This window comes from Oncorhynchus clarkii, chromosome 3 (genome assembly GCF_045791955.1).
Source record: "Oncorhynchus clarkii lewisi isolate Uvic-CL-2024 chromosome 3, UVic_Ocla_1.0, whole genome shotgun sequence".
In the NCBI taxonomy this organism is placed as follows: domain Eukaryota; kingdom Metazoa; phylum Chordata; class Actinopteri; order Salmoniformes; family Salmonidae; genus Oncorhynchus; species Oncorhynchus clarkii.
The window spans coordinates 19,719,484-19,780,431 of NC_092149.1; the positions used below are offsets into that span (position 1 = coordinate 19,719,484).

Here is a 60,948-nt window from a genome sequence, read left to right on the forward strand (position 1 = left end):
TGGATATCAACAAGAGTTGTAGAAGCAGCCATTGATAAGCAATCTTAAAACCCTAATTATCCTATCAACTCACAGAAAATTATATCTCTCACTGTCCCTTCGTGGTCGCCATTTTCTGTCACAAACTTGCATAAACCACACAACCTGGTCAGAAATAAAGATTAGGAAACCTATTCAGTGCAATGGTGTATTGAAAGGAATAATATGGGTTTCTACATAAACAACACAAGCCTAATACAATAATCAGCAATACATGAATAGACCTGTCAGAGCCAACAGTAACCATAAGAAAACCTTAGTCCTACCAGAACCTCCGGTTGATTCTTTCAGTCCTTGAATGGAAGTCCAAATCCAAGTCCATAGAAAGATGTGTAATCCAAAGGAAAGAACTCTAAAAAATGCAACTAAAAGTAAATCCCAACGGAATCTGAATGCAAAGTCACAATCCAACTGAAAAAGGTAAAGGTCCAAGTGAAAAGAATGTCTCTGAACTATTCAGTGTCTATTATACCAACAAACAGTTGTTTGGGTGAGAATAGAGGACTAATATCCCTCTGGCACACAGCAAAACAATGCCAGCTCTCTCTCAAAATGGGCTTGCAGACAAATGGCACTTGTGGCGTGGCCACGCCTCTGACCTCACCCATACCTGCACCCTTCAATACCTACTGCTTTATAGGCAACTATATTCCCAATACAGTGTGATACTCTAGTCTTGACCAAGTACATACAGCAATACATTATTTTCATAAATTCAGTTATTTCAAGGGCAGCATATTATGCTTTCATGTTGATAACGCATGTTACAACTGTATGACACCACACATACTGTACCTGTCTATAGCATTAAAATACATACAGTAAGTGTTAGTAGGGACACTTGTAAATTGGGATCGCATAGTCATTCTGGAGGAAATGCATCTCCCTGTAGCCTAACTGTTTGGTGTCTCATAATGACTGTTTTGTTTATCTCATGCTGCTATTTATTTTGCATTGTGCTGAAATTAGTTGGATCAGAGAAAGTCTTGATTAGATAATGACTTAGCTGTTTGTCTGCGTTATATGTCATAATGACAATAGAATGACTAAATAGGGTAATTTTTCTGAAGAAAAACTGTACTGTTTATCATGATGACCTTTGTTTTTGTCATGATACTGTTTCTACTTTTGCCAGATAATTTACCAGCCATTGACTTATTGATAAATTAAAGCAGGGGTGTCAAACTCATTTTACCCAGGGGCCATAGTTGTTCTTCACCTCGGTTCGGAGGGCCACATCGCAGTTTCGTGAAAAGCTACAGGGGAAAAATTCCTTTGGCCATCGTTTTTGCAATATCTTTCTAAAACTGTGGCTTTTGTTTTGACATCAAAATAAGTTATATTTCCATCGTATTTTATTTGCATTTTCTATGCTCACCGTTTAGGCCTTGTGTTTAACACGTTAATTACAGCATTAAGATGTTGAAAGCAGTCGTGATCAGATAGTCTGGATCAGATAACGACTTAGGTGGTAAGTCATCTGCTTAATTTGATTTGTCATGATGACATAAGAAGAACTACAAAGGGTAATTTACCTGAAGATTTACCTGTGTGCTTGATTAAGATGTCCATCTAGCTTTATTGAAGTGTGGCCCTGCTTCACGTTTTAAAGTTTGAATGACGTTTCTATTGTAAACAGTTTGAGAAGTAGCGCTCTAACGTATTATAATTAGTCAGAAATACACTACATGACCAAAAAAGTATGTGGATGCCTAATCGTCAAAAATCTCATTCCAAAACCGTGGGCATTAACATGGAATTGGTACTCCCTCTGCTGCTTTAACAGCCTTTGCTTCTGTAACAGGCTGTCCACTAGATGTTGGAACATTGCTGGTGTGACTTGCTTCCATTTAGCCATAAGATCATTTCGGCGTTCCAATTCATCCCAAAGGTGTTCGATGGGGTTGAGGTAAGGGCTCTGTGCAGGCCAGTCAAGTTCTTCCACACCGATCTCGACCTACCATTTCTTTGTGCACAGGGCCATTGTCATGCTGAAACAGGAAAGGGCCTTCCCCAAACTGTTTCCATAAAGTTGGATGCACAGAATCGTCTAGAATGTCATTGTATGCTGTAGCGTTAAGATTTCCCTTCACTGGAACTAAGAGGCCTAGCCCAAACCATGAAAAACAGCCCCAGACCATGATTCCTAATCCACCAAACTTTACAGTTGGCACTATGCATTGGGGAAGGTAGCGTTCTCCTGGCATCCGCCAAGCCCAGATTTGTCCGTTAGACTGCCAGATGGTGAAGTGTGATTCATCACTCCAGAGAACCCGTTTCCACTGCTCCAGAGTCCAATGGCTCCGAGCTTTACACCACTCCAGCCAACGCTTGGTATTGTACATGGTGATGTTAGGCTTGTGTGTGGCTGCTCGGCCATGGACACACATTTCATGAAGTTCCCGACGAAGAGTTCTTGCACAGACGTTGCTTCCAGAGGCAGTTTGGAACTCGATACTGAGTGTTGCAACCAAGGACATTTTCAGCACTCGCCAGACCCGTTCTGTGAGCTTGTGTGGCCTACCACTTCGCAGCTGAGCCATTGTTTCTCCTAGACATTTCCACTTCACAATAACAGCACTTACAGTTGACCGGGGCAGCTCTAGCAGGGCCGAAATTTGACAAACTGACTTGTTGGAAAGGTGGAATCCAATGACGCTGCAAGGTTGAAAGTCACTGAGCTCTTCAGTAAGGCCATTCTGCTGTCAATGTTTGTCTATGGAGATTGCATGGCTGTGTGCTTGATTTTACACACCTGTCAGCAACGTGTGTGGCTAAAATAGCCGAATCCACTAATTTAAAGGGGTGTCCATATACTTTTGTATATATAGTGTATGTGACTGTATTGACTCACTCTTGTCACATTGTTGGAAGAAATGGAATTGAGCATTGGAAACACAAATAAATTAAGTCTACTTCTGGACTAAACAGCATGGTCAACTGAGTTTCCAAAGTGCGTATTCAGTCCAGGAGTATGCTCAATATGGGTCTGGATAAACTACTTTTGCTCAAAACTTTGTAGGTCTAATGCTCTTCTTCAGCTTGTTTCTTCTTGTTTAACTCACAAACCCTCTGTGACCTTCTGGTTGTATCATACAATGATACACTCTCAACAACTTTGTTTCCACAGCACGTATCAGCTGACTCTCATATCTCAGTTACCATGGCAACACATGACCTGCCATGACCACTTTTGAATACACTGTAACCCATGATAAGGTGATTTTGTTATCATGGCCATACTCTATTCAAGGTAGAATGCCTGTGGGTAGAGTTTTGTTTGTTGCATGATGAAAGTGTATTTGGACTGTAGCTCGGAAACTGGCAAGGACATTTTTCATTATGCTAGAGGATATTTTATACCTTGACGCACCTTCACTTTTAAAATAATGATATAAGCTGTTGTTCAAACCATAGACTGTATGGCTCATATTGTGAAGGACTGTTTCCATGTGCAGTCCAGATGATCTTACAGTTTTTCTCAATCGCATACAAGCAATTTTGGAATCTGTGTTGAAATGTAGCTACACTGAGTGTACAAAACATTAAGAATACTTTCCTTATATTGAGTTGCACCCCCCACTCCCTTTTGACCTCAGAACAGCCTCAATTCGTCATAGCGTGGACTCTAAAAGGTGTAGAAAGCATTCCACAAGAATGCTGGCCCATGTTGACTCCAATGCTTCCCACAGTTGTGTCAAGTTGTCTGGGTGTCCTTTGGGTGGTGGATCATTCTTGATACACGCCTGGCACCTGCTACCATACCCCGATCAAGGGCACTTGCATATGTCTTGCTCATTCACCCTCTGAATGGCACACATACACAATCCATGTCTCAAGGATTTCAAATTCTCATTTAACCTGTCTCCTCCCCTGATTGAAATGGATTTAACAAGTGACATCAATAAGGGATCATAGCTTTCACTTGGTCAGTCTATTTCATGGAAATGTTTTATTTAATTTGAACCTTCATTTAACTTGGTTAAGAACAAATTCTTATTTACAATGACAGCCTATGAACAGTGTTAACTGCCTTGTTCAGGGGCAGAATGACAGATGTTTACTTTGCCAGCTCTAGGATTTGAATTTGCGACCTTTCAGTAACTAGTCCAACGATCTAACCACTAGGATACCTGCCGGCTGGAAAGAGCGGGTATTCCTAATGTTTTATACAGTCAGTGTAGTTTTGATGAATGTATTAATGTTTTGAGAAGGCAACTACATTTATAGAATGCATTTACTGTTATTCAAAGGTCACAGAGTTTAGTGTCTTGTGAAAAATACTGTTCCAAAAAATGCTTTTATGGGTTTGAGAAACACTGTACCAGAATTTTTGCAGTGTCTCATGCAATCCAGTAGATGGCGATGTATAAGTAGCTTTGAACCACTCAGGACATGGGCCTTACGTCAAAAAGAGAAAAGTATTTGCAGTATTTACATTTGAGGAGCCTATCAGAGACTTGTTTTATTTTTGAGATCCAGCATCTACTAGTATAATGTAATGTAACATTGGACACGGTCATAAAAGGTAACTCTTTTAATTTGAATTACAAACATAGACACCATCTATTCATTTGGCAAGAGACATCTCAATTTAGACTTGACTCATTAAAAGCCAATTGGGGAGAAAACCCTCTTCAGGGACTGTAATTGTTTGAGTGGTATCTAGCAAACTAAAATAACATGCATTTTGTTTCGGTGGCAAACACTCTCAAACAAGACTATATCATCCGCTTATTGAAATAATTTTAACATTCTGTATTATTAAAAAACATTGCATTTATCATACAACATATTCTACTGCATAGACCAGTGCACTTTTCTACATTCAACTAAAAAGTTAATGTAGGAATAATCAAGATAAAGGTGTGTGAATAGTTATTGACATTATAATAGTTTATGGCTACCGGTACCTATTTTACAGTAAAGTATATGCATGAAAGATTATTAGGGGACAGTATGGCAATTCAAAACGCACACCAACAGTCAAATCTACCACATCATTTCCACATACAGTTGGAGTCACTAAAGGTGAAAAACATTGCAATGAAATAATTAATGAGTGAATCGACACACAGCATCATTTGGTTATTTGTTTAAATACAAAGAACATGGGGGAAAAATCGTGTCCTGCTTTGTCTGTCTGTGTGTGCTTTCTGGTGGCGAGTTACAGTGTGAATATTGGGCGGAGCAGAAACAGGAGTAATGGGCGGAAGGGAGAACAGCAACACAGGTAAAAGCAGCACACCTCTGATCTCCAATGGCACAGTACCACCTCCCTCTGGGGAAGACAGCACCACTCTCTAAAAAACAACCTCCATCAGACAAAAAACAGGCCAACTCCACCCATCAATTTTTATCTCTTGATTGATGCAGAACCAGGAAGTCGATTTGACCTGCTGCCAGGTGGGCATTTGGTTCCTAGCACTCACTGGCCCGAGCTGTGGACAGAAAGAAAGATTACTTCATATCTGGAATCATTAAAAGGCATTCATTACCAAGCCATGTGAGATAACACAGATAACACAGCTCTCCGTTGGGCAGCCATAATGATCATGTCCTCCATGTCCCCAGATCACAGGCAAAACAGTGACAGCCATGGCTATAGTTCTGGACTGGACAAGAGTTTTTGGACAGATTGAAAGCTTTTTGATGATAAGCACAATTAATATTAGCAGCACAGATGCGCAGTGCAGTTCTGTTCAGCAGTGGGAAGGATGTGCCCCACCCAGCCTACATCAGCTGGTGAGCTACAGGGGAGCAAGCGATGAATGTGGGCAGATAGGCAGACAAGCTTCGCTCCGGCTCCGCCTATACAAGTTTTTCAATGAATTGTAATATTTGTAGCTACTTTTTAAGAAAATACCTGCAGTCAAGTTGTGCAATACATTAGGAGATAAAGCAGATTGCGTTTTTCATTTCACGTGTCATATTATTTTACATTATGAAGCTTATCGTAGTCCACCAGAACGGTTGAGCCAGTCACATGTTTGTTTGTAAATAGCACAACGGGAGAAACTTTAACTTGCTAGTTAGCTAAGTAACTGGCTGAATTAACAAGGAGACGGGGCATCATATAGTCCTAGCTTTCTACTGTGTTTGAGAAGTCAAAGTGCTTAGGATGAGTTATCTATACAGCTGTCACTGCTATCTTGATTTCCTAGCATGTGTTCTCCTCTCTGTTCTCGGCAGCCTCAGTCTGCTCCTCTGCCCTTTTCCCGAGCAGAGCAGGCAGACAGGCTGTTGCCCTAACGACTCCACACACACACAGTGTGTACACATACTGCTCTAGAGCAAGCGGCAAAACTGAATTCATTTGCACAATTTCTCTCGTTGACATTTTCTTGTAAACTCACCAAAAAGGACATTCGGTAGCTACTACCTATATAGGTATAACTTTATGAACTGGATTGCATGTCTTTGCAACTTGTTTTATTTTGCTTGCACTCATTAGCATATTTAGCATATCAGCCTCCATGGAAATTACTTTTACTCAGGAATTTTTTGTTGTTGTTGCCTTTTAATGGACCCTTGTTTACTAAGCCAGTAATACTGTAAATCCCGGGATGAGAGTAGGACGGTTTGGCGATATGAAAATCTGGATACCGCCCAACCCTACAGGCAACTTTCTTGCTTCCCCATAGCTAGCCAGTCACCACGACTTCTAGTTAGCTACCCTTTGCCTGGTAAGAAACACAAGCTGCTTTACAAAATTAAAAACAATAGCAGAATTTAATTTAATAGTAAAACAACAGTCTAGCTATGTTTTTCTATCCCTTGAGTATAGAAAAGTAGGCTGTCTTTGAATTTGTAGTCTCGCTCAACCCTCCCACTTTCCCCACTGCATTTCATAGCCAGGTTCTGTAACCAACGAAGCCAAATCTCCCTCTTTTCCTCAGAGAAATGGCTTGATTCTAGCCCTTATGATTCAAAAGATATGACTCATAATCCCAGAGCTACGTTTTTTTCTTTCTGTCATGCATTGATGGACAATCTGGTGCGCATTCAGCAGGATGCAACATTTTGGAATGGTCAGATAGAAATATGCTATGTAGAACAAACATGCTTCTGACATGTTGAATAAGGAATAACGTCGGCTGTATTCATGGAAGTTCTATCTGCAACGTCCGAGAACATTTTTCAACTGAACGTGGCACTGGTAACATTACAATTAGCCTATATGCAGACATTTGGCGGCACAGAAAAAAAGGTAAAGGGATAGAAAACAATTTATTGACTAAATTCCTCTTGCCACTACACTATATTTGATTGGGTAAATTACTTAATTATGAGTTAATGTGGACCCAGGGACTCACTTGAGCACTTGGACTAGGACTCGAGCACTGGGACTGGGACTTCAGCCATAGGGACTTGTGACTCGACCATTGGTGACTTAGACTTGGACTCGGAAGTGAGCACAGGGGACTCGAGGTTTAGTGTCTCGACTACATCACCAGACAAAACAGTCATTAGCTCCCGTTCGAAGTCATTAGCCCCAGTTCTACTATTGGACAACAATGTAGCTGTGGCATCTGTGGAACACTGATAACAATGGCAATGACGTGACTGAGTGATGACGGTGCAACCAATACTATTTTGTCAATATCGTGCAGCACCATCTGGTGAATGTGCTACTCTCTCTCTCTCTCTCGACCTCTCTCTCGCTGAGCTTGTATGTGTCTGTTTGTTTTGTATGTAATGTGTAATATCTATGTAGACTGAATTAGGAATTTACATGGCCAAATAATTATTATATATTCTTATATACAGTACCAGTCAAAAGTTTGGACACACTTCCGCATTCAAGGGTTTTCCTTTATTTTTTACTATTTTCTACATTGTAGAATAATAATGAAGACATCAAAACGATGAAATAACACATATGGAATCATGTAGTAACCAAAAAAGTGTGAAACAAATCAAAATATATTTATATTTGAGATTCTAGCCACACTTTGCCTTGGTGACAGCTTTGCACACTCTTGGCATTCTCTCACCCAGCTTCCAAAATGTTGACTGGTACTGTATGTTTGTAATTTTTCTGCTGTTGGGAAGAAAATAGGATGCTATGCAGAAAGATAGGTCAAGCTTGTGCACATGGAAGTCAGTGATTTATGTTTAACATAAGTTAATGAGGCAATATAAATGTGATGAAAAGGCATTTAGACTTAAATTGGCCACTGTTTTCATAATTTTGACAATAACAAGACTAAATCCTTATTCAAATGACAAAATTGCGACTTAGTTATATTTTAGCTAAAAGGACTAAGACTAGACTAAATCTAAAAAAGAGCGCCAAAATTAACACTGAGACAGAGGTGGCATGGAGGGAGTTAGTGAGTCATGGTGGAAAGAATCAGTCAGCCAGTGTTTGGGTCTCTGTGCCACCTGTGTGATAGCAGGACTGGCATACAGCACAGCCAATGCCTGCTGACAGTGTTATCTATGCCAAGGACTGGCAATAGGCAACTAACACTGAAACAGATGGAGAGCGTAATAACAAGATAACGCCCAAACCCACCCGTTGCTCCAACATGGCAGCAGATTTCAAATTATTTTTTTCTGAAGAGGATATTTTGTAATGATCACTCAAACATGCCAGTCAGTTATATATGTTAATTATATTCCTAGCAAAGACAATGCATCCAGGTGGCTAGGAATCATCCAGTGTACAGTGTGGGCCAATCAGAGAGGAGGTTGAGAGGTCAGGGGAACAGACCTTGGTCGTTGAGTGGCTGGGCAGCGTTGCTTCCTGACCTCCTCCTGCAGAGAGAGAACCAGCGTGTCAACTCACACTACATTCCATTATACATTACGACACCTAGCTACATAACACACACACATACCTGAAACATACAGTTTCACACAAAGAGTGTGCCCTGATCTGGACTGAACTGAGCATGCACTGATATGATAGATAATGTACCTTTTGTCCTGGTTGAACTTGCATCTGCAGTGTCCGCCTGTTATAAGAAGAAATGGTCACAAGTCAATCTGTGTCCAATGTTAATGTGTTTATGTGTAAATACATGCTCTGACTGTGTCATCATGTGTGAGTATGTGTATGTGTTTATGTGATGGAGTCTTACTGAAGAGGATGGTGATGCCGATCAGACACAGAACTGCTGCCAGGATCAACCCCCCAACACGTAGCCTGTGATAATCTGAACAGAGAGAGAGAGAGAGAGAGCAGGAGAGAGAGCAGGAGAGAGTGCAGGTGAGAGAGTGCAGGAGAGAGAGAGAGAGCAGGAGAGAGAGAGTGAAAGGAAAAAAGCATTAATCATACACAGTAAGCCAGGAATGTTGAGAGTTGTTGAGTGTTCTGAAAGATGTATCTCTCTGCTCACCAAAGGTAAATGGATCCTCCTCCTCCACTGTAGGGACAAAAATATGACAAAGGTCAGTTTAAACAGCATCTAGACACCTTCGAAAATAATACAAACAACTGGAACGCACCCAACCTCAAATGGGCAAATAGCGAATGGCCTACTTTAATTTGTGAATCAATGATTTATCTGGAGACCATATTATTGCATGTCAAAAGATTTAGAGTAATAAAACTATGGAACGCTATTATGATAAATAATAGTCAGTTACATACTTTCTTTCTGCTCCTCTGCGAACACAAGGGACGCAACTGCTAACAGAAGAGACACAATGGTAAGCACACAGCATAATGCATTGACAACATGGCATCCCAACAATGTCCCAAACAAGTCAGCTTTCCGTCCCTGTGACAAGTGCACTCTCTAGTGGTCTCTCAACTGCTTTCACCTTGAATAGCACTGGAGAAGGTCAATGAATCTATCCTTTCTCTATTTAGTTCTAGATTGGTATACTATTCATATCCATAACCATATGTATTTCATAAAATTACAAAAACATATTCTCTCTCTCACTCAAAACATACAGTAGTATCTACTGTGCTGAATACTGAGCCAGAGTTGTGAGTGAAGACTGGGCAAAACAAGATGAACAGAGATGGTAGCTTTGAGGAAAACCTAAGCAGGAAGTGGTATTAATAGCTGTGTATGATTGGTCTTTAAGACCTGCCACTCACATGTCAATAAAAGCAAAGCAGAGATATTTGCCATCTTCAAACTCTCTTTCACCTGGGGAAGACAGAACATAAACAATTGCATAATAATATGATCATATTATAATATTAGACTGACTTTATATGATAAAGTAGCTGAGCATTATGACTGCAGTGCACCCTAGCAAATTGGCACTCATCCTCCCTGCCCTTTTCACACCCACATAAGCAAGAGCTCTGCTACACAAAATGAAAAAAAATGTACTCGCTTAATTGTCTGATCAAGCCTCCACTTGTTAGAATTAAATTACCCTTGTCCCACTACCTATTTGATTTGATTAGACCTTTTCAAACCTGGGAAGCTAATGGCAGCTCAAATAGTGCCCAAAACTGGCTCACACCAGTTCCAAAGTCAACAGAGACCTGACACAAAGTTTAGCTTTCCCTGGAGTCTCATATCTGATTTAGATTTGTACAAAATGGCTTCTGAGCAGCGTAACCCATGTGATCTTGAATGTTGTCCAGAGTGCTTTGCTTCATCTCATGCCAAACCTTCAAACCCAATTATGTTTCAGCTTTTCCTTGTTCAATATATATTTTGGGATATAATGTCTTTATAATCATATGACTGTCAAATGCCATAAAGGAGTAGAAAATCCACATGGAAAAAAATGCTGGATCATTGAGCATGGCTCCAGCGGCAAAACATAAAGTAACTAGACCCCAGTGATTTTCCATCACACCTTATGGACAAAAGACAAAGAGAGGAAATCACCTCACAAATCAGCAACCACACACATAGCAACAACCCAGCAGAGCAGAGTTCCAGGGGTTTGGCCTTCTTCGATCATACTCTCCCTAACATGATGTTTCTGGAAGGGCTGGATACTGATTTGGACAGGAATGGAGTCTCGAGGAGATTTGGTAGCTAAATCCCTTATGTCACAACTGTCTTACGCTCAAATTGCGTTTCTGCTCATGATAAGGCTACATTTATTTTCCGTCATGTGTTGTACGCCACCAGCCACATACTGGAACAGCACCAGATACAATCTTCAAGGATTCAGACTCCCTTCATTCTTCTCACGATATCCTATCCAGGTTCCAGGGTTTAAGAGGGTACACTACACTACTAGACCATGTGTGTTGTGGTTTTTCACTATGAGCTAAAAGGGGTTTAAGAGTGTAATAGGTCTACACTTTGCCATTGCATAGCGAGTAGTAAATGTTACATTATGTGAGTACCATAAATTACTATGTTTTTGGTCACTTGGTATTTTCCTGCCTTGGTAGTATAATGAAAAAAATACTAGGTACTACTTTTTTCATTGTATTACCATGGTACATTTTTGTAAGGGCAGCTCCTATAACAAAACTACAGCTCCGATAACAACACTACAGTTCCTATAACAACACTACCTATCCTATAACAACACTACAGCTTCTATAACAACACTACAGCTTCTATAACAACACTACAGCTCCTATAACAAAACTACAGCTCCGATAACAACACTACAGCTCCTATAACAACACTACAGCTTCTATAACAACACTACAGCTTCTATAACAACACTACAGCTCCTATAACAACACTACAGCTTCTACAACAACACTACAGCTCCTATAACAACACTACAGCTTCTATAACAACACTACAGCTTCTATAACAACACTACAGCTCCTATAACAACACTACAGCTTCTACAACAACACTACAGCTCCTATAACAACACTACAGCTTCTACAACAACACTACAGCTTCTATAACAACACTACAGCTTCTACAACAACACTACAGCTCCTATAGCAAAACTACAGCTTCGATAACAACACTACAGCTCCTATAACAACACTACAGCTTCTATAACAACACTACAGCTTCTATAACAACACTACAGCTTCTATAACAACACTACAGCTTCTATAACAACACTACAGCTCCTATAACAAAACTACAGCTCCTATAACAAAACTACAGCTCCGATAACAACACTACAGCTCCTATAACAACACTACCTATCCTATAACAACACTACAGCTTCTATAACAACACTACAGCTCCTATAACAAAACTACAGCTTATATAACAACACTTCAGCTCCTATAACAACACTACAGCTCCTATAACAACACTACCTATCCTATAACAACACTACAGCTTCTATAACAACACTACAGCTTCTATAACAACACTACAGCTCCTATAACAAAACTACAGCTCCGATAACAACACTACAGCTCCTATAACAACACTACCTATCCTATAACAACACTACAGCGTCTATAACAACACTACAGCTTCTATAACAACACTACAGCTCCTATAACAACACTACAGCTCCTATAACAACACTACAGCTTCTATAACAACACTACAGCTTCTATAACAACACTACAGCTCCTATAACAAAACTACAACTCCTATAACAAAACTACAGCTCCGATAACAACACTACAGCTCCGATAACAACACTACAGCTCCTAAAACAACACTACAGCTTCTACAACAACACTACAGCTCCTAAAACAACACTACAGCTTCTACAACAACACTTCAGCTCCTATAACAACACTACAGCTCCTATGACAACACTACAGATCCTATAACAACATTACAGCTCCTAAAACAACACTACAGCTTCTACAACAATACTACAGCTCCCATAACACCACAGCTTTTACAACACACAGTTAAAACAGAGAGCCTCCCTCCATCTTATAGCAGTGTATGGCGACTCATACTATTTGGCATTTGGCAGCGACCAGGGAAAAAAAAACTCCCTGGTTTATTTTCGAGCGCACCCTCCCTCTACCCAGCAATGTTGGTGAAGGAGAGGGAACGCAACAAGCGGGAAGCCCTCCAAAAATCGACCGTGGATGGTTTACGATCCAATTCAGGGAGAGAGAGGTAGACTCTCCCGGGTTTCTTTCTTTCCGCTTATTCAAGTTGGGAATCATATTGCAGAGTAAATGTTAGCAAAAGGTAGAGGTGTGGCCGATCTTGTGACTTTCATGTATGAATGTTTAGGGTTGTTGGTTGTCTGTTCAAGACAACGCTGCGGATGCGCTGCGGATAGTGCTTAGCCATCCCCTCAATTCCCCACCAGGCAGATTCACCCTGGAGACCAGGCCTGGTCATAATGGGATTAGTGTTCTAACATGGGTCACGCTGGCCTCCCTGCCACTGAATGCCTGAAGCAAAGGAAGAATCGGCCGTTTGTGTGGTAACAGTACGACTTGGTTCATCCCTCTCTCTTGGCCTTGCACTACCCTCCTCCGCGCTTACTCATTAACTTATTAATTCACTCAATACTTTTTTCATAATTTCCACCTTTATGATCAGATCCTACATTTTATCCAACTTCACTCACTAACCTGCTCATTCACAATAGGGTCTTGTCTAAACTTACGATGAGTACACACCTACACCAGTACCATTCACATCTGCGCTTACTCCCTTATTCACATCCACTCCCTTTCTCTTTTTCTAACTCCCTGTCATTCCATCAGCCATCTCAGTCAGTCACGACTCACCCATTCCTCTACAGCGGGTCCAGATCCCTCCATCTGCAGTATCATTAAGAATCCCAGGAGATATATTCCAGAATGCTGGCCAGTCTGTCACATCGGTACAGTGCAAAACCCTGAATTCACAGTTATTTCGGAGGAAGCCCAGAAGCCTAAAAGGTTGGATCTGAGGGCTTCAAAGAGCCTGTGGTCATTTTACTTCAAAGGGATAAAAGGAGTTAATGATGCAGCTACTCATAGGCTCCTGGCCATGCCTGAAAACCATTCATTTATGAGGTAAACATATTACCATGTTGTAGTTTTCACTGTAATGGTAGATCACTGGAAGCCTTAGAATGAGATTCTCCCAATTGTAATGTGTGGTTTAATAACAAATGATTCAGAAGGTCATCCTAGGACTAACTACATTTATTAGGAGTAAGAATAATCACATAAGGTGAAAATGACTTGTGTGAAGTTACTTGTAAAGGTACTTGTGAAATTGATCAAATCTAGAATGGTTTGGTTTTCTTATTGTTTGTGAAGTCTCTTCTATTACTCTGTTCACCCTCTATTCACTCTGCCTACCAACATGAGGAGGACTGGAGATCAAGTATCTGCGTCCCCCACTACAGAGAGGCAGAGAGACATAATGCCAGTTGGGTAAAGGTTTGAGTAACAGCAGTGTCCATTGCCATATGACTAATCTAAGAGTTCCATGAGGCCTCGGAACAGGTAAGTTTGTCTTTCCATATCACACAATACGGTCTCCCGAGTGGCGCAGCGGTCTAAGATCACTGCATCTCATTGCTAGAGGCATCATTACAGACCCTGGTTCGATTCCAGGCTGTATCACAACCGGCTGTGATTGGGAGTCCCATAGGGTGGCACACAATTGGCCCAGCGTCTTCTGGTGTAGGGTTTGGCTGGGGTAGGCTGCCATTTTAAATAAGAATTTGTTGTTAACTGACGTGCCTAGTAAAAAAATGTATATTGCCTGCTAACATGAATTTCTTTTAACTAGGAAATTGTGTCACTTCTCTTGTGTTCTGTGCAACAGAGTCAGAGTATATGCAGCAGTTTGGGCCGCCTGGCTCGTTGCGAACTGTGTTAAAACCATTTCTTCCTAACAAAGACAGCCAACTTCGCCAAATGTGGGATTATTTAACAAAAGCACATTTGCGAAAAAAGCACAATGGTTGCACGAATGTACCTAACCATAAACATCAATGCCTTTCTTAAAATCAATACACAGAAGTATATCTTTTTTAAACCTGCATATTTAGTTAAAATAAATTCATGTTAGCAGGCAATATTAAACTAGGGAAATTGTGTCACTTCTCTTGCATTCATTGCACGCAGAGTCAGGGTATGTGCAACAGTTTGGGCCGCTTGGCTCTTGCGAACTAATTTGCCAGAATTTTACGTAATTATGACATAACATTGAAGGTTGTGCAATGTAACAGCAATATTTAGACTTATGGATGCCACCCGTTAGATAAAATACGGAACGGTTCCGTATTTCACTGAAAGAATAAACGTCTTGTTTTCGAGATTATAGTTTCCGGATTTTACCATATTAATGACCTAAGACTTGTATTTCTGTGTGTTACTATATTATAATTAAGCCTATGATTTGATAGAGCAGTCTTACTCAGCGGTGGTAGGCAGCAGCAGGCTCGTAAGCATTCATTCAAACAGAACATTACTGCGTTTGCCAGCAGTTCTTTGCAATTCTTCAAGCATTGCGCTGTTTATGACTTCAAGCCTATCAACTCCCGAGATTAGGCTGGCAATACTAAAGTACCTATTAGAAGGTATATGAAATACAAATGGTATAGAGAGAAACAGTCCTATAATGACTACAACCTAAAACTTCTTACCTGGGAATATTGAAGACTCATGTTAAAAGGAATCACCAGCGTTCATATGTTCTCATGTTCTGAGCAAAGAACTTAAACATTAGCTGTTTTACATGGCATATATTGCACTTTTACTTTCTTCTCCAACACTTTGTTTTTGCATTATTTAAACCAAATTGAACATGTTTCATTATTATTTTGAGACTAAATTGATTTTATTGATGTATTATATTAAGTTAAAATATAAGTGTTCATTGTTCATTCAGTATTGTTGTAATTGTCATTATTACAAATATATATATAACAATGGGCCGAATAATCGGTATCGGCGTTGAAAAATCATAATCGGCCGACCTCTAATTAAAGCCACTTCCTTGTTGCTAGTGTTTGATGAAGGAGTAGCTGCTGGAGCAAAGCAGGGCAATGTGTTCCTCTGGCTGCTCAATGGAGAGGGGGGACGTGGCATACTATAACCATGACTCATCCCTCCTACCCACAGCCACAAAGTTAGCAATAGCAGCAACAGCAGCTTCACTGTTTAAAGTAGTCATACGGCCCTCTCTTCAAGGGAAAGACTTTGGTGTTGCTTTGCTGTCATTCTGAGGCAGGGAGGCCTTGAAATAAGCTTTTCATATATCTGAAGTAAGGAGTGATATTGTTGCTATGGTGAATGTGTGATGAACCCTAATTATCTGAATCTGAGTCAAATGAGCCTTAAACTGAGGAAATATAGAACCATGGCTTGCCTATCTTCTCTTGTGATTTGTAATGTCTCACAGAATAAATGAGAGTCAAACTCTGTAATCACACTGAATCTCTCATTTTTAATGAGTCAGTCTCTCGAAGGGCCTCACTTTTGAACGCTGCTCGTCCGTATTTAAGGTCTAGACAAACATTGTATATGATTAGAGACGGCAGTAGGCGACCCACTGAAGGCGGTAGAATACGTTTAGCCTTTGAGTGTGCAATAAGATGTATATGTCAGTTATATGTCCGTCTGTCAGTATCAATCACCTTAGCAACAGCACTGTGCTGGAGAAACCACAGTGAATAAAGATCAGTCCAGGATAACAGCTCTATCAGGCTTCTTATCAGCTGAGCTGTTTGCACTGTACCAGAATCCCAGATCCCTGTTATCACAGATCCATAAGCATAGCCTACAGGAGACTTGGGACATGCAGTTTTTGTATCAGACTTGAAATAGAACAGCAATTTCATAATGACATGTCTGTCTACTGATCAATCATCCATACCATTTCAAAATGTCTATTAGCCTACCCATGTCACACTAGTGAGCAGAACATAACTGAGCCATGCTGTACTGTGTTGGCCTGGTTACGCATCACCATAGTTGCAGGAGCCATGCTGAAAAGGACAATGTGAAAATAAAATATCCAAGCCTGCAAGCCTACGGTTTGGGTTAGCACAATAGTGTGTGAAGGGTACCACCAAGATGTTGAATAGAAATGGTAATTCAAATGTAATTCCCCACACACCACGGCATGTGCACTGATGCATTTTCCATTACAGAAGGCCAGCACACCAACTAGCCTACCAGTCCCAAACGTATTATCTTGCAACATTAATGTGTAAAGTTATTATCCCATCATTAGGCCTGACCACCCCTCCACCCATCAAAGCACAGCTGGACCACAGCTGGATGATGAGCTCAACAGACATTAACAATCTGGCTCTAGAAAAATGTATTGAATACAATAAAGGAAGGACCACCCACATGTTATGTTGTTTTCCATGAGCGTAATGCCAGATAAAATACTGAATCTCAGCGGATTTAACTGGGTCCTCCCTCTTTTATAAGACTGCCTGGACACCAGCGCTAAACAGAATAGAAAGGGGAAGAAAAGTTGCCGATGGCCGAAAAGTTGCTTTAGGCCTATAGGTTACGGACTTTTTGTTTGGATATTACAAACAACATACAGAACACTGTTATAGAACAGCGTGAGTAACGAACTGAATTCATAAAAGCAGGTTTTTACAAATACGTCTGCGTGACGAAGAAACAGTATTTATAATACTTGGACATGGCTCTGGCTCATATGCGCTCGTTCTGTCTGTCTCGCATAGGCCTATACTATATGCTACAAACTGAAAGCACATTACATTCAAGTTCGATCTTTGTTCTATAAACACAATTAATAGTCTAATAAAGATTGTACACTTTGGAGTATTTTAGTTAGGCTACTCAACGTTTCCCCAAATCTGAGAAACTCTTGTCAGGAAATATAATGATATGACTATAAAGAAAAGGATATGCCTATAAAGGAATTAAAGTTATTTTAAGGTCTTACTAGAGATAGGCTGCTACTACTGGACAATATAGAGTGATACGTTTGTCTTGGTCAAAGATGCGCAAAGGAAACATTTTAGAAATTACTTAGACAAGATTAGCCTATTGTTTTCTTTAAGGATGATGTAATGAATATAATAAATAACGGTTAACATACTTTTGATGAAACTACAGCTGAGCATTCACTCGAACTCTAATTGTTAGAAAATGAAAACTTACCTCCGACACGCGTTAAACCCAAATGGAGATGTGTGTAGGGGGAAAACCAGGAAATGTCGGGCATGGAGCGACACACAATAGACGAACGTACTCTTAAATCAGACAGACGCCAACACCCTTTTTTCACTGAGGCTCAACAGGTTTGCTCAGCTTGAAAATAGGCTGAGTTTAAATTGAAGTTGATAGGATGAGGAGGAGGATTTTATTCTTTGTTTGTCATTGGTTGCTTTCAATGCCCTGTTGTTGCTATAACAAATCATTAGCCTATATCATTAGCCTATGTAAAAACGGTGATTTGGCAGATACCAAATCGAACATTATCACATCAATATATTCAAAATAGTTGTGTACAGTACCTGCTTTGGTTACATATTGTATCGTGAGAGCATGCACAGTGCACATCTCTGAACACAAACAGTTTAACATGTTTACTTCTAACAATGGTATTCAATGGTATTTATTTGGCTTTTCATTAATAAGAATTTACACAAACAATTGAAGGCTAATCGTTTTAGCTCAATACAACTCTGTTTGACCATAATGCCTAGAGCCTATAGCTAAATGAAATGTATTTCAGTTGTTCATTTATACATCTCACTACCACCGTAGAACACCTTAAAATAAACCCATTTCTTTTTGCCAATAAAGAAACAAAACAGTAAATAGATGCATTGTGGTCCACCCTCCATCCGCTCTCACATCCATTCAGGTGTCATTACATTGTCATGGCCAGAGCCCTGCCCCATTCCCACCCCCGAATCTTCATCATTAGAACAACAGCAACCAGTTAGTCAGATTCCATCAGAGATGCTTAGAGTTCACTTGTGTCATCTTCAGATTTTCTTTAGTTGTTGGAGAAATAAAATAAAAAAATGGAGATTGGAACAAGAATTTTTTTTTTACACACACAGTACAAAGGTACAATGTAACAATCATATGAAAGGACATTTCTTATACAGTATAAATTCGTTGTGAAGCGTCTATGTAGGCCTAGTAAAGGGTTTATAAACATATGGATAGAACATAGGCTCTTACTTGTTCTTTCTAGTGCATTTGGGATCTGAAGAGAGAATAATGAGATGTTACTACAAACACTGAGTGAGTCTGGGTCTATCCTCTTGAGTTACATTCATAATGTAAGAACGTATTAGTAATTGGACTATGTGTACTTACTAAGTAGGACAAACAATCCACCTGCTACAAGCAAGCCTGCAATGATCAGGCCTCCAATTCGTAGTCTCTCATAGTCTGGGAAAGTCAACATTCAACAGCTCAGGGTCACACAGGTACAATGATTCATCCAATGACAGAAGCATATTTCTGATGTCATTTCATATCCAATAAGAATATGGTCACTTACATAGCACTATGTTAATTTTGTTTGGTGGTGGTGATTTATCAGTTCCATTTGAAGGAGAGTAGAGGAATGAGCTACTTACTGTAAACAAATGGATCTGCAGGGGGGGGGGGGGGGGGAGAACAGATAATGAACCTCAAGCAAATAAAACACATGTTGCTCTGACTGTCTGCACAGTGTGTGACTGGTTTAAGTGGCAGTGATCAACTATGCTGAAAATAGTTAGTTCTCATTCACAGTCACATAAAAACAAGAACCTCATGAAAAACAGATGAGTCTAACAAAGAGCAAGTTTTGACCAACCCGTCAGACAACTAGAGACAACACTAAATCACATTTTTCTTACTTGCTTCAATTTCCACGAAGAATGCACAGAGAACTAGGAAAGAAAAATAAGAAACATTTTTTAAACATTTGGCATTTGGTGGATGGATCTAAGTTTATATGTAGTTTTGATCATGTTAAGGGTCAAGGTCAACCGTCATTTCTTGGAAGAACACAAAAGGTCAATGTCAAGTACATTAAAACATTCCTTCTAAGGCTAAGCAGAACTTGTCTGTTGTTTCACTGATTTGTAGTGCCTACTGTAGCTTTCCATACTAATGTCCATAAAATCTTTAATAATATTTATTTCTTTTGAAGAATTCATCTGTTGCATTACCCCATGCATCTTTATCGTGAAAATGTCTGATTTACCTGCCAGCATAACCAGAACTGAGAATTGGCTCATCTTGTACACAACCTGACTGGGAGCAAACGGAGAAAAGGCATCTGTTATAACAGCATAACATCTCACAAGTCTAGGTCCAAGAGGCTTCTAAACAGCCTCTACCCACAGGCCAGAAGACTCCTGAACATCTAATCAAATGGCTACCCAAACTATTTGCATTGCCCCCTTGTTTTACACTGCTGCTCCTCTCTGTTATTATTGGACCAATAGTCACTTTAATAAAACAGTTTCTTAAAACTGCATTGTTGGTTAGGGACTTGTAAGTAAGCATTTCACTGTTGTATTCGGCTCATTTGACAAATAATATTTGATTTGATTTGACATACCAGTAAGCATTGTGGCCATTCCTAGAATGTAACACCATCTTGAATTAACCCTTGTTATTCCTAGCTGAAGAGGGATTATACTGTTTGATTATACTCGTAATCAATAATGAACGAATATCATTAAAACCATTGTGTCTATGTTGCCCTCCTGCACAGTCCCATCCTTGTTCTCAAACACAGTGAGGATGAAGGGGTAAAATGTCCTTGTGGTGCGAGACAGACACCGAGACGCAGCAGGAGGGCATTGTGGGTGTTTGGAGAGAAAACAGCAGTGGGAGGAAATGTGGGGCGGACGCCACAGGCCTCAGGACACCCTTGGCTCGACCTTGGTCACTCACTGGAGTTTACACTGCAATGTTTTGGAAATATAGAAATAAGACACCCATCTCCTTCATTCTGGTAAAAACTAGTTTGTTTAACAATGGACAATTCCACCATTTGAAGACCGAGTCAAATCTAGTAATCCAACTTCTCCTACCAGAGTTTTTAGAATGAGTTTTCTACTTTTCTAATACCCCAACTCCAACTCACGATGTTAGGAATGAATCCTAAATTGAAATACTAGTATGTGTATAGTTCACATCAGATACACTATGGGTGACATGGTGAACTACAAATAGTTATTTATAAAAAAAATTGAGCATTCATATACTGAAACATAACACATACATTTGAATTTATAGAGGGAAACAGAATATTTCCGATCTTATTCTCATATTATATTCCAATATGCCCAGAATGCCATTTTCCCTGTTGCAGACTAATAGTAGTGAAGGTCACCGTGCTGATCAGCATGTCTTCACTCAAGGTCAAGGATACCTATCCATATATTTACTACCTGACAAGTGCCTTTCGTAGGGAACACACCAACCTAGCTCATATAACAACACAGATGGTTGTAAAACAGGGCCCGGGAAAGCCAGTGAATCCCCTTCTTACCTGAGAACGAGGTCTGTCTTGGCAAGGGGTCTGGGGATGTCTGCTGGGTAGCTCAGGTCGTCCTGCTGACTTCACACACCTAGTCTTTACTCTTTCCTTTTACCTTGAGGAATAGCCCCTCCTTTTTGTTGTCACCTAAAACACACTATAGGACGATGAGATCCCGTGTGCAGAGCGTGTGTTGTGCGTCCAGGTGACCCAAACACAGGCCTGTGCCCTTCTGTTTAGGGTTAAAAACACTGGGTGGGACGAGGTACTGAGTTGCAATACCAAGACCTACTGAGCTCTCATACTGATCACTATTTCATTGAATGTCTTTCGGTGGATTCGCTTTATGGTCAGTTATGTTAAACTTTGTGCATGTCCTTCTGATAAGCAGAATGAATGCTAGAGAAGCATACGGTTTGAGCTGGAGAGAAATGGATTTGGGGCGTTCTTGAAATATTTGAATGCCTTACAATAAATCTCCATGATTACGCCACAATGAGATGCGTTAATCCAGGAAGTTTCCTTCCAGTCCAGTAACCATCCTGTCAGCCAAGAACCTTTCAATGTCATTCTGAGACATTCTAAGAGGACATTCTAAGATGTCATTCTAAGAAGACAATCTAAGAGGACACAGAGAGACATTATGTACCGTACAGAATCGTAGCTTTGGCTGAAGTGGGAGTTAGAAAAATCGAAATATTTTTGTAGTCTCTTTGATAAATGGATGTGTTAAAAACAATGTTATAGGGTAATACAAAAGGCCAACACACAACACAGAATTAACAGGAGTAGCCATTAGCCAGAATGTATTTAATCAATACAATCTAATAGGTTCCCTAGAATAGAGATGCACTACATAATGTGTGGACACCTGCTTGTCAAACATCTCATTCCAAAATCATGGGCATTAATATGGAGTTGGTCACCCCTTTGCTGTAGGCTCGTCACGATACCAACATTTTACAAACGATAAGATACCCGGCCAAGTATCACAATGCCACTCGGGCTCCTGAGTGGCGCAGCGGTCTAAGGCACTACATCTCAGTGCTAGAGGCTTCACTACAGACACCCTGGTTGGAATCTACGCTGTATCACAACTGTCTGTGATTGGGAGTCCCGTAGGGCAGTGTAGGCCGTCATTGTAAATAAGAATTTGTTCTTAACTGACTTGCCTAGTTAAATTAAGGTTAAATATTTTTTTTATATATATATATATATATATATATATATATATATATATATATATATATATACCTATATATATATATATAGAAATACCACAGTGGAAAGAAATCTGTGGCCAAGCATCCTTTTTGTCCCGTCCCCCGGACGCTTGTTGACATTTTCTAAACGTTGTCCAAGAACCAGTCACTGAAATTCAGACCTCTACTCAATACAAAACATTGAATTTAACTTCACACTTTCTAGTGTATAATAGAATACTGCATAGAATGGCTGATTTGCTCATATTCACAAAGACCTACCTGTGGTTTGGCTGGAGGAATGGGAGGAAGGAATAAACATGCATAATGATCTTGTCACGTTCTGACCATAGTTCTTTTGTATTTTCTTTGTTTTAGTGTGGTCAGGGCGTGAGTTGGGTGGGCAGTCTATGTTTTCTGTTTCTATGTGGGGTTTCTTGTTAGCGTCGCTGCACAGCTATATTCAGGTCTCTCCAGAGATGTTCGAGTCTCTGGCTGGGCCACTCAAGGACATTCAGAGACTTGTCCCGAAGCCACTCCTGCATTGTCTTTGCTTTGTGCTTAGGGTCGTTGTCCTATTGGAAAGTGAACCCTCGCCCCAGTCCGAGGAGCAGGTTTTCATCAAGGATCTCTCTGTACTTTGCTCCATTTGTCTTTCCCTAGATCTTAACTAGTCTCCCAGTCCCTGCCACTGAAAAACATCCCCACAGCATGATGCTGCCACCTCCATGCTTCACCGTAGGGATGGTATTGGTCAGGGGATGAGCAGTGCCTGGTTTCCTCCAGACGTGGCAGTTAGTATTCAGGCCAAAGTTTTCAATCTTGGTTACATCAGACCAGAGAAATTTTACTGAGGAGTAGCTTCTGTCTGGCCACCCTACCATAAAGGCCTGATTGGTGGAATGCTTCAGAGATGGTTTTCCTTCTGGAAGGTTCACCCATCTCCACAGAGGAACTCTTGACCATTGGGTTTTTGGTCACCTCCCTGACCAAGGCCCTTCTTCCTCAATTGCTCAGTTTGGCCAGGCGGCCAGCTCTAGGAAGAATCTTGGTGATTCCAAACTTCTTCCATTTAAGAATGATGGAGGCCACTGTGTTCTTGGGGACCTTCAATGCTGCAGAAATGTTTTGGTACCCTTCCCCAGATCTGTGCCTCAACACAATCCTGTCTCGGAGCTCAACGGACAATTCCTTCCGCCTCATGGCTTGGTTTTTGCTCTGACATGCACTATGGGACCTTTATAGAGACATGTGCCTTTCCAAATCATGTCCAATCAATTGAATTTACCACAGGTGAATTCTAATCAAGTTGTAGAAACATCTCAAGGATGATTAATGGAAACAGGATGTACAGTATCTGAGCTCAATTTCAAGTCTTGTAACAAAGAGTCTGAATACTTATGTAAATAAGGTATTTCTGTATTTTTATTTTCTATAAACATGTGGTATTGTGTGTAGATTGATGAGGAACATGTTTTATTTAATCAATTTTAGAATAAGGCTGTAATGTAACAACATGTGGAAAAAGTGAAGGGGTCTGAATACATTCAGAATGCACTGTAGGCACACTGCTCTCAACGTTTAAAATGTTAGGCAACAAACAGAATTGAAATAGCACCAGAAAGAAATAGATTTTTGTATATAGTTTAGGCTTCCATTTGGACCTACTGTATATGAACCCTCCCTTTTGAAGCACATCTCATGAGTAGCAGACCCATTTCCTTTCTTCCTGTGCCAATCAAATATGCCTAAACCTACTGTCAAGTTAGCAGGTTGATAGCTAACTAGGTAACGTGCCCAACAATGTTGTTTGTTGTCAAACTAATAATTAGCAACCCGGGATTAGTTTGTTAAATTATATTTTTTAAAAGACAAGCTGTTTTCTTTGCTGGAAAGCTGCAAGCATGCCTGTCGCATGCTCCATTTCCCCTCTCTGACACTTATAGGCTGCATGACAGTGAACTGGTCTGTGCCCTTGGTTATAACAGGCGATTAAATGATACAATGTATTAACATTGCTCTCTTTGTCAGCAGCTCCAATGTAACACATCTAACAGAACACTCATCAGGGTCTGGGTCTGCAACCCCGCTGATATGCGCATGAAAATGATATGGATATTATTGGACCTACACATACAAGAGACTTGTGGCTGAAAAATGTTATGACAGGTGCCAGCAGGTTTTTATAGCGGTAGGTTTAAAAAGTCAGTTGTATCATATGAAACAGTACTACAGTATTCAAAAATGTTAGTATTATAAGTATCATGACATTTTGGTACCATAATATTACCATGGTACCAGTATACCGTGCAACACTACTTTGCTGTTATAACAGCCTCCACTCTTCTGGGAAGGCTTTCCACTAGATGTTGGAACATTGCTGCGGGTACTTGCTTCCATTCAGCCACAAGAGCATTAGTGAGGTTGGGCACTGATGTTAGGCGACTAGGCCTGGCTCGCAGTCGGCGTTCCAATTCATCCCAAAGGTGTTTGATAGAGTTGAGGTCAGAGCTCTGTGCAGGCCAGTCAAGTTCTTCCACATCGATCTCGACAAACCATTATTGTATGAACCTCGCTTTGTGCACAGGGGCATTGTCATGGTGAAACAGGAAAGGGCCTTCCCCAAACTGTCACAAAGTTGGAAGCACAGAATCATCTAGAATGTCATTGTATGCTGTAGTGTTAAGATTTCCCTTCACTGCAACAAAGGGGCCTAGAATGAACCATGAAAAACAGCCCCAGACCGTTATTCCTCCTCCACCAAACTTTACAGTTGGCACTATGCATTGGGGCAGGTAGCGTTCTCCTGGCATCCGCCAAACCCAGATTCGTCCGTCGGACTGCCAGATGGTGAAGCGTGATTATTCACTCGCGAGAACGTGTTTACACTGCTCCAGAGACCAAAGGCGGCAAGCTTTACACCACTCCAACTGATGCTTGGCGATGCGCATGGTGATTTTAGGCTTGTGTGCGGCTGCATGGCCATGGAAACTCATTTCAAGAAGCTCCCGAAGAAGTTATAGTGCTTATATTGCTTTGAGAGGCAGTTTGGAACTTGGTAATGAGTGTTGCAACCAAGGCCAGACAATTTTTACAAGATTCAGCACTCTGCGGTCATGTTCTGTGAGCTTGTGTGACCTACCACTTCGAGGCTGAGCCGTTGTTGGTCCTAGACGTTTCCATTTCGCAATAACAGCACTTATAGTTGACTGCGGCAGATCTAGCAGGGCAGAAATTTGACTAACTGACTTGTGGTAAAGGTGGCATCCTATGACGATGCCACGCTAAAAGTCACTGACAAACCCAACTTTTATTACTGATGATAAGTGAACAACAAATAGTAAGACCATTCTACTGCCAATGTTTGTGTATGGAGGTTTTATACACCTGTGGCTGAAATAGCCAAATCCACAAATTTGTAGGGGTGTCCACGTACTTTAGTATATACAGGTATAGTGCATCTTTTCCAAATGACTCTATTGTTATAAATGAATGATAACTGTATAGATAATCACATACAGATCTACAAGTGGAGATAAAAAAAAACTGTCCCCCCAAGCCAGTTTTGGAGTGAAGAGAAGCATGACAACAGTCAGATTGAGATCATGCTCACCTCACAGAGAGGGAGGGGCCTTGAATACAATATAATCCTTTGGAATATTCCACCTCTATCCCCAACTCACAGAGACAGCTATCATAGCTCAGAGATCAGAACTCCTGCCTGCCTGCCTGCCTGCCTGCCTGCCTGCCTGCCTGCCTGCTTGCCTGCCTGCCTGCCTACCTGCCTGCCTGTCTGCCTGCCTGCCTGCCTGCTTCTATCTGGGACTATTTATATCCCCGCAGCATCTGCGAAGGAATACGTATCCAGTTCTTCACAAGTGATAATAGAATAATGTGAGTGGTTATATACTAGTTAGAGGGACCATCAGTGACATATGAAGACCTGACATGAGAAAGAGGGGGTTACCACCATGAAGGACTGATAAAACTGTGAGATAAAGTCCATTCTGTGGTGTCCAAGTTTGTGTGTGTATTGGGGCCAACATACGTGTGTTCCATTGTTGTATTCCATGAAACCAGAATAGTTTTAAGACATTTATTACTGATGATAAGTGAACAACAAACCATACTTTTCCACAATGTTCAAAACTGACCATATAGCAGAGAGGAGGAAAAAGCTGTAGAACACAAACACATCTATCACTAATTGATTGGAAGACTGCATACCTACATACCCAGTGGTGTAAAATACTTTAAAGTACTACCTATGTAGTTTTTTGGGGTATCTGTAATTCACTTGAATATTTATGCATATTTTTTTGCAATTTATACTTACTTCACTACATTCCTAAAGAAAATCATGTACTTTTTACTCCATACATTTTCCCTGACACCCAAAAGTACTCGTTACATTTTGAATGCTTAGCAGGACATGAAAATGGCCCAAGTCACGCATTTATCAAGAGAGCATCCCTGGTCATCCTTACTGCCTCTGATCTGGTGGACTGACTAAACACAAATGCTTTGTTTGTAAATTACTATATCTGAGTGTAAGAGAGTGCTGCTGGCTACCCCCACACCCCCCCAAAAAAAAGTTTTTTGATGCCATCTGGTTTGCTTTTTAAAATAAATTTGAAATGATTTATACTTTTACTTTTGATACTTAAGTACATTTTAGAGATTACATTGACTTTTGATACTTAAGTATATTTAAAACTAAATACTTTTAGTATTTTCCTCAAGTAGGATTTTACAGGGTGACTCACTTTTACTTGAGTCCTCTTCTATTATGGTATCTTTACTTTTTCTAAAGTATGACATTTGGGTACTTTTTACACCACTGTGCATACCTCAGCTACAAAGTCTACAGAACCAGTGGCCACAGGGAAAGGATTGTTGTATGCTCACACAAGAGACAGTCAGGGTGGGCTATCCAAAGGTTAAAGGGTAAAGTAAACACGCAGGTACAACACAAACATAAGACATTCCCTCCACAAAAACCCTTCTCTCTTCTTAGCACAACAACACTGAAACAGGTTCAGTCTTTTTTTTAAGTATTCAGACAGTGACACATTTTTTGTTGTTTTGGCTCTTTATTCCAGCATGTTGGATTTGAAATTATACTATGACTATGAGGGTGAAGTGCAGCTTTAATTTGAGGGTGAACCGTTTAGAAATTACAGCACTTTTTGTGCATAGTTCAATTCATCCCAAAGGTGTTTGATAGAGTTGAGGTCAGGGTTTCCCCATAGTTCCCCATTTTAAGGGACATTAAAGTAGTATTAAAGTTATTTACCATTCATTTCTATTGGGCACAAAATAATCTGAAACACAACCAAAACAAACAGCAAAAGCATCTAACAAATTTGTCACACGCTTGATGTAGTCATTACGTGCTGTGAATATGGGACCAAATACTTAACTTTATACTACTTTAATACACATATAAGTGCATTTGTCCAAATGGGGGGACTATGTACAAAAAGTGTTGTCATTTCTAAAGAGTTCACCTGATATGGATACACTCAAATTAAAGCTGACAGTCTGCACTTTAACCTCATAGTCATTGTATCATTTAAAATCCAAAGTGCTGGAGTTCATACCCAAAACAACAACAACAATTTTCATTGTCCCAATACATTTGGAGCTCACTGTATTCATATATGTCTGCATCATCACTGACACAACTATGGTGCATAGCTGAGACTTAAATAAAAGTGTGGTATGTAGGCATTTATGCATGCACTGACACAAGCACGCTAGTGCTGGCACACTCAAAACGTACACTACTCTTACTTGTTAGGAGGCATATTTGTCACTACACAAACCATCTAAGGGTCGTTGAGCATTTGACCATATCCTCTGACAAGCCACTCTGAAGATGGGAAGTATGCATAAAAATAGAAATACATCTCAAAGAATGTATGTAATTCTAAACAAATTAGCAATGCATATTGTGGGATCTGGAGTGATGTGAGTTGTGTCCGTGTCAGAGTCATACCAGAGCATAGCAGGCCAGCTGAGTCAACATCGCACCACCTCTACTGATCCTCCACTGGAACACTTTAGACAGCTACTCAGACGTCCTGCTCTCTATTGTTTATGCAGTGAAAACAGGTGTTAGCTGGCTGCCAGCATAACCGTAAAACAAGCAATGGAGCTATAAAACGCAGTATAAAAAAGGAACATAAACTTCAGTATTCCCGGAGTGGAGGAAAAGTCTGAGACGCAATTATAGTACATTATTAAAACGCTTTAGTAGTATCTCAGCTTTATTGAACTTCAGTTCCTGTACTGTCATGGCTGCTCTCTGCTGGACAAATAGTAGAACTGCGGCTGAACTAACAAAGGCAAAAAAAAACTAAAATCTTAGGAGAGAGAATATATATGGTCTTTGGTAAGAAGTTTTCAAAATGCAACATTTAGTTTAACTTCCTACGTTAACTAAAAACACAGGAATCTGATGCTAGTATCAGAAACTGCATACTGCTAGATAAGCAAATAATAAAAACAAAATAGAAATTACAATAAAAATGTTGCATATGCTAAAACCCCCACAAAGTGTCACCTTAAGAAGTTGAATAAGTAAATCCAACATTATTGAAAGGTGTGTGTTTAATCCTTTGTCACCATTGTGGTGATGTCATCCTCACGGTCTTTTCCCCCTGTTGACACAAACACAAGAAAGAGACGAGAACCATATGAACATCGCAGGGCAGGGCATCATTCTCTGGTCCATCCTCTGTTAGGGCTAAAGGAGAGAGGTACTTACTGAAACAGAGCTGGAACCTCTCAGATCTCCTGAGCACAGTGTATGACAGACCAATGACGATGAGGATACCAAAGAAACCACCAATGACGCAGCCAATGAGGGTGGCAAAGTAACTGCCGTCCTCTGAAAATATATCCGAAGAGGACAGACAGACAAACAGGATAGAGAGAAAGACCGACAGGATATGCAGACAGACGGACAAAGAGGATAGAGAGACAGACAAACAGGATAGAGAGACAGACAGACAGGATAGAGAGACAGACAAACAGGATAGAGAGACAGACAAACAGGATACAGAGACATACAAACAGGATAGAGAGACAGACAAACAGGATACAGAGACAGACAAACAGGATAGAGAGACAGACAGACAGGATAGACAGACAGACCAACAGGATAGAGAGACAGACAAACAGGATAGAGAGACAGACAAACAGGATAGAGAGACAGACAGACAGGATAGAGAGACAGACAAACAGGATACAGAGACAGACAAACAGGATAGAGAGACAGACAGACAGGATAGACAGACAGACCAACAGGATAGAGAGACAGACAGACAGGATAGACAGACAGACCAACAGGATAGAGAGACAGACAAACAGGATAGAGAGACAGACGGACAGGATAGACAGACAGACAAACAGGATAGAGAGACAGACAAACAGGATAGAGAGACAGACAAACAGGATAGAGAGACAGACAGACAGGATATGCAGACAGACAGACAAAAAGGATAGAGAGACAGAGAGGATATGCAGACAGACAGACAGACAAACAAAGAAATTAGGGTTAGCTAATGATGACAATGTCCAATACCATGCTCAGGGAAGGTGTATTAGAGAGGTGTATTTACCGTACACCCCGAGGTATCCATCCACTAGTGGTCGCTCTGAGCTCTGACATACCACACGTGTGTTGTTGTCAGAGCGGGACGTCCCACTGATAAGCCATATTGCAAAGAGCTCCTTACCTGTGTTATCACAGTACCCTTTTATTGACTGAGAGGAGAGGAGAGGAGAGGAGAGGAGAGGAGAGAGAGAGAGAGAGAGAGAGAGAGAGAGAGAGAGAGAGAGAGAGAGAGAGAGAGAGAGAGAGAGCGAGATATTGTATCTTATCTCATCTGGTGATGCATAAAGACTCCAATTAGCAAGTAATAAAGAGGCAATGAAAGTAATTTGCACTCCAACAGGCCTGCTGAATTGAGCTACTGTATGGATTTCTCAGTGATTTCAGCTGTACCAATGGTCATGCTAATTAGGTCACCTGCGTCATCCAGGCCTGTACAGAGCAAATACCTGTAACCTGGATGGTTGGTATAATATAAACTAAGGCTGTGCCACTCACCTGGGCAGCCAGGTACTCAGTGTGGTCTCCTGGGCAGATAAGGGTTCTGTTTCCATGGCTACCATAGAGGGTGAAGTTGAGTTGTCTAGGAGGAGGGGACACACCACACTGGAAGGCAGCAGGCTTGCCAATAGTCACTGTTATGTTATTTGGTAGCGTAGTGTAGTTTTTCTGGGCTGGAGGATGGATGATGAGGGGGTATGAGGAAGAGATGGGTACAGTGAATGAGAGAAATGGGAGGGGAGAAGTGACAGCAAGGAGAGAAGCGCAACATAATCAGTCATAGCCTGTGACACAGCCTAGTCCTCATTTGCCTAGGAGGCAAAGCGCACTACTTCTCTTGGAAAGGGTTGTTTGACTGTTTGACTATTTCAATGTGAATTGGTCTGAGATTGTATTTTCCTAATATGAGGGACATCAGTGAAACCAAGGCACCACTACAAATATTGCTGTCTGTCTACATTCTCAACCTGTATTGTAATATCATAACACAATTATCTAGGTCTGGATGGCTGCTCTTGAGCCCAACCAATATTGGCTAAAATAAACACAATATGGTAGCTTTACAGTAGCTACCTTTACATGTATGATTGGCAAGACAGAACCAAAGGTCACCCAAGTCAGTCCTACCTGAGCATTGAAGATGAAGCAGAGCCAACAGGAACACAGACAGACCAAGCCCTGGTCCCGTCATCCCACATACAGACATTATTCTTCTCTTCATCAACAAAACAACTTTCTACCAACCCGTCCAAGACATCCGCTTCAGTGGACATTCATGTCCTGAGACTCTAGCTGCTGCAAGTGATTCCAGCCTGAAAACACAGAGAGAGAGAGGACATACAACTCTCCTTGAGCTACGACCTAAACAAATGAGCAAACAACATTATCTATGATGAAGGAACTCCCTGGACTGATTTGCAAGAAAGATTCCTGGGAAAGAAAATAATGTGAACAGGTTGAGCAGGGCTGGGCCGCATTTATCACAGGAAGCGATAAGGTTCTTTCACGTCCTCCTCCAGGTGATCCTGCCAATCCTTTCTCTCTCTCTGTGTGTCTCTCTCTCATTCCTTCTCAGTGCACATCCGTGATTTGAGTAAAGACATTTCACTTCCAAAGCAGGCACCCAATATTGTCCAAAAGAGACGGTGTCTCACTATACCACACAGTATAAAGTTCATATTCAAGTAATGCTAAAGCCTTTAGGTTGAAAATATGTTATGTACTTTAGGTACCCTTTAGGTTTACTATCAACAGATGTATTTGCATGGCCAGTGGACATAAGTCTATAACACATTTGGGTCTGGGAAAATACACAGGCTAATGGGGTTGCCTGGCAGGGGTCATTCGGGGCAGTCATGAGTTATCCAATGATTTAATGATAAGTTAGATCACATTGACTGTAGAACTGATCATATAGTGAGCCATTTATAGTATCACCTTTCAGGATGTCTGAATAGTTCCGTTCCTGTAAACCAGGAATATTTAGATTCCATAAAACCAGTTTCACAAATGTTTCCAGATACAAGGTGTTATGTGTTACGGAAATGAAAGGCTTTTTACTGAGGCTTTGGTGGTACAGATGTAAGATCTTAATTTGATCACCCGGTTGAAGGAAATGTACAACTTTAAAAAGGCTTCTGGATGTTTGTAATTTCCACTTGATTTTCCATTACGGAAAATGTATCAACCCCTACAAAAATGTACATTAATTATAGTCCACATAATAATTCACATTTCCTGTTGCTGCAGGATTATTTTCCTTCTGTATCCAACTGTCTCAAATTAAGATCCTATATCTGTAGATGACATTTGACATACTTCATCCAGTTTGTTAAATTAAATCTTTATTTCAATACAATATTCAATAGAACAATTTACATTTACAGAAGGAACAGAGTTTAAATTAGTAACAATAACATCCTTACTAAGAATTTCATAATTTCTTCACAGAAAATATATATACATTCACATCTGTTGAAGTCATCTGCATAGAGACTAGACTTCAAACAATATAAAACGAGGAAATTAAAGCATAAAGACCGTCAAATAAGCTTGATAAACTACATCACATTAAACTACAGCAAATTGAGTCATGATGATCAACAGACAATACAGAGTTTTTCTAGTGTTGCTGTGTAGCTAATTATCTACCAATAAGGTAGTTGTGGTTCTCAGCAGGTAATAGGCCCTTAACTGACAACACACAGCTGAGTATGATCTCTGTAGTGTAGTGCATCATTTTGTGATGAATATGTAATATGACTTGGTGTTGCTAACCGTAATTCCTTAGTAACTTATGAAGCAGAAATGGTTAATAAGAACATCATTCTGGTTGTTATTGCACATTTGTGATTGAAATCCATGGATCACTTACAAATAAACATCCACTTTCAAAAAATCTGTTACTAATATTTACAATAAAGCCAAACAAATAAAACTCTGATTTAACTATGAATATCTCATACGTTCTAATTTCTAATCTATACAGGCTATAGAAATATCCTTTACATTTCACCTGTAACTTGTCCCTAAATTCATGTCCCCACCAAAAACAAAACTAAGAAACGTGTCATTACAGGGCGTAACAGTCACTCTGAACTGCAATCTGTGATACAAACAAAGGATAGAGAGACAACTCAAGAGCTGAATATCTGACACCAATGTTTTATTTGTTACAAACATTTTAGGTATCATGGAATTTCAGCTACATGTTGTCTATGTTAAAATCTCTTCAGTAACTTTGGCATTATTTGTTCAAGGGAATCATATAAAGGAGAAACTTCACGGCAAAACCAGCCAGAATGTTATTTAACATCTGTTTGAGCGTTACATTTTGATACACAGGCTTGTTGTGTATCATAAGTTGGTTGCACCTGAAAAGAGTCAAACTGTAAGGAAACCCTGAATACAAAAATTAACCCTTTAATGACATACAACTAATCCCCATGACAGTACAACCTGTACATTGGCTGGCAGAGTGGTGATTTTCTATGACTTTGTCATGCAAGTCCCATAAGTCTTTTCATTTGACACTTTCTCATTTCACAAGACCATAAACATGTTGATAATTCTTTGGTCAAGCTACCACTTCAAGGCTTTCTTCCAGTAATCTAGTTGAATTTACCTATACATCCAAGTTCTGCACAAGGTTCCCCTAAAGGATGGGTTTTTTGGACAGGTGAAGTGCAGTAAGTCTGAATGGATAATAATTTGGTCATTTCTGATCCCTTAAAGGTCAGTGCTCCCATGTACGCGCCATTTTGTGCACTCCTGGTGAATTGTGATACGTCTGTGAAGATAAGACAGGAAAAGAAGATTATACTTCCACCTGTGTGCATCTGTGTACGTGTGTGTGTGTGCGTGCGTGTGTGTGTCTGTGTACTGTACTCACCCTCATGGCTGAGGAGATCCAGGGTAGGAAGCGGGACACTCTGGTGTAGACGCCAGGCTTCTTGGCCATGGCACAGCCTGTTCCCCAGCTCACCACCCCCAGCAGGCGGTAGCGGCTGGCCTTGGACAGGGAGTCCTCAGCCACAAACGGGCCCCCGCTGTCCCCCTGAGATAAAAAAAAAGGTTAACCACTCACATACAGTACATTATGGGGTGGCAGCGTAGCCTAGTGGTTAGAGTGTTGGGACTAGTAACTGAAAGGTTGCAAGTTCAAATCCCTGAGCTGACAAGGTACAAATCTGTCTTTCTGACAAGGCAGTTAACCCACTGTTCCTAGGCTGTCATTGAAAATAAGAATCTGTTCTTAACTGACTTTCCAAGTTAAATAAAAGTAAAATAAAAAATTATAAAATCAGTCTCACTTGGGTGAATGGATTATATAAATATTAGCAATTTCTCATGTAGAATCTGGATAGAGAGCAACTTGCTCATATCCGACACATTCAGATGTCAATAATTGACATGTTTGTAAGTGGAGGATGGAAGGTGTAATTTTTTGTTCAAGTTTATTCATTGACTGCCAGAGCAGGGAAATTAGATGTCACTAGCTGGTTACCTGACAGGCATCGGTACCACCCTTCTCAAAGCCAGCACAGAACATGCTGGTGGTGATCTGGTTGTCATAGTAATCAGGGGCGTTACAGACAGCGTCGTTGATGATTGGCACGTTAGCCTCCTGAAGAACGTCAGCAAGAGTCCCTAAGAGAGAAAGAGAGCGAGAGATATAGAGAGAACAAAGAGAGAGGAATAGAAAGAGAGAGAGAAAGCTCGAGGGACAGAGAGAAAGCGCGAGAGAGAGCTATTAATCACTCCATACACATTAATGATGGCGTGATCCGACAACCATATCTGACCAAAAGATTGTCGATTCCTGGTCAATAGTGCTTGGCACATCTGCACACTATGACACTGTCCCTGTTTACATATTCAAAGGTCATGCAGAAAGAGAGAGGAGAGAGAGAAAGAAAGATATAGGGAGAGGCTGTCTTGTCCAATGACAACAATGATACAGATACTCTGTCTCTCTATGGTTCCAGATGATGTTTTAAACCCAGCTCCTACAGTATCTGGCTCTGGGACCAGATGATGCTTTAAGTCCATATCCTACAGTATCTGGCTCTGGGACCAGATGATGCTTTAAGTCCATATCCTACAGTATCTGGCTCTGGGACCAGATGATGCTTTAAGTCCATATCCTACAGTATCTGGCTCTGGGACCAGATGATGCTTTAAGTCCATATCCTACAGTATCTGGCTTTGGGACCAGATGATGCTTTAAGTCCATATCCTACAGTATCTGGCTCTGGGACCAGATGATGCTTTAAGTCCATATCCTACAGTATCTGGCTCTGGGACCTGATGATGCTTTAAGCCCCTATCCTACAGTATCTGACACTGGGACCAGATCTACATTTAAGGATGTAGAAGCTTACACAGTCACTTACCATAGTAACCTACATTTCCCCAGCCTGTCACTGTCCCCATCTGGCCGTCAATCAGGCGCTGGCCGTAGTGGGGTAAGCACACCGGCTGGATGTAGTCTACAGAAAACAGAAAGTGAAGAGGAGTGAGGGAGAGATGAGATTGAATTGAATTTAAATGTATACTTGCACAAAAATGGTTAAGATAGTTTACTTGCTGGCTTGTGTGTTGTAATCACTACGGACAATGTTAATCTTGTCGGCTGATGTTGTGTGTTCTTAATTTCCCCACCAGCGTGATATTTTATCATTAGAATAGCTGCAATTCTGAGTCCAACCACTAGATGTCAGACAGGGCCCAATATATCTGTCCTTGATAAACAACAGGAAGTTCACTGCATTGGGGTCCAGAGGACCGAGTTTGGGAAACGCTGTCCTAGAGAGTTTTCGCTCTCACATTATAACAATGTAATGTTTTTCTATGTACTTACAGCGATTCCAGGAAAGGAAAAATGACAGTGAAACAGAGGGCAAACTATTCTATCCAATTCTGATATCATTGTCTTTTGTCCAGGCGACTGCAGGCAGGCAGTAAAGAGGGCCTTTGTTTGGTAGTCTGACTGGAAACCTGAACCTTGAGGAAGGGAATTACCATAGTGACTTGTCCCTCATCTCTATTTCGCTTTATCACTTCTCTCTCATCCCCTTCTCTCTATCTCTCTCTCTCTCTCTCCCTCTTCTACCTCTAAGCACACAGTGGCTTTGTCTGATGTGCCTTGAAAAAGAACAACAAATCATCACCGTATATTAAGAATATAACAAAATGGGCCCGGATGTGTTTACCTGTGAAGTGCAGAGGCTGGGCCAGAGCCAGGACAGCGATGTCTCTGCTGTTGTCGTCTATGTTGGGGTCTACAAAGGGCAGGTAGCTGCTGTGGTACACCACAGTCTTTACCTCAAGAACTCTAACATTCTTATGGGTGAGCTTGTTGTAGATGGAGCCCAGTAACACCCTCCATCGAGACACCTGTCGGTTCCTCCTGAGAGAGGGCAAATAGAATCCATGAGAAGAAGTGTGTGTGTGTGTGTGTGTGTGTGTGTGTGTGTGTGTGTGTGTGTGTGTGTGTGTGTGTGTGTGTGTGTGTGTGTGTGTGTGTGTGTGTGTATGTGTATGTGTGTGTGAGAGAGAGAGTGAAAGAGAGCAAAGTAGAAAAAGATTCAGGGCTTACTCTGGGAAGCAGTGGGCTGCGCTGACGATCCAGCGGTCTGAGATGATGGAGCCTCCACACTGGTGCACCCCGTCATACTGCAAACTGACCTGCCATGGCCAGCTACCCTGCCTAGCATCTACACCACCCACTATACGGTCCTCTGTCAGACTACGCCTGCCACAGTCTAGACAGACAGACAGAAAGAGAGGGGAGGGAGGGATAGGGAGGAGAAAGAGATATGGATGGGGACGGAGAAGGAGGAGACAGAGAGAGATAGGGAGAGAGAAGTAAAGAGATAAATAAGATAGGGAGAGGTACAGGAGAGAAAGAGAGATAGGGAGGAGTAAAGAGAGAGGTAACAGGGGGGATGCAGGAGAGAGAGAGAGTTAAGCTATCCTGTACAACTCTCTGGTTGCTTCTCATCACTTTGTGTAAAAAGAGTATCACGGGACCAAACCAAACCTCTCAGCTGAACCTACCTTGACAAAGCAGACTTAAAACCTGGCCAGTTTCACAGTCACTGAAAAACAACAACAACAGTTAGACACAGCAGCCTGGAACCCTACATTCCTGCCCTTCTCTACTTTTCAGCCGGCTGCTGCTTTAATAAACACTGCCTTAAGGTAATCGTCTAGGAGATTTAAGAGTGTTAAAATAATGTCTTACCATGGATATAGAGACTCTTTGATCTTCTTGCCATAGGTCAGCTCCTTCTCATTGACACAGAAGAACTCCTCACGGTCGTTACTGCCTTCAGGGATACTGGACATGGAGTAATTCACCACGCTGGAGGGGACATAAGGCATGCATCTCTTTATTGCAGAGACTTCTATCACTGACAGATCAGTTGAAAGATCCCTGGCCTAAACCCAATGAAGTTACTTAGAGGCGCAGTATGTCTAACTTTTTGTACGACCCAACCAAATCCACATAGCAATGTGAGGTAAAGATCTGTCAATCTCATTGAAAGAAAGTCTGAGAAGCGGTAGATCCATTTTGTATCCTATTTTTATGCTTCCTGTCCTTAAGTTTAGATTTCGCCTCTTTTTATTTTCAGCTTTGTACACCAGCTGAAAATACAATCTTTTTTGATTTTGAAAATACATTTCACAGCTGTTTAGATTCTCTAAACTATACATTGCTTGCTTTGTGGCCATGAACTGAAATTAGGCAAACCATTAGAATTTTAGCAACCAGGCAAGGGTGGAGCACTTTCTGTGCAGCCTTCTTGCATGGCATAGGGGTATCAGCCCCCCACACCTCTCTGATTCAGATGGGTTGGGTTAAATGAGGAAGACACATTTCAGTTGTACAACTGACTAGGTATCCCCCTTTCCTTTTATCATGCTGTAGATAGTGACTCCCACTTTTGTATTTAATCTAAAGCCTTTCATATCACAATCCATCAATCTTCTCACCTGACAAAGCCCATCTCCTCACAGCTGATGTTGGCCAGGAGCTGGTTAGCCTCTGAGGAACAGAGGTGTCTCCACCGTCTCTCGGCCGAGTCAAACACCCGGAGACGTAGGTCCGAGCTTGGATTGGAGTTTACCTGGACTGGGTTGGAGCAATGAAATACTGGATCAAACAAACCGTTCTATCGATTCAGATACAATATGAGGTTGGCTTTGGTGGAGTGGTTTCCCTCTCACTTACCATCATATAATCCTGTGTCTTCTTCTCTGATACAAAATGTTACTAGGATTTGAAAAACAAACAAACAAAAGTCAACAACATGTAATATAAAACTGTAAAGTGCATACACACTCTGTTGATGAAACAGCAAACCTCACAGAGCCTGCAAACAAATCCACTGACTGCAATCAAACAATGTTGGTAATATCTGTACCAAAGATGGGAGGATGAATTAAGATAGTTCACTCAGGCCGTATACCATTGAAAAAATTGGTCATTTACTGTCTACTTAAGGGGGTGGCTCTCCCATAGACACCAATGTGATAGCAACTGGTTCTGGTGCACTTAGTTCATTGACTTCCATTCAAACAGAAACAAATGAGAGAGTGGGATGTTTCGCTTCCTCTTCTGTCTGTACTATGGAAAAACTAAAACTACATTGCCCATAAAGCAGTGCTCATTGCCAAAAGGTACACATCACTACTATGTGAGAGCAGAAGCAGAGATATCTCACCTACAGCCCAGACAGCAGCTCCAATCCCCCCCAGTAGCACCACGGTTAGACACACGCCTGCCACGCGACATGGGGTCAGGAAGGTCACCCCCGCGTTTCCTGGAAAAGACAACACACACAACAAAAACAACACACACCACAAAAACATAACATTACGTTCAACATCACACGGAAGGTAGTCTGGCCCAGGAGTATGAAGGTGAACGACAAGGCACTGGAATGACAAGCCACCCTTGCTGTCTCTGCAGGGCTCCCCTCTCTTCACTGGGATTCTCTGACCCTATTAAGGTTGCTGAGTCATTGGCTTGCTTGCGCTTTCCCATTCCGTCCCTAGGTGGGGTGCATTTGTGACAACTGCTGATGTAAAAAGGGCTTTATAAATAAATGTGATTGATTGATTGACATTTACTCCTGATGTGCTGACTCTTGCACCCTCTATAACCACTGTGATTATTATTTGACCCTGCTGGTCATTTATGAACATTTGAACATCTTGAAGAAGTGAAAGTGTTTTAATCAGATAGGTAAAAAGGAAGAGAGAGTGTCTTAATAACACACTGGCAAATTGGCACATTGAAAAAGTACAAATGAATAGGATCAATAGTCCAAAGTCTGCTCCATTTCCATAGAGCTAAAACAAACTGCAAGCTTGATTTCAGTGCCATCTCAAGCCCCAACAAATTGTCACTGTGTCCCTAGCTAGAACACAAGGTTGGGCAGAATGAGAGGTCATTTCATTACATTAAATTGCTGATGATGATGAAAGATCCATGAACTGACCAGTCACTAACTGTTACAAGTTTGGTTGAACCAAAACAAAGCCACACTTGATCAAGCACCGTTTACAACCTAAGTCGTGTGAGACACACTTATGTGCACACACACACACACACACACACACACACACACACACACACACACACACACACACACACACACACACACACACACACACACACACACACACACACACACACACACACACACACAGACACACAGACACACAGACACACACACACAGGTGGCATGCGTAAATCTTCTGTGTTTGCAGACAGGAATCTGAGGTGCAGAGAGTGGAGTTCTGGAGTGATCATTAACCTTGCAGGCTGGCCAGCCAGCACCAGCCTGTGTGGAGACATGCCACACATCAGACCAAACCAGCAGAGCCGACCAGCAGAGACACTGACTGCAAGGCATGATAAGTTCCTGACTCAAACAAACCAACTGTCTGTGTGTGGATCCAACTCAGGTCTAACACACGTCTATAAGAATGCTCTGTAGGTAATACACAGGTCTACAAGTCTGTTCTTACTGTGTAAGTATACACAAGTCTTTATGTATGCTATATGGCCAAGACGTTTTACTGATCTGGTCGTGTGACCCTAGCTATGTGGGCAACAAACCAGTCTGATGGACACTTAAGAACAATCTCCTAAATACACACATCAATACATGCCCGATAGTGAAGACATCATTCAACCATTCGACACCAACAACACTAACAGTTGCACCATATTTCAAATGTTTACATTTTAATAATTTAGCAGACGCTCTTATCCAGAGCGACTTACAGGAGCAATTAGGGTTAAATGCCTTGCTCAATGGCACAGACAGATGTTTTACTTAGTCGACTCAGGGATTCGAACTAGCGACCTTTTGGTTACCAAAGCTCTTAACCGCTAGGCTACCTGCCACCCACTACCTGGATCACCAAAGCTGCTTGTACAGATACAGCCTGCTGGATGAGCATGTCTCTTATCAATAACATAACACTCTTTCCCGTTGTATCTTATACAAGGAAAACGAGCATCAACCTGATACTCTGCCAATTAAAAGAGAGGAAAATCAACATCGCAAACAAAGGAGGGAGACTGGAATTCAGTGAGAAAACACTGGGGGTTCTGTAAGGCCATGGGGTCTGCCGTCTATACTCAATACCTCAGGAAATGGGCACAGTTTACAGGCAGCTGATGACTCTTCAGAGTGATGGGGAAATCCTCCACTTTTTCCCCCTTACTCACCAATGTCAATCAGTGTGGACCATGCATCAACAATAAGATACATGGGTTTTTACTGAGAGAGCGTTAAAATAAAAACATCAAGTACAGTTGCTCTTAAGATGAAACATTTTATTTGGCTTTTGTATACAGTACGGTTTTCTTTTTTTTTAACCTTTATTTAATTAGGCAAGTCAGTTAAGAACAAACTCGTATTTACAATGACGGTTTACCAGAAGGCAAAAGGACACCTGCAGGGCGGGGACTGGGATTAAAAATATATATAAACCCAGCAAAAACAGAAACGTCTCTTTATCAGGACCCTGTCTTTCAAAGATAATTCATAGAAACCCGAACAACTTCACAGATCTTCAATGTAAATGGTTTAAACAATGTTTCCCATGCTTGTAAAATGAACCATAAACAATTAATGAACATGCACCTGTGGAACATTAACAGACACTGTCATGTTCTGACCTTACCTCTTTTGTTATGTCTTTGTTTTAGTATGGTCAGGGCGTAAGTTGGGTGGGTTGTCTATGTTAGTTTTTCTATGATTTGCTATTTCTGTGTTTGGCCTGGTATGGTTCTCAATCAAGGGCAGCTGTCAATCGTTGTCCCTGATTGAGAACCATATTTAGGTAGCCTGTTTTCTATTCTGTTTCGTGGGTGATTATTTTCTGTTTTCTGTTGTGTGTCTGCACCAGACAGAACTGTTTTCGGTCGTTTCTCTTTGTTATTTTTGTTATTTCCGTGTTCATTCTAATAAATATGGACACATACCACGCTGCACCTTGGTCCTCACCTTCTTCCACCAACAACGGCGGTAGGCAATTAAGGTCACAGTTATAAAAACTTAGGACACTAAAGAGGCCTTTCTACTGACTCTGAAAAACACCAAAAGAAAGATGCCCAGGGTCCCTGCTCGAGTGAACGTGCCTTAGGCATGCTGCAAGGAGGCATGAGGACTGCAGATGTGGCCAGGGCAATAAATTGCAATGTCTGTACTGTGAGACACCTAAGACAGCGCTACAGGGAGACAGAACGGACAGCTGATTGTCCTCACAGTGGCAGACCAAGTGTAACAACACCTGCACAGGATCGGTACATCCGAACATCGCACCTGCGGGACAGGTACAGGATGGCAACAACAACTGACCGAGTTACACCAGGAACGCACAATCCCTCTATCAGTGCTCAGACTGTCCGCAATAGGCTGAGAAAGGCTGGACTGAGGGCTTGCAGGCCTGTTGTAAAGGCAGGTCCTCACCAGACATCACCGGTGAGGACAACGTCGCCTATGGGCACAAACCCACCGTCGCTGGCCCAGACAGGACTGGAAAAAAGTGCTCTCCACTGACGGGTCGCGGTTTTGTCTCACCAGGGGTGATGGTCGGATTCGCGTTTATTGTCAAAGGAATGGGCGTTACACTAATGCCTGTACTCCGGAGCGGGATTGATTTGGAGGTGGAGGGTCCGTCATGGTCTGGGGCGGTGTGTCACAGCATCATCGTGCTGAGCTTGTTGTCAATGCAGGCAATCTTAACACTGTGTGTTACAGGGAAGACATCCTCCTCCCTCATGTGGTACCCTTCCTGCAGGCTCATTCTGACATGATCCTCCAGCATGACAATGCCACCAGCCATACTGCTCGTTCTGTGCGTGATTTCAAGCAAGACAGAAATGTCAGTGTTCTGCCATGGCCAGCGAAGAGCCTGGATCTCAATCCCATTGAGCACGTCTAGGACTTGTTGGATTGGAGGGTGAGGGCTAGGGCCATTCCCCACATAAATGTCCGGGAACTTGCAGGTGCCTTGGTGGAAGAGTGGAGGAACATCTCACAGCAAGAACTGGAAAATCTGGTGCAGTCCATGAGGAGGATATGCACTGCAGTACTTAATACATACAATAATACAACAATACAAATACATGAAATTAGAGATATACTTCTCCTTAAAACCAGTTATGCATTAGGGGGCGCTACTAAAATTTTTAGATGAAAAACGTTCCCGTATTAAACAAGATATTTTGTCACGAAAAGATGCTCGACTATACATATAATTGACAGCTTTGGAAAGAAGACACTCTGACGTTTCCAAAACTGCAAAGATATTGTCTGTGAGTGCCACAGAACTGATGTTACAGGCGAAACCCAGATAAAAATCCAACCAGGAAGTGCCGCATTTTTTGAAACTGCCTCATGCCAATGACTCCTTATATGGCTGTGAATGAGCTACAAATGAGCTTACGTTTTCCACGTATTCCCCAAGGTGTCTACAGCATTGTGACGTCTTTTTACGCATTTCCATTGAAGAATAGCCGTAAGGGAGCATATTTAGCAAGTGGTCACATGGTGTCTCCCGCAGAAAATCTTGCGTAAAATACTGAGGTAGCCATTTTTCCAATCGCTTCTTATGAGAAACCAATTGCCTCGGTGGATATATTATCGAATATATATGTCAAAAACACCTTGAGGATGGATCCTAAACAACGTTGCCGTGTTTCTGTCGATATTATGGAGCTAATTTTGAAAAAAGTTCGGCGTTGTAATAGTAGCATTTTCCGGTCGATTTCTCAGCCAAGCATGATGAACAAATGGGAGCTATTTCGCCTACAAAAATAATATTTTTGGAAAAAAGGAACATTTTGCTATCTATCTGGGAGTCTCCTGAGTGAAAGCATCCAAAGTTCTTCAAAGGTAAATTATTTAATTTGGTTGATTTTCTTATTTTTGTGAAAATGTTGCCTGCTGCCAGCAGAGCCTAGCATAGCATTATGCCATGATAAACTTACACAAATGCTTGTCTAGCATTGGCTGTAACGCATATTTTGAAAATCTGAGATGACAGTGTTGTTAACAAAAGGCTAAGCTTGTGTTTGAATATATTTATTTAATTTCATTTGTGAATCCGTATCCGGGATTGCTCGTTGCAAGCAACCGCTGTGTCAGATTTCAAAAAAACTTTACGGAAAAAGCAAACCATGCAGTAATCTGAGTACAGCGTTCAGACAACAAAGCAGCCAAAAAGATATCCGCCATATTGGGTGGTCGACATTAGTCAGAAATAGCATTATAAATATTCACTTACCTTTGATGATCTTCATCAGAATGCACTCCCAGGAATCGCAGTTCCACAATAACTGTTTGTTTTGTTCGATAATGTCCATCATTTATGTCCAAATTAGAGGTTGACCGATTAATCGGAATGGCTGATTAATTAGGGCCGATTTCAAGTCTTCATAACAATCGGAAATCAGTATTTTTGGAAGCCGGTTTGCCGATGAAAAAAATTATATATATATATATATATATATATAGCTTTATTTAACTAGGCAAGTCAGTTAAAACCTCTTAGAACTACCCATCCCGGATCCGGGAGAATTGTCATAAACTACACTAATTAACATAGCGCAACGGCCAAAAAATATTACTAGAAAATATTCATATTCATGAAATCACAAGTGAAATATAGTGAAACACATCTTAGCCTTTTGTTAATCACCCTGTCATCTCTGATTTTGAAATTATGCTTTACAGCCAAAGCAAGTTTATCGATAGCCTAGCATAGCATTATGTCCAGCTAGCAGCAGGAAGCTTGGTCACGAAAATCAAAAAAAGCAATCAAATTAAATTGTTTACCTTTGATGAGCTTCGGATGTTTTCACTCACGAGACTCCCAGTTAGACAGCAAATGTTCCTTTTGTTCCATAAAGATTATTTTTATAGCCGAAATACCTCCATTTCTTGTCCACGTTTTGTTGAGAAATCCACCGGAAATTGCGGTCAAATTAGATCCATAATATCGACAGAAACATGGCAAACGTTTTTTATAATCAATCCTCAAGGTGTTTTTCAAATATCTATTAAATAATATATCAACCGGGACAATTGGCTTTTCAGTAGGAGCGAGAGGAACAATGGCCGCCTTTGTCTATTACGCACAAATCACTCTGAGAGCCACCACCTGACCACTGACGCAATGTTGTCGTTCACGCTCATTTTTCAAAATAAAAGCCTGAAACTATGTCTAGTGGCTGTAGACACATTAGGGAAGCCATAGAAAAAGGAATCTGGTTGATATCCCTTTCAATGGGCAATAGGGATGCATAGAAAGACAGGGGCTTCAAAATAAGGGTCATTTCCTGATTGGATTTTTCTCAGGCTTTCGCCTGCAATATCAGTTCTGTTATACTCACAGACAATATTTTTACAGTTTTGGAAACTTTAGAGTGTTTTCTATCCTAAGCTGTCAATTATATGCATATTCTAGCATCTTGTCCTGAGAAATAGCTTGTTTACTTTGGGAACGTTATCTTTTCAAAAATGAAAATAGTGCCCCATAGTTTCAAGAGGTAAGAACAACATTCTTATTTTCAATGACGGCCTAGCAGCAGGAAGCTTGGTCACGAAAATCAGAAAAGCAATCAAATTAAATTGTTTACCTTTGATGAGCTTCGGATGTTTTCACTCACGAGACTCCCAGTTAGACAGCAAATGTTCCTTTTGTTCCATAAAGATTATTTTTATAGCCGAAATACCTCCATTTCTTGTCCACGTTTTGTTGAGAAATCCACCGGAAATTGCGGTCAAATTAGATCCATAATATCGACAGAAACATGGCAAACGTTTTTTATAATCAATCCTCAAGGTGTTTTTCAAATATCTATTAAATAATATATCAACCGGGACAATTGGCTTTTCAGTAGGAGCGAGAGGAACAATGGCCGCCTTTGTCTATTACGCACAAATCACTCTGAGAGCCACCACCTGACCACTGACGCAATGTTGTCGTTCACGCTCATTTTTCAAAATAAAAGCCTGAAACTATGTCTAGTGGCTGTAGACACATTAGGGAAGCCATAGAAAAAGGAATCTGGTTTATATCCCTTTCAATTTGCAATAGGGATGCATAGAAAGACAGGGGCTTCAAAATAAGGGTCATTTCCTGATTGGATTTTTCTCAGGCTTTCGCCTGCAATATCAGTTCTGTTATACTCACAGACAATATTTTTACAGTTTTGGAAACTTTAGAGTGTTTTCTATCCTAAGCTGTCAATTATATGCATATTCTAGCATCTTGTCCTGAGAAATAGCCCGTTTACTTTGGGAACGTTATTTTTTCAAAAATGAAAATAGTGCCCCATAGTTTCAAGAGGTAAGAACAACATTCTTATTTTCAATGACGGCCTAGGAACGGTGGGTTAACTGCCTCGTTCAGGGGCAGAACGACAGATTTTCACCTTGTCTGCTCGGGGGATTCAATCTTGCAACCTTACAGTTAACTAGTCCAACGCAATAACGACCTGCCTCTCTCTCGTTGCACTCCACAAGGAGACTGCCTGTTACGCAAATGCAGTAAGCCAAGGTAAGTTGCTAGCTAGCATTAAACTTATCCTATAAAAAACCATCAATCATAATCACTAGTTAACTACACATGGTTGATGATATTACTAGATATTATCTAGCGTGTCCTGCGTTGCATATAATCTGACTGAGCATGCAAGCATACAAGTATCGAAGTATCTGACTGAGCGGTGGTAGGCAACAGCAGGTGCGTAAACATTCATTCAAACAGCACTTTCGTGCGTTTTGCCAGCAGCTCTTCATTGTGCGTCAAGCATTGCGCTGTTTATAACTTCAAGCCTATCAACTCCCGAGATGAGGCTGATGTAACCGAAGTGAAATGGCTAGCTAGTTAGCGCTCGCTAATAGCGTTTCAAACGTCACTCACTCTGAGCCTTCTAGTAGTTGTTCCCCTTGCTCTGCATGGGTAACACTGCTAGGATGGTGGCTGTTGTCGTTGTGTTGCTGGTTCGAGCCCAGGGAGGAGCGAGGAGAGGGACGGAAGCTGTACTGTTACACTGGCAATACTAAAGTGCCTATAAGAACATCCAATAGTCAAAGGTTAATTAAATACAAATGGTATAGAGGGAAATAGTCCTATAATTCCTGAGGCTGGTGTAACTAGCACGTGCTGTTATCGTTGTGTTGCTGGTTCGAGCCCAGGGAGGAGCGAGGAGAGGGATAGAAGCTATACTGTTATACCTCTTTACCTGGGAATATTGAAGACTCATGTTAAAAGGAACCACCAGCTTTCATATGTTCTCATGTTCTGAGCAAGGAACTGAAACGTTAGCTTTCTTACATAGCACATATTGCACTTTTACTTTCTTCTCCAACACTTTGTTTTTGCATTATTTAAACCAAATTGAACATGTTTCATTATTTACTTGAGGCTAAATTGATTTTATTGATGTATTATATTAAGTTAAAATAAGTGTTCATTCAGTATTGTTGTAATTGTCATTATTACAAATACATTTTTTTTTATAAATCGGCCGATTAATCGGTATTGGCTTTTTTGGTCCTCCAATAATCGATACCGGTATCGGCGTTGAAAAATCATAATCGATCGACCTCTAGTCCAAATAGCTTCTTTTGTTAGGGCGTTTGGTAAACAAATCCAAAAGCGCGTTCAGGTCCTGCCGAACGTCGGATGAAAAGTTCAAAAAGTTCCATTACAGCCAGTAGAAACTTGTCAAACTAAGTATAGAATCAATCTTTAGGATGTTTTTATCATAAATCTTCAATAATGTTCCAACCGGAGAATTCCTATGTCTGTAGAAAAGCAATGGAACGAGAGCTAACTCTCTCGTAACTGCGCCTCAGAGCCTGTGGCAATCTGCCAGACACCTGGCTTATTCCTCTCTCATTCGGCCCCACTTCACAGTAGAATCCTCAAACAAAGTTCTAAAGACTCTTGCCATCTATTGGAAGCCTTAGGAAGTGCAACATAACCAATATCCCACTGAGTTTAAAAAAACTACAAGCCTCAGATTTCCCACTTCTTGGTTGGATTTATCTCAGGTCTTCGCCTGCCATATGAGTTCTGTTATACTCGCAGACATCATTCAAACAGTTTTAGAAACTTCAGAGTGTTTTCTATCCAATACTACTAATAACATGCATATATTCGCATCTGGGACAGAGTAGCAGGCAGTTTACTTTGGGCACCTTATTCATCCAAGCTACCCAATACTGCCCCCCTGTCACCAAGAAGTTAATGCAGATAGTGGCCACACGAGATACTGACTGTTACTTTTGATGTTGATCCCCCCCCCCCTTTGTTCAGGGACACATTGTTCCATTTCTGTTAGTCACATGTCTGTTGAACTTGTTCAGTTTATGTCTCAGTTGTTGAATCTTGCTAGGTTCATACAAATATTTACACATGTTAAGTTCGCTGAAAATAAACGACAACACAGCATGGTAGCAACACATGACAACAACATGGTAGCAACACAACATGGTAGCAGCATAAAACATGGTACAAACATTATTGGGCACAGACAACAGCACAAATGGCAAGAAGGTAGAGACAACAATACATCACACAAAGCAGCCACAACTGTCAGTAAGAGTGTCCATGATTGAGTCTTTGAAGGAAGAGATTAAGATAAAACTGTCCAGTTTGAGTGTTTGTTGCAGCTCGTTACAGTCATTAGCTGCCGCAAACTGAAAAGACAAGCAACCCAGGAATGTGTGTGCTTGGGGACCTTTAACAGAATGTGACTGGCAGAACGGGTGTTGTATGTGGAATATGTGGGCTGCAGTAGATATCTCAGAAAGGGGGGAGTGAGGCCTATAAATCAGCATCAACCAGTGGGTCTTGCGACGGGTACACAGAGATGACCGGTTTACAGAGGATGATAGAGTGCAGTGATGTGTCCTATAAAAAGCATTGGTGGCAAATCTGATGGCCGAGTGGTAAAGAACATCTAGAAGCTCGAGAGCACCCTTACCTGCCGATCTATAAATGATGTCTCCGTAATCTAGCATGGGTAGGATGGTCATTGGAATCAGGGTTAGTTTGGCAGCTGGGGTGAAAGAGGAGCGATTACGATAGAGGAAACCAAGTCTAGATTTAACTTTAGCCTGCAGCTTTGATATGTGCTGAGGGAAGGACAGTGTACCGTCTAGCCATACTCCCAAGTACTTGTATGAGGTGACTACCTCAAGCTCTAAACCCTCAGAGGTAGTTATCACACCTGTGGGGAGATTGGCATTCTTCTTACCAAACCACATGACCTTTGTTTTGGAGGTGTTCAGAACAAGGTTAAGGGTAGTTGGAAAGCTTGTTGAAAACTAAGAAAACTTTGTTGTAGAGTATTTAATAGAAAATCCAGGGAGGAGCCAGCTGGGTATAAGATTGTATCATCTGCATATACTGTAAATGGATGAGAGAGCTTCCTACTGCCTGAACTATGTTGTTGATGTAAACTGAGAAGGGTGTGGGGCCTAGGATCGAGCCTTGGGATACTCCCTTGGTGAAAGGCAGTGAATGAGACAGCAGATTTTCTGACTTTATACACTGCACTCTTTGAGAGAGATAGTTAGCAGATCAGGCCAAAGATTCCTCAGAGACACCAATAAAACACACAGTTGATCTGCATAACATACAGTGAAGCTATGTTAGTGAGATGACTGTACATTATATAATAAAATTGACTCTTTTGGTGCAGTCACCTATGGCAACCGCAGAGAGCCCTGACTCAGCACATGTTATAGGCTGCTGATTCAAGGGCTTTTCCAGATATCAGTCTGGAGCCATGATACACTGGCTCATGGGTGTGCTGGCTTTTGTTCCAACCCAGCACTAACACGCATGAAGACCATGATTAGTTGATTGTTTGAAACAGGTATGGTCTAGAGAGCAGAACCCTTCATACCCAGTCACATTGCAGAACCCTGCACTACAGATTTAAATTAGAACATTCCTTCTCTGTACAAAAGCGATTCTCAACCTTGTTGATTTTGAGGAGACATTCTACTGATAACAAACACTTTCCATGACTACAAAACCCATCCCAAACCCATCCACCTATGTCCTGTGAGGCCGTATCAATAGATAAATGTGTTATTGTTCCTGCGCATGACTCTCAGTAATGACAGGGGTGAGGAAGGGACCACAGATGCTATTGACATAACTTTATCTCAGGCCAGTCTCCCTTCCAGTATTCCAGCTGCTGGTTCCAATAAAGCCCCACATTTCCTAAACCCACTCCAGTGGATTCTGGAGTCACAGGCCTGGAGCTGGAGAACAAGCCCTGCTATTGTTTTAGCCTCTACCTGAGTACAATCTGTGTGTGGGAAATACACATATCCTTTGCTGAAGGGAGATACATAAGGTGAAAGGCCTAGTTCATTCCCTTGTGTCTCTCTCAGGAAAATGGTATTCTGCCTCATTTCACAATAGAAAGACAATTTCATAAAGTTTCATATGTTTCTGAACTGTGACTAAAATGTCTCACACATCAATCAATGAGTCATGGAATGCCACAAATCAGCAACTAAACCACAGATAGAGACCACAGTGTTGTACACCTGAGCCCACACCTCAACCCAGACCAAAACAAACCCAGACAACACAACAATCACCAGTCATGCTGTAACTGTTTCAGCTACACTGTACAGGATCAACTCAGAAGGAAACTGAGATGTTGTTCATTGGATGGTGACTCGGGTTTGACAATGGCTTTACATTGAAACATAGAATCTGTCAGAGAGTCCTGGTGAGCATCTCTCTGACAGATTATATGTTTCAATGTAAAGCAATGCTAGAACCCACTGGATTTAGTAAACATTGTTAAATGATTGATAATGGTGAAGGATAATGTTCTCCATTCAGAAATAACTCTAGACTCAACAATTAGATAATAAAAGAAGTTCCTTGTGTTATAGATAATAATAAATATAGAATCAAAGATGCATGGATAAAGTATCACTCCACTCTTAGAAAAATGGGTTTCTAAAGGGTTCTTTGGCTGTCCCCATTGGAAAACCCTTTTAGGTTCCAGGTAGAACACTTTTGGGTTCCATGTAGAACCCTCTGGGGAAAGGTTACTACATAGAACCCATAGGGTTCTACCTGGAACCAAAAAGTGATCTTCAAAGGGTTCCCCTATGGGCACAGCAAAATAATCCTTTTAAGTTCTAGATAGCACCTTTTTTCTAAGAGTGTGTGTCCTTTTATAAAAGCAAAATTATTTGAAAGATCTTCGGCAAAAATAGACTGTATGAAAAAATATATATTTAAAAGGTTCCTAATCTAGATCACAAACTCGACACCACAAAAGGTAGCTTACCCCATCAAACAGCAAGCAGTGGCCAGTTCTATTAATCTTTAACGCTGATGTCTGATGTCAAATATAGAGGGAAAATATGTGGCAAGCACAATGTCTGGATGTGTGTGGAACACTCACCGTTCTTTTTCTCAGTCATTTTTTCTTGCTCAAAAGTTGAAAATGAAAAGAGTTAGCTGAAGTTCAGAGTGGCCCTGCTTCACAGCTCCTGTGATGGTCAATTTGCCACCCAGTCTTATTCACAGCCTATATAAATAGATAGCACGGAACATGAACGTTAATAAACTTTTTGACTGGAGAGAGGTGGGTTAAACAAGTTAAATAAACCAAAGGGCAAAGTGAGTTGTTTTTAGCAGATTTGACTAATAGTCCAGGCTGAAGGGGAAATCGACATTTTTCTATGGAATAAATGTGTAATAAACATGTCGCTACTGATCAGGGGTAGCTATATTGTAATTTACCACAGAATTTGGATATGCTGTTTCTCCTCAGTATGCATACTAGCTAGCTACCAATAGGCCTACCATCCAGCATAGAATGATTAGGCCTACATACCTTTCATATCGAGAAACTCATAACAATCACCATTAGACGTGAACACTGGACAGAATGTAACTGTTACTTTTCCATATGTATTTTCATGATCAAAAACAACTCACATACTTTAAAATGACAGAGTAACGTTAGTAGGTTACTCAAAATCCATACCACTTTCAGAGTACTAACCTCTCTTTTGCAACAGGTGTATGACTTCTTGTCAAGTCAAGCGTGAAAAAATGAAGTTACAATCTCGGCGATTACTCTCGAGGCTCGCTGTTCCCTCCGGGGTAGCAGTATGAATAGGCTGTAAACTCCACCATAGATATTCCCAATACTTCGACAAGTGGTTGTATGCCTACAAAAGAGTACGAAAAGAAAACGTTCCTCACTTTCTCCCCTTCTATGAAAGAAAACAGTTCTCCGTTCAAAACTGAGAATAAAATATCATTTCCGATAGATAAAACGTGTAGCTACCAATGTATTTACACAGTTGTTTTTCCGGTAAAAACAAGACAGCTCAGCAGTTTGACTTGTTCTGCGCTCATTGCCTTTTAGAAACGGTCAAGGTAGCACACAGGTGACGTCATGAGATATCGGTCAAATGGCACCTGCAGAGCAGAGCACAGAGTTAAAGCCCTTTTGTTTTTAATGACCATGGTGAGTCAAGTGTAACCGTTAACAACCCATTCAATTGATTTACCGTTTCCTAGTTTCACATGTATGTGTTAAGTTTAGCTAATGTTCGAGGCGATAGACCAAAGTGCATTGAAGTTGAGGCATGGGTAGGCCAGTCCGAGGCTTACACCATGCCACAGGAGCTTAATGGACAGTGCAGGACAGTGAAACATTAATGTCTAAACAATAGGGTGTAAACATGGGGCTGGGATAAGACTGGAACTAGACAGGTCTGTAGGCATAGATCTGCCTATAATGGATGCTCATTGTGAACAAGGTCTAAATAGACAGGACCAAAAACAAGCTCTGGCTTGTTTAGAGACAGTGACATTATAAGCCAGCAACAGTGCCTTGACTTTTTGTTGCAGGCTTATAATGTCAATGCTTTTCTACACGTCTATTTTTGTTTCTCAATATCCTTGACCAGTTCCTAGTTAGGAAAAAGAGAAGTGAGTGACAGACAGAAAGACAGACACTGTCGAGGTCTTCGCTGCTAATGTAAAGAAGGACAGTGAGTGGGGGAGCGTCAGAGATGGCTTTGGGAGTCTTCCAGACTGGCTGGATGAGGCTGCTCTCACTTATCCTGCAAGGTAAGACTGACATCATATTCATCATTATCATACGCAGCACACTTTTAGCATGGTATGTGAATAGACATACCAAGTATTGTATTGTAAATCATATTCATTCATTCCTTGTATCCCAGGCTGCTGTGTGGGTGTCCTCTGTAGTGACTGGGCTGTGCGTGTCCCCTCCGCTCCCCTGTGTGCCGTGGCCGGCTCGTCTGTGGTCCTCCCCTGCTCCTACGACTACCCTCAGCCCTACAGGGTGCTGTCTGAGATGTGGTGCCGGGACCAGAGCCGCTGCATCACCCCCAGGTACGTGTACCATAGCCAGGGCATCTTCCCTGAGCCAACCTCCCAGGGCAGAGTGGAATACCTGGGGAAGGAAGGAACAAGGAACTGCTCCCTGAGGATCTCTGATCTGAGGAGGTCTGATAGCGGGACATACGTCTTCTATTTTATCACCAACCACCCAGTGGAGAAGCCTCCTGGACAGCTTGGAGTAACCCTGCTAGTGGCAGGTAAGACCACAGTGCTTATTATATGTTTTTTTGACACTTATTTTGTGTAAATATGCCTTGTGGTCAATGATTATATGTAGATAGCAACTGACCAGTGGCGAGTTAATAAAGTCACATTGAGTTAATAAAGCCTCATACAGACATGGTCTCTTTTTTGCTTTCTTGAGTAAGGCAGCTCCAAAATGCAGGTGTTTCAGCCTAGCTCAGTGCTTTCTGTGGTGGTGGGGCAGGCAGCGTAAAATACAGAGCATAGGGGTTAGTAATGTTCTCTTGGCTCAGTGTTCTGTCACTCATGGGGACACTATGTCACAACAAAATCTACATGGGAGAGCTCGAAAATTCATGCCCCCTGGGTGCTGCCACAGATTTACATTAGAAGTGCTCATCCAAGAAGGCTCAAGGTCATTGGCCACAGATAGAATTACGTCAAATCACGTTATATCTACCGATGCTTTGATTGGACTGATCATGTCAACATAATACTTTCGAAATCTTAGCTAGCAAGCTAGATAAGCAGTCTTCATCATGAATCAAGTCGACAATCTACTGGCAAATCCTTTTTAATCCTTGTCATGTGAAGATAAATTATAGATAAAACGTATCGGTGCTCATTGGCAAATTCAACAATAAGTTGTTTGGAAGCAATCAGTGGCTAACTGCAAGCATTGCAAAGCAATCATTAGCCTGCTATTCAGTGAAGTGGATGTGTGGTCCCAAGTCTAAGATTAAGGGTCTCTTTTCCTAGTTTAAAATAATAAACTTTCAACATTGGCCATGTTGTTAATGAAGCATGATTTTTACCACGCTCAAAACAACTTAACTCGGAACTGCAAAATCTGACTTTAGTGAGTTCAAGACAACTCAGAAGTCGGGGAAATACAAGCTACGACTGGGAAAATACGTTTTGAACTCTCATCCAGGTCAGAATTGTAAATCCGGAACTCGGGCCTCTTTCTAGAGCTAAGACCTGAAGATCACTGACGTCATGATTCACTGACATCATGATTCAACTTTCTTTTTTTGGAGTTTCCAGTTGGTATTTTTGGCATTTTATTAGGATCCCCATTAGCTATTGCAAAAGCAGCAGCTACTCTTCCTGGGGTCCACACAAAACATGAAACATGACATAATGCATAAAAATTAATAGACAAGAACAGCTCAAGGACAGAACTACATATGTAACGGATGTGAAACAGCTAGCTTAGTTAGCGGTGTGCGCTAAATAGCGTTTCAATCGGTGACGTCACCTGCTCTGAGACCTTGAAGTAGTAGTTCCCCTTGCTCTGCAAGGGCCGCGGCTTTTGTGGAGTGATGGGTAACGATGCTTTGTGGGTGACTGTTGTTAATGTGTGCAGAGGGTCCCTGGTTCGCGCCCGGGTATGGGCGAGGGGACGGTCTAAAGTTATACATACACAATTGTCTTGAAAGCACCAAAAATCCAGAGAATGGCAGACTTTGATGACAAAGTATGATGACTAGTGAGCACAGAACAACAAGGTGAGTCCAAAAATGTCTTCTGTGCTGCTGCATAAATTATGTAATATGCCAGGAAGATATGTATACTGCCGATGTTCTGAATTCTGTCACTGTACGTTTCAAAAGTACTGTACACCAAGTTTGAACCGAATGATAAATAAAGGGGCATATAAGTAGACAATGAAAGCTCTTACAATATTCAATGATGTGCACTTCCAAGTCAGAACAGGTGGCTAAGTTATGAGGGGAAAGGGACCAAATTATTAGGGTGAGGTACATGGGCTACTAACAGTTTACTACAAAACATACACGTTGTATTACTTTCTTAGCTACAGTATACAGTGGCGATTTTAGCATGTAAATCTTGGTTGGGCAAAAAATAAATAACAATAAACAGCACTAAACAATACATTATTTTCACGACAACGGTGACAAACCGTGCCAACAAACTGGCCTACATAAAGCTGTCCCGACAGCAGAGTCCCAACAGCAGTCCCAACACCTTACTATTGCTACATCAGCTGAGCCTTGTCTGGCAGAGAAACAGTTCATTATGGATTGCCTCTTATGCCATAGTTTGTACATCTCAATTGTCAGAAGAAACTAGATTTGTTTAAGCAAGTTAAACATATTAGCTATGTTTTTTAAAAGGCAGTAAATTAGGCTGAATGAACTGTTTCTCTGCCAGACAAGGCTCAGCTGATAACTTAGCCACCTGTTCTGACTTGGTGGTGCACATCATTGAATATTGTAAGAGCATTCATTGTCTACTTATTTGCCCCTTTATTTATCCTTCGGTTCTAACTTGGTGTACAGGGAGAATACTGTAAGAACGGCCCATGTTCTGAATTCTGTATCTGTACATTTCAAAAGTGCTGAACAAATAGCTATATTGACTACGTCCATCTTAGCTCGCTCATTAATGTCTTAATCGAAATTACGGATTGCCTCTTATCCGATCATCGTTCCCTTATGCCATAGTTTGTACATCTCAATTGTCAGTAGAAACCACATTTGTTTAAGCAAGTCAGCCATATCAGCTGTTTTTTTTTTTAAGGCAGTAAATGAGGCTGAATTAATCGTATCGCAGCCTCTGGTAAGGATTCACTCCAGCTTTACGTAGGCCCCAACAGTTTGTGGGCACCGTTTGTCACCAATAGAGTGCAATTAATGTATTGTTTAGTGTTGTCTTGTGTTTAAAAAAATGTTGCGTTACTGTAATGCAGGGATGCTGTAATGCATCGTTACATGTTGAAAACACAAACATTTAATATCAGCAGTCAAGGTTGTTTCCTGTACATTACCAGTACCAGTAACAGTACCAGTCAAAAGTTTGGACACAACTACTCATTCAAGGGTTTTTATTTATTTTTACTATTTTATACATAGTATAATAATAGTGAAGACATCAAAACTATGAAATAACACATATGGAATCATGTAGTAACAAAAAAAGTGTTTAACAAATCAAAATATATTTTAGATTCTTCAAAGTAGCCACCTTTTGTCTTGATGATGGCTATGCACATGGCATTCTCTCAACCAGCTTCACCTGGAATGCTTTTCCAACAATCTTGAAGGAGTTCCCACATATGCTGAGCATTTGTTGGCTGCTTTTCCTTCACTCTGCTGTCCAACTCATCCCAAACCATCTCAATTGTGTTGAGGTCGGGTGATTGTGGAGGCCAGGTCATCTGATGCAGAACTCCATCACCCTCCTTGGTCAAATAGTTCTTACACAGCCTGGAAGTGTGTTGGGTCATTGTCCTGTTAAAAAAAACAAATGATAGTCCCACTAATTTATTTATTTATTTTATTTGGGCTGGAATTTCTTAGGTTGGTAACTCTAATGAACTTATCCTCTGCAGAAGAGGTAACTCTGGGTCTTCCTTTCCTGTGGTGGTCCTCATGAGAGCTAGTTTCATCATAGCGCTTGATGGTTTTTGCGACTGCACTTGAAGAAACTTTCAAAGTTCTTCAAATGTTCCGGATTGACTGACCTTCATGTCTTAAAGTAATGATGGACTGTCATTTCTCTTTGCTTATTTGAGCTGTTCTTGCCATAATATGGACTTGGTATTTTACCAAATAGGGCTATCTTCTGTAAACCACCCCTACCTTGTCACAACACAACTGATTGGCTCAAACACATTAAGAAGGAAAGAAATTCCACTGATGAACTTTTAACAATGCACACCCATTAATGGAAATGCATTCCAGGTGATTACCTTTTGAAGCTGGTTGAGAGAATGCCAAGAGTGTGCAAAGCTGTCATCAAGGCTGGTTACTTTGAAGAATCTCAAATCTCAAATATATTTGATTTGTTTAACACTATTCCATATGTGTAATTTCATAGATTTATGTATTCACTATAATTCTACAATGTAGAAAATAGTAAACATAAAAACCCTTGAATGAATCGGTGTGTCCAAACTTTTGACTGGTACTGTACATTTAGTGTGTAACTATTTGACTCATGAGAATAGGAGAGCTGTCTGCACAGAGATCAGGTCTGACCACAAGCCTCATAGGTTCCAATGAAATGGATGTCACCATCATTTCTGAGTCACTCTGAGGAGAGGAGCCATTGCTTCCTTGTTTCAGTATGATCACATGATTCAGAGAGACTCTCATAGTGTTCTTACAGTTCCTCAGAAAGTTTGTTAATGTCTTAATATTTACTAATTTTCTCATTAACTTACTGAAAGTCTTTCTGAGTAATAATGACAATGCTATTGATATCTGTATGTACAGTACCAGCTGTTGACAACAACAGTGAGAGCTCCCTTGTAACTAAGAAGTTATTGTACTTTAAAACCTGATGGTATGCCCTACGACCACAAAGACTGTATGCAAAAATTGCGGAATTGTAGCAGGAAGTCACATGGTCTTGACTGTCGGTATGGAATCGTCCTTTGGGTGACCACCCCGCCGCCTCTGACTCATAATAATGCCCAGACAGCCACCACTACAAACACAACAACATATGGATATACATTTCAGTGTATTTCCATTTAAAACAGGAATAGACAAATAATCTGATGTGCCCTGTCCTGTTATCTGTCTGGTATGTCTTATTGGGCTCCCGAGTGGCGCAGCGGTCTAAGGCACTGCATCTCAGTGCAAGAGGCGTCACTACAGTCCCTGGTTTGAATTGGGAGTTCCATAGGGTGGCGCACAATTGGCCCAGCGTTGTCCGGGTTTGGCCGGGGTAGGCCGTCATTGTAAATAAGAATTTGTTCTTAACTGTCTTACCTGGTTTAATAAATAAGAAAATTGCTTACACATCTCTTGTCTACTTTCAGATAATTCCAGTGAAGTAGCAGTGTCCCTCAGTCCCGCTGGTGATGTTGTTGAGGGCAGCTCAGTGACGTTATTCTGCTGTAGTACTGCCCACACTCCAGTGGAGGGCTACACCTGGTACCAGACTGGAGGCTCCACGGCTGGTGATAAGAGACAGATGATGACCATCACCAATATCAGCACAACAGACAGTGGAAACTACTACTGTGAGGCCCTGACCACTAATAAACCAATCTACTCCTCAGCGTTGTCTATTAATGTCCAGTGTAAGTACTTTGAAATCACAATCACAGACAATGAATGAATCATTAACAATATTTGTCATGAGTTTTTTTGGGACGCTCTTTGACAGGTTAGTATATACCAGACATCTCTCATTGTTACCCAAATATAGGAAACTATACTGTAAAATAAAGTTGTTGTTTTTTACCTTTCTCTGCCTTCAGATGCTCCAAAGAACACATCTGTGTCAGTCAATCCTTTTGGGGAGGTAGTGATGGGCAGCTCTGTGACTCTGTCCTGCAGCAGTGATGCCAACCCTGCAGTAGAGCGCTACACCTGGCTTCAGAGGACAGAATCCCAAGCTTCACTGAGAGGGTCAGGGCAGAGTTACAGCATCACTAACATCAGCCTTGAGGACAGTGGGCAGTACTGCTGTGTAGCGATGAACAAGCATGGATCACAGAGCTATACTGTAACCATGACTGTGGGGAAAGGTAGGTACAAGAGGATGCATTGAACATATACATTATTTGTAGTCTAGTCTGTAATAAAACATCACGATTATGCCACCTGTTATTGTGCATTTTCCATTGAAACAAATGACAGTATGTACACGAGTGTGAAGCTATCCCTGGCCTATAGAGCTTACAGTAGTTTATTCTCTGCAGTAAATGGCCAGTCCTCCATATTGTGGAGGTTGGTGGTGCCAGTGGGGATCCCCATCGCTCTGACACTGATCATCATTATAACAGTGGCTTGCATTAGGAGGTGAGTGATAAAGCTACAAATACAGTGATGTGATCTGTAATCTCTGTATGTATTGGTTTGCACTGTATATAATTCTACAACTCCTGTACCCTTGAGAGTTTTCTTTTCATTTGATATATACAGTATAACTTTATATTGTCTATTAACTGTATTGTAGTCTTCCATCTGATGTGTTTAGTGGAAACAGAAAACATTATCAACCAAAACAGAGAATCTCCAGTAGAAAATAAAGACAATATACCAAGTTTATTAAATGATATGTCTGATCCATAACAACTTTCCCCTACAGGAAAACTGTCCCAGCGTCAAGTCAACAAGGTTACAGTCTTACAGAGACCACCATCCAGCAGCCTAGTACTACATAAAGGATGACCATAACAAATGCGACACTTAAATTAACAGGAACTGAAAGGGAACTGAATTAACTCTGGTGGGAGATGTTGTGCCCAGTTTACTGCCACACAGTGGCACTGTTGTGTAGCTGTGTCCAGCTGTATTCTTTAATAATATGTACAGTAATATCTGTAGAATGTACTGTGCACCTCATTTCAGCTCTCTACTGTAGAAAATAAGTAATTTCACTGTTATAGGCCTACTGTAATTTACTTATTTTATGATGGAGAGTTGTTGAAGACAAGATGACCAAAAGTGAAACGACAACCAGAGATTAGTTTCAATATATGTAAATATATATTTAAATTGAATTACAATTATATAAAAATGGATCATAACATACTGTATATATAACATAACCATATGTCACAATGCCATGCTACACCACCCCAGGCTGAGCTTATTTTTAAATGTAACCTTTACTTACCTAGGCAAGTCAGTAAAGAATAAATTCTTATTTATAATGATGGCCTACCCTGGCCAAACCCCAACGACGCTGGGCCAATTGTGCGCCACCCTATGGGACTCCCAATCACAGACGGATGTGAAACAGCCTAGATTTGAACCTGGGACTGTAGTGACACCTTTTGCACTGAGATGCAGTGCCTTAGACCACTGTATTATTTACAAGTTCTTCAAGTTTGAGTTGAGTGGCAAAATAAATAAGTCAACAACAGGCTGCAAGTTCTCAGCCTGGTCAAAAAGGAGGTCATAACAGTACATAATTAATAAAAGCAACAAACCTGTCACGTTCTGACCCTAGTAGTTCTTGTGTTATTTCTTTGTTTTTAGCTGGTCAGGACGTGAGTTGGGTGGGTATTCTATGTTTTGTGTTTCTAGGTTGGGTTTCTGTTTTGGCCTAGTATGGTTCTCAATCAGAGGCAGGTGTCGTTAGTTGTCCCTGATTGAGAATCATACTTAGGTAGCCTGGGTTTCACTGTTGGTTTGTGGGTGTTTGTTTCCGTGTATGTGTTTGTCACCACACGGTACTGTTTCGGTTTTCGTTCATGTTCACATTTATTGTTTTGTATTTCTTAGTGTTCAGTTTATGTTTTAAAATAAACGATATGGACACGTACCACGCTGCGCATTGGTCCTCCGATCCTTCTCGCTACTCAGACGAAGAGGAGGAAAGCCCTTGCAAAACCAAACAACCAAAAATACAGGTTTTGGTGCAGTCGAGGGAAGATCTAACAAAATATTAATTCAACTTCAATTCAAGATAAATAAACAATATTCTCTCAAATAGTTACAAACTAAACCCGTCACATGGCCACTTCCCTCTTACCAGCACCTTCCCCCAGGCGACTGCACCTCAAACAAAAAAAATAACTGTCGTCAAATGAAATTTTAGGATCAATCATTCAATTTTAACAAGATAGAAGCATGCACACACAATGGATGCTCATCGTCACACCTGAGACACATACTGTACATTACAAGTACAATACAAGATATTTACAGTGCCTTCGGAAAGT

At 41.0% G+C, this 60,948-nt stretch overlaps 4 protein-coding genes and 1 long non-coding RNA gene across 10 annotated transcripts; 1 reads left to right on the plus strand and 4 right to left on the minus strand.

Annotated features, from left to right (window-relative positions):
• Positions 1-3,972: 3,972 nt before the first annotated feature.
• On the minus strand, positions 3,973-19,222 carry LOC139390509 (phospholemman-like). 4 transcript variants are annotated; one of them, XM_071137672.1, is made up of 10 exons: positions 19,148-19,222; positions 19,010-19,034; positions 17,975-18,816; positions 10,100-10,151; positions 9,641-9,676; positions 9,387-9,413; positions 9,129-9,203; positions 8,966-9,002; positions 8,759-8,802; positions 3,973-5,480 (listed from the first exon to the last, which is right to left on the minus strand). In XM_071137672.1, the coding sequence occupies exons 4-10, from the start codon at positions 10,131-10,133 to the stop codon at positions 5,461-5,463; spliced, it is 273 nt and encodes a 90-aa protein (XP_070993773.1). In that variant the 5' UTR covers positions 10,134-10,151; positions 17,975-18,816; positions 19,010-19,034; positions 19,148-19,222; the 3' UTR covers positions 3,973-5,460. The 4 variants fall into 4 exon arrangements, with proteins under 4 accessions (XP_070993773.1, XP_070993755.1, XP_070993763.1 ...); XM_071137654.1 differs by lacking the exons at positions 19,010-19,034; positions 19,148-19,222 and having other exon boundaries at positions 9,641-9,679; positions 17,975-18,149; XM_071137662.1 differs by lacking the exons at positions 17,975-18,816; positions 19,010-19,034; positions 19,148-19,222 and adding an exon at positions 17,183-17,561 and having other exon boundaries at positions 9,641-9,679.
• Positions 19,223-19,450: 228 nt separating this feature from the next.
• On the minus strand, positions 19,451-21,422 carry LOC139390525 (uncharacterized). Its single transcript, XR_011629523.1, has 3 exons — positions 21,327-21,422; positions 20,028-20,077; positions 19,451-19,710 (listed from the first exon to the last, which is right to left on the minus strand). It is a non-coding gene; the product is annotated as an uncharacterized lncRNA (long non-coding RNA).
• Positions 21,423-27,119: 5,697 nt separating this feature from the next.
• Positions 27,120-31,476, minus strand: LOC139405806 (uncharacterized). Of its 2 annotated transcripts, XM_071148234.1 has the most exons (5): positions 31,266-31,476; positions 30,636-30,811; positions 30,145-30,289; positions 29,289-29,411; positions 27,120-29,181 (listed from the first exon to the last, which is right to left on the minus strand). In XM_071148234.1, the coding sequence occupies exons 1-5, from the start codon at positions 31,357-31,359 to the stop codon at positions 29,132-29,134; spliced, it is 588 nt and encodes a 195-aa protein (XP_071004335.1). In that variant the 5' UTR covers positions 31,360-31,476; the 3' UTR covers positions 27,120-29,131. The 2 variants fall into 2 exon arrangements, with proteins under 2 accessions (XP_071004335.1, XP_071004334.1); XM_071148233.1 differs by having other exon boundaries at positions 27,120-29,411.
• Positions 31,477-32,465: 989 nt separating this feature from the next.
• LOC139390529 (serine protease hepsin-like) lies at positions 32,466-52,273 on the minus strand. 2 transcript variants are annotated; one of them, XM_071137713.1, is made up of 14 exons: positions 52,024-52,242; positions 51,736-51,904; positions 51,130-51,255; positions 38,870-38,968; positions 38,377-38,418; positions 38,139-38,277; positions 37,387-37,506; positions 37,200-37,240; positions 36,739-36,904; positions 36,353-36,549; positions 35,534-35,629; positions 34,645-34,787; positions 34,030-34,194; positions 32,466-33,927 (listed from the first exon to the last, which is right to left on the minus strand). In XM_071137713.1, the coding sequence occupies exons 3-14, from the start codon at positions 51,146-51,148 to the stop codon at positions 33,874-33,876; spliced, it is 1,281 nt and encodes a 426-aa protein (XP_070993814.1). In that variant the 5' UTR covers positions 51,149-51,255; positions 51,736-51,904; positions 52,024-52,242; the 3' UTR covers positions 32,466-33,873. The 2 variants fall into 2 exon arrangements, with proteins under 2 accessions (XP_070993814.1, XP_070993805.1); XM_071137704.1 differs by having other exon boundaries at positions 51,736-52,273.
• Positions 52,274-52,711: 438 nt separating this feature from the next.
• LOC139390540 (B-cell receptor CD22-like) lies at positions 52,712-60,548 on the plus strand. Its single transcript, XM_071137727.1, has 6 exons — positions 52,712-52,814; positions 52,931-53,308; positions 58,090-58,353; positions 58,534-58,803; positions 58,978-59,077; positions 59,367-60,548. Exons 1-6 carry the CDS (start codon positions 52,757-52,759, stop codon positions 59,440-59,442), a joined length of 1,146 nt encoding a protein of 381 aa, XP_070993828.1. The 5' UTR covers positions 52,712-52,756; the 3' UTR covers positions 59,443-60,548.
• Positions 60,549-60,948: the final 400 nt, after the last annotated feature.

Bases quoted from the DNA above. Each gene is read 5' to 3' on its own strand.
- LOC139390509 (XM_071137654.1), bottom strand. From the start codon at position 10,133: ATGGCAAATATCTCTGCTTTGCTTTTATTGACAT. The intron at 9,414-9,640 runs GTATGTAACTGA...TTGTCCCTACAG, and splicing joins CGCAGAGGAGCAGAAAGAAA to TGGAGGAGGAGGATCCATTT. The intron at 9,204-9,386 runs GTGAGCAGAGAG...CTCTCTGTTCAG, and splicing joins GGAGGATCCATTTACCTTTG to ATTATCACAGGCTACGTGTT.
- LOC139405806 (XM_071148233.1), bottom strand. From the start codon at position 31,359: ATGAAGAGAAGAATAATGTCTGTATGTGGGATGACGGGACCAGGGCTT. The intron at 30,812-31,265 runs GTAGGACTGACT...TCCATCCTCCAG, and splicing joins GCTTCATCTTCAATGCTCAG to CCCAGAAAAACTACACTACG. The intron at 29,412-30,144 runs GTAAATACACCT...ATATATTTTCAG, and splicing joins TGGATACCTCGGGGTGTACG to AGGACGGCAGTTACTTTGCC.
- LOC139390529 (XM_071137704.1), bottom strand. The intron at 38,419-38,869 runs GTGAGATATCTC...TTCAAATCCTAG, and splicing joins AGCTGCTGTCTGGGCTGTAG to TAACATTTTGTATCAGAGAA. The intron at 38,278-38,376 runs GTAAGTGAGAGG...GCTCCAACCCAG, and splicing joins AGACACAGGATTATATGATG to TCCAGGTAAACTCCAATCCA.
- LOC139390540 (XM_071137727.1), top strand. From the start codon at position 52,757: ATGGCTTTGGGAGTCTTCCAGACTGGCTGGATGAGGCTGCTCTCACTT. The intron at 58,354-58,533 runs GTAAGTACTTTG...CTCTGCCTTCAG, and splicing joins GTTGTCTATTAATGTCCAGT to ATGCTCCAAAGAACACATCT. The intron at 58,804-58,977 runs GTAGGTACAAGA...TATTCTCTGCAG, and splicing joins AACCATGACTGTGGGGAAAG to TAAATGGCCAGTCCTCCATA.